Source organism: Alnus glutinosa, chromosome 5 (assembly GCF_958979055.1).
Source record: "Alnus glutinosa chromosome 5, dhAlnGlut1.1, whole genome shotgun sequence".
Taxonomy (NCBI): Eukaryota; Viridiplantae; Streptophyta; class Magnoliopsida; order Fagales; family Betulaceae; genus Alnus; species Alnus glutinosa.
The window spans coordinates 27456206-27508086 of NC_084890.1; the positions used below are offsets into that span (position 1 = coordinate 27456206).

Sequence of the window (51881 nt, forward strand, 5' to 3'; positions counted from 1 at the left end):
AGTTCTTAGATTAGTTCTTTTATTAAATTAAGTTGTTTTACCTAATGTTAGTTTGAATTGTAGTTTCTAATTCTCTTAGGGAAATGGGTTCTTCTTCTTCTATAAGAGAATCTCATATCTCCATGAGTAGCTAAACTAGTTATAGGGTTTTGATGAAACTCCTTCCAATTGCCATGGGTTGATTGTGTTAGTCTTGGGTTTCCATACATGTGTGATGATTACATAGCCTAGAGATAGTTATGTAATGGTGCTTGTGACATAATCTATGTGAACTTGATAAATCATGCTAGGGAACATGTATTACTCCATATCCTTTTAGTTTAATTATTGCTTAGATGCTTTTCCATTATAGTGTAATTTTATGTGGATGTTATGTTTTAAACTAAGATAATTTATTCTTTTTCCATAGATGTGTATGCTTATTAAAAGATTTTATAGTCCATACTAGGGAGCATTAATCATTCATGCATAGATATTAGTTGAATAACTATTGTATAAGTAGATTGATTATCATTACCTTTAAACTACAGTAATTTCATCTTGAGATCGTCGTGTGATTGACAATTATTACGCTCTCATATTATACTTGTGAAGGAAACCCGAGATGAACATAATATGTCATGTGTATGAAGATTGAGTGAATTCAATGCCCTATACTTTCCATTTTCTTAAAATCTCTCCACTTTAATTGTTTTTAGTTCATGTTAACTTAGAGATAAATCAACAAATATCTTCTTTAAAATTGAATTATAGAAAGTCTTAAGTATTTCATAACCAAACAACCCTCAATCCTTATGGTACGATATCCTCTTTAGTCCTATTCTGCAAAGCCTCATACTATTGCGAGTGGTTATAAATTTTAAAATCCACATAGTTAAGAAAATCGGTTAAAGTTCAAAACCAAAATTCTTTATTTTTAAATCACCGGTTTGATCGCTACCAATTAGTAATATATTAATATATATTTGTATATATATGCAAGAGATATGAACGAACTAACGAGTCGGATTAATGAGCCGGGCGAGCGATCCGGTCGAGCTTTAAATGAGCTGAGCTCATAAGCCCCTATCGAGTTTTGTTTAGCAAGTCGGGTATGTATCACTTACTAATCGAGCGGGTTTCTACAGTATCGATCTCTAGTTAGGATCGAGCTAAACCAAGCGAGTTGTTGGATGGACTGGTTTCTTTACAGCCCTACATTTGATATAGGGTTTTCATTTTGAATTTAATGAAATTGATCTTATTTATAATAATAATAATAATATTCTTAAGCTTTGTTATATTTTGAAGCCTTATACTTATTTAAAAAAGGCCCAAATCCATATAAAATAAGCTCTAAAAAAAAGGATGATAAATCACACTAATACTACCTAACAACAATGAACAACCTACTACACCCATATGGGAATGCACTCTATTTAGAAATTATACAGAAGTTAAACATGCATGTACAAATCACGAAGTAAACCAACCTTAGCGGATAGGGTTTACCTCGCTTGAATATAGGAACCTAAAACCTTACAAAGATAATTTCTTCTTCTTCTTCTTCTCCTATCTATCTCTCTCTCTCTCTTTCTCTAGGGTTTGGTGACTTCAAAGGGGCAAAATGGGGGCCTAGTGTTCACTTTAGCCTCTTAAATAGATACTTATCCTCAAGCTTATACTGAAATAACCAAATTTCACTTGCATGCAAACTGTCTGTGATCAATCATTTAAAGCAATGTTTGATCATTATGTGCATGAGCTAAATCATTCGATTGTTCCACAGGAACATTCGATCGTTATGCGTAGGAAATACCCCAAGTGTCCAAAAATCTCATTTTCTCCCCCATTTTGAGAGTTATAACCAACCCAACATACTTAGGCAATAATTAAGACGTCCTTAACCCTAATTTTAGGGGTAATTACCTTTTCCCCCCATGAACTACCGGCCAATGTCATTTTGCCCCTACGAACTACCACTTCGACCAAAAGAGAGCATCAAACTACCATTTTTACACACTTTGCCCCCTTCTGTCAGTCTAATTCATGCAAAGACGTAAATGCCCTAACTCAATTTTAAAAATGACTGAAATACCCTCATTTAAAAAAAAAAAAAAGAAAGACTGAATGAAAGGGGTGGCTGCCGCCACCCCTGAGGTGGCCGGGTGGCCTGCGAGCCACCCCCAGTGGTGGCTTGCGGCCACCCCGGAAGCTGGGTGGCCGCGCGAAATGACCTAGGGTGGCCGCGCGGCCCCCCCAAGTTCTGGGGAGGCCGTGCGGCCACCCCTTAGGTCGGGGTGGGCCGCGAGCCACCCCAGAGGTGGCCGGAGCCACCTCTGGGGGTGGCTCGCAGGCCACCCGGCCACCTAAAGGGGTGGCGGCAGCCACCCCTTTTCCTTCAGGTTTTTGGTTTTTGGTTTTTGGTTTTTGGTTTTTTTTTTTTTTTTTTTTTTTTTTTTTTTTTAAATATATTAATTTTAATATTTTTTATTAATTACTGTAGAGGGTATTTTGGTCTTTAAGTCAAAATTAACGGTAAAAAATGGCATATTCCATCCAAAATTAACAGAATTCCTGACGGAAGGGGGCAACGTGTATAAAAATGGTAGTTTGATGCTCTCTTTTGGTCGAAGTGGTAGTTCGTGGGGGCAAAATGACATTGGCCGGTAGTTCATGGGGGGAAAAGGTAATTACCCCCTAATTTTAATGCAGGATGTTACAAGTACAATCTGTTAAGTGTAGTAATTTGGGTCAATAAGGGTATTTCAATGCTTAGTTAAAATTATAAATGTAATTTTGATATACAAATGTTTAGGACTGTCTGGAGCGTGTTATTGAAGGATATAACCTTCAATCTGCCCCTTCATAGCGACGATCAGGGGCAGATCTCTTTTAGGGCCAGCAGGGGCCACGACCCTTGTTGGCTGCTAAAACAAAAAAAAAAATTACCACTTATTTTTGTCTTGCAAACTTGCACTCTTGTAGTTGGCCCCACCAAAGTACTATTTAGACTTTAGTCTACTGACTCTACTTTCCACCCAAAAGTCAAGATGAGTCTTAGATGTCAAAGCAACAATTAAAGCCCTAAGTCAGAGTCACATTCAAATTTTTTTTTTTCTCTATTAGTCCATACAACCATCTGGTCCATCCCCATAGCCATACACCATACTTCTAGGCTCTAGCTTAGCATGACAGTCGACAAGACGACCGGTGGACAGCACCTCAACGGCTCAAGAAGATAGGAAATAAGAAAATAAGAAATGACATATAGACCTCATGAAAAAGAAAAAAAAGAAAAGAACTTCTAAAAGAAAAAGAGACAAAGTCACATACTCACAAAGACGAAACACAAAAACTTCTGGTGTGGGTGCAGGGTGGTACTGCCTGTAGTGGAAAAGAAAGTCTACTGGCATTTAGTGCATTACAGGGAAGGTTTTTTTTTTTTTTCTTTTTCTTTTTTTTTTTTTTTTTTTTTGGTTTTGATGTTTGTAGGTGTTGAAGAGAGAAAAGGTTTTTCACCGTTTTTGGACACTGTTTCTCCACTAAGCTCAGTAGACAGTAGTGCTGGTTTTGTCTATGAGGTAATCTTAAATCTTTCTGTTCAAAAGCGTATCATGGTTTAGAGTTGTGATGATTCTACTCAATCAAATTTTTGTTGGTTGTGAGGATACTATATATGATATATTAGGTTAAGGTGCGGAAGAGTAGAATAAATGGTTTTTCAGATTTTTTTAGTTTTGAATTATAACAATTTTTTTTTTTTTTTTTTTTTTTTTTTATAATTTGACCCCGCCAAATTTTCAAGGTCGGGTCCGCCACTGATGATCGATATGTTTGAGAAGGTCCACAAAAATCAGAACGAGGGTTTTGTGTCATATGGTGTTTTCACCATAAATTAATTTGGTGTTCTAATATGATGTGGCAAGCTATTATTAAAGGGGACAAAAGACATGGTTTTATTCCATGTCCTTACAGAAGTTACTCTCTTGAGACAAAACTAGGTGCTGTAAAACAATGCATTTGTCCACCAAAGGTTTTTGAATATAAATTTAATCTATTATTTTATCCACCCCCAATATATTAATCTCCATAAAACTTTCTGCTTAATAACACTATACTTTGACAAATAGCTAAAATCTTAACATATCTAATTAATTACGAAAATAAAAAGAGTGTGGTTAGAAATGCAACTTTTACTATAAGTTCAGTAGAAATTGATGCAGTAGTTCATCTTATATTTACCATATCAATCATTAAAATATAATTTATCATGTCAATCATTAAAATATAAACTATTACATAACAATTCATATGTCACTTATTATATTTATCAAGCGACAAAATATATGGCAATAAAATGTAAATTATCACATAAATTTGAGTAATTCTTCTTGCACACTAGTTTTGTACACAAAGTGTGGAAAAAGAATTGCTCCATAAATTTTGTAAGGAAGATAAAAGCTCTCTCAATCATTTTTATAGAATAATTCTTTTTTTTAAATATATATATATATATAATATTAAAAAAATAAAAAAAAAATAAAAAAAAAATACTAAAACCTTAAAGGTGAGAAGCTCCCGTCTTGCACACCGGGGGCTAACTCAATTGACTTGAAATCAAAAGCCGAAGTCCGCCTGAGAGGCTCAAACGCTATTTAATCTCGCACTCTGACCGAACAGACAGATTTGCGTGCTCAAAGGCATTTTTCCTGCAATCGAATTACGCGCTTAAAATTTCTGTCCCTTTCTCGGGAAAGTCTATATCGGATTACGGTCAAACCGATCCGAAAGTCTCAGACAATCAGCGCCTCTCTCTCTGCATCTGAGCCTCCGACGTAGAGCGGAGCGGAGCAGATCACGGAACCCTAGCTGGTGATCTGGATCCAGCTATGTCGTCGAAGCCTCTGCCTTACTCTATGAAAGATGTTCACTACGACAACGCCAAGTTCCGCCACCGATCCTTCTTCAAGGTTTTGAGATCTCAGTTTCTTTTAACGCTTCTTCTTGTCCGTTTTTGAATTTGCTTCATTCTTGGGATTTTTGAGTTTGGTTTATGATGCTTATGTCAAATTATGGTCTATTATTTGATTGAATTGAGACTTTCTGTTGTGGTAGTTCATAAACTTTGATTTGTTCAAGTTTTGTTGTTGAATTGTGTGTATCTACGTTTCAGAATGCGGTGTACATTGCATTTTCTAGAAATTGGAGTGAAATTGTTGTGGAATCGAAGTCAACTGCATTTGGAGATTGATAACAATTTAATTGTTCCGATTATTTGATAGCTTATTAGATTTGGAACACTATGTTGTAGGCTTGTAGCTCAGTATTAGGACTCAAGTCCTCTATAGGGGAAGGGTGAGATGGGTCTAGGGTTCGGGTTTTTTCCATTGAATTGTTATTGAAGCTAACGATTATAAAGTTTCAATGAAGCTAGATAAACCGTTACCAGGACTGGTTGGGATTGGCTACTCCCCATTCAACGTAATTCATTTGTTGGTTTTTCTCCGTGTACTTCGTCAAGACTCCAATTGTTGGTCTCAGCTGGTACTTCGTCAAGACTCCAATTGTTGGTCTCAGCTGACATTAACTTTGGCAACTGATCCAGTAATTACCATCCAAGTTTGACATTACTTAATTTTTTGAAGATTCAATTATCTGTTTGTTCGATGGATCTGCATGTAGGATCAATGGATTATTAAGGCAAAAGAGAAACTTTTGAGGATTTTTTTCTCATGTGAAAGTTTGTGCCATGGTGCTCCAACTCTTGTTTTTGTGATTTTGTGGACATGTTTGCGGTTTCAAGTATCAGTTAAAAAGTCTATATACCCGGTTGTTGTTTTCAAAAATGAACATGTGTTGATTGATTGCTGAATAAATTTTAGAGCTATTAAAGAAGCTTCATTCTGTTAAGGAGAAAAATATTTTGAAAAAGAAAAATTGAAAGTGATATGAAGTGAGTGTGGATGTAAATTTGCTTGTTATTGGTAGGAATAAAAGAGATTGCTCAAATCACAAATAGAATTCCCAAATTAATTAGAGTTTTTTTTTGATAAGTAAGAAAGTTTTATTAAAAAAACGTAAGGCACCCCTACACAGGTACAACCAAAGCAGTCCACAAAAAGAAAAAATTTAAAAAAAAAAAAAAAAAAAAAAAAAAAAAAAAAAAAAAACTCAAAACAAACCCTAAAAAACCAAACACCCTCAAACCCGAACCCTCAATAAGCATTCCTGGCTACCGTACGTGAGCCTTCCATTTCCTATGCTGAGTGGACGCACTTGCATCATCGTAGTTGATGGAACTTACCAAATTCAAAATCTCCCTCCTACCTTTGGACTTCGGGCATGCAACCTTAACTTCCAGAAGAAAGTCCTCTTCAAAGGCATCCAAAATCGCCAAGGATGATCCTCATCCTCAGCACTATCCACCTCCCAATCCAATGCCATGTTGGGAGGAAGAACACCCAAAGGGTAAGGGAAATCTCTAGACTCTCCATCCCAAATCTCATCACCCTGCTCCCACACAACTACCTGCCCAGAGTTTCTCTGAGCTTGATGTTCTTTTATCGTTTCTCCCTTTTATATAGTTTTGCAACATTTTAAGTGTTATGCCTATGACTCTAGCTCAAGGAACACCTTCTCTCATAAGAACGGGGTGGAGGGTAAATTTTGGGATTCAAGACCCACTGGGTTTGTCTGTAACTTATTCAAAAAAGTTAGTAATTATTTGTTGTATCAATGACTTGTCTAGGTGATTTTATATAGCAGATTCTTTGCTTTGAATATCACTCTCAGTTATTATATTTTGTTCTCCAGGTTATTACTCAGACCTTGTTCACTGGCAAAGTAAAGCGCGACTGGCAAAGTTGTAGTACAGGGAAGTTTTTAGTGTTACTACTGATATTTGGTGTAGCATATCTTATGCTTACACATACAAGTCCTGCCCATTCTGTAACTGATAGAATAAATGTTAAGAATAGTGAAGAGAACTCCATCATAAATGGTGGCAGCAGATTGGGAAAGTTTTTGAGAAAACCACCAAGGCTTCCTCCTCGATTACCACCTGATGAGAAAGGTAGTAATAGTAGCTTTGGTCGTGAGCCTGGGAAGCTAAATCCTGGGTCAAAATGGATAGCAAGGCAACAAAGTGTTAAGGAGGCTTTTATCCATGCGTGGACTGGCTATAAAAGATATGCAATGGGTAATGATGAGCTTATGCCATTGAGCCAGCGGGGAGTTGATGGGTTAGGAGGTCTTGGTGCTACTGTTGTGGATGCTCTTGACACTGCCATGATAATGGGTGCTAATGAAGTGGTCTCTGAAGCAGGCTCATGGATTGAGAAGAACCTTTTAGATAGAATTACTAAGAAAGGCCAAGTCAATTTGTTTGAAACTACCATACGTGTTCTGGGTGGTCTTTTAAGTGCATATCATTTAAGCATTGGGGAAGGAGGGAGCAACTTGATAAACACGGGGCCTAAACCAACTGTTTATCTAGAAACTGCTAGGAACTTGGCTGATCGTCTCCTATCTGCTTTTACTTCCAGTCCATCTCCTATTCCCTTTAGTGATGTTGTTCTACATGATTCCTCAGCACATCCAGCTCCTGATGGATTGAGTAGTACTTCAGAGGTTTCCACTTTACAGCTTGAGTTCAATTATCTCAGTGCTCTTTCTGGTGATCCAAAGTACAGCATGGAAGCCATGAAGGTCTTGGAACATTTGAAGACTCTTCCAAAGGTGGAAGGACTGGTTCCTATCTACATTAGGTATTGACTTTGCATATTTCAGACTAGTAGTTTCTTTTTTCTTTCATTGTTGGGCCCTTTTTTCTTTTTCTTTTTTTTGACTTTCAGGGGGGGTTAAGATGCTTTGATTGAATTTACTTCACAAGAAACTACTTGAGTTTTTAAAATTACAATGAGCTGCCTCATTTTAAAGGGCTGTTTTGGACAATTGAAAGATCTTGCCTTTTTGTTGAAGAAATGGTTTTATGAGCTCACTCTTTTAAATTCAAATTGATTCATCTTTAATCCATAATTTAATCATATTCTTATGTTCCTTTTCCCTTAATGACTTATTTTTCATATTTTCTTTTTACTGAATGCAGCCCACAATCTGGTGAATTTAGTGGAGAAAATATAAGACTAGGATCTCGTGGTGATAGTTACTATGAGTACCTACTCAAAGTGTGGCTTCAGCAGGGAAAAAGCCGAGATGGTAATTCGACTTATCTACATGATATGTATGAGGAAGCAATGAAGGGTGTTAGGCACCTTCTTGTTCGGAAATCAATCCCAAATGGATTGGTTTTTGTTGGCGAATTACCTTTTGGATCTAAAGGTGATTTTAGCCCAAAAATGGATCACCTGGTATGCAATACTTTTTCTACTGCCTGATATTCACCCAGCTAAGATGTAACAATCTTTGCTGGTCTCACTTAATATATTTTTTGAAGTTCAATGATTAAGAAAATGGGTGGCGAATTGGACATTACTGATGTTGCTCCACATTGGTTATGTTTGACTTACTTTTCTTGGAAGTTGCTCCATATTGGTTGGTATGATTTAATTGGCTCAATTGAGCTTAATCAAGTCTTTGGAAGCCAGAACGGATGAGCATGTAATTTGTATATTGCAATCTATGTTGAGATTACAATATGATTAAAAAATTTCTCCCAGATACAGGATGTACATTCTTTCCTCCTGGAACATGGCACATTAAGAAGTGATACAAGATTTACACCAGCTTTTAACCAGCAAACATTCCTGCATCGATTGCATGAAATTTACTATTATATATGATGAATAAAGATATCCTTGCAATTGTTTTTTTAAAAAAATAAAAAATCTGAGGCATGTTATTTCCCTATTCATGGTGTGAAATTTGTAGTCAGCATGCTATATGAAATTTTGGAACGTATTTTTTAATTAAGTTGCTGTAAGATTTATTTCTGAAAATGTAGGAACTGAGTTTGTGTCATGGAAAACATAATTTTCCCTACTTTTTCTTTTGCTTCTTTCTTTGCACCCCTATATTATATATATTCTTTTTAATCTTCATATTTTCTTCATAAATAAATTACTAGTCTCCGTTTTCTAACCCCAAGGGGTTGGGTCGAGTGGTAAGTTCCTTGACCTTGGTGCCTCATGAAGCATGTTTGACCCCTCTCGAGTGTAATTTCTTGGGGTCATGCCCGCGGGCAAATGCCCGAGCATTACCCGATCCATGTGGATGAGGCACTTTACATGGTGTCCTAGGGATCTAGTCGGAGCAAAGCCCTGGATACTCCATTATCAAAAAAAAAAAAAACCTAGTCTCCCTGTTCCCCTCTACCAATAGGAAAAGGTCTCCCCCTTCCTAATAGTAACACTCCTACATCCCCTTGCTTTCATATGAAAATAGTCCCTATGCTTTTATATGAAAATTAATTCTGTGCATGTAATATATTTTGTACTTTATGGAAAGTGATGTAGCTTGATGCACTATGTACAACATAAGCTTGTCATCCCATAGTGTTCTTTGTCAAAGAACAGGATAAAGGAATGTGGGCTGCAGAAGTAGTAGGTTATCTTTTGTACTGCATGCATCAGTTGTGACACGGCACTTTCTTTGTTCCAAAGCTAGAGAGCATGGGCAATTAATTTTTCCCGTGTACCATATGAATTTATATATATATGTCTCTGGGCTTCCTTTGCTAAAACATGGTACCAGGTCATTGACTTTGACACTTTCCCTTTCGATTGTAAGTTCTTTACAACATTGAAATGACGACTGTTGTAAAGGAGAAATTAATACATCTTCCTTGTTTTCAACTTATCAATATGTAGATATACTTATCCTTGTGCAAATTATCAATAGATGTATGTTTTGTGTTGATGGTACCATGGGTAAAGGCAATTATGCCATTACAGTAATATTCACAAAGACTCTTCTTTATCTCTTTTGAAAATATTCCTTGTTGTAAATTGTTTTTACTGCTTTTTTTTTTTCAGGTCTGTTTCTTGCCTGGCACTCTTGCGCTTGGTGCCACTAGAGGCATTACAAAGGAAAAAGCCATGAGCAACAATTTGCTTAACTTTGAAGACCTGGAGAATCTGAAGCTTGCAGAGGATCTGGCTAAAACATGTTTTGAGATGTATTCTGTAACTTCTACCGGTCTTGCTCCAGAAATTGCTTACTTCCATACAGAGGTTAGTTGGATATGTATGACCTATGTGTCGGAAGCACTGATTGAGGAATTAAGTATATATATGCACCAAATTGGGTTATTATATTATTATTCTCCTCCTTTTAAATTTGTTGTCATTTTTTGCTTGTAATTTATTATCTTTATTCTTTCTTTTAGTTTTTGCCTATGTTGTACGGTTATTTGACATCTTGCTCTGGTTGAAGCAGGAATTTTCTGAAGCTGGTCTAGATGGTGGGAAAAAGAGTTCGAAATTCATAAACGACATAATAATCAAACATGCTGATCGTCATAATCTGTTGCGTCCTGAAACTGTAGAGTCTTTGTTTGTCTTGTTTCGTATCACTGAAGACCCAAAGTATGTTTTCCTTATTTCTTTTTTCTCATGTATTGCATTTTCTTGTATAATTCACACTTCGTTGTCCAAGTCTGACATACACAGAGAAACACAAATGGGGAATTAATGATCAAATTGATGTGTTCTGCAGGTACCGCGAATGGGGTTGGCAGATCTTTGAAGCATTTGAGAAATACACAAGAGTTGATACTGGTGGATACAGTTCCCTGGATGATGTTACCTCAATTCCCCCTCATAAAAGAGACAAGATGGAGACCTTCTTTTTGGGCGAGACACTTAAGTATTTGTACTTGCTGTTTGGTGATAGCTCTGTTATTCCGTTGGATAAGTTTGTCTTTAACACAGAAGCTCATCCTTTTCCCATAGAAGGCACTTTTAAGAGGGAATGATACTCATCACCTCAGAAGGATTCAAGCGAAGGAAAGCATGTATAAACTGATAAACTGAAGTATTTTCTACTGGGCGGACTGGAATGCTTTTGAGACTGACTGGTGGATCTTCTACATGGTCCTAATAGCATATGCTGTTTCTAAAGGCAGTGAACGTGGACGGTCAGGTTATGGAAAAGTATAAGGATAGCTTAATATGTTCCTACTTAGGTGCGGCGCATCAACGATTAAATCTGCTTTCTTCTGTATTATCATCCTTAGAAGCTTGGAAAAAGATATTTTCTTGGACATTCATATACTTGTGGAGAGAGTGGACAGACTATACGATGTATTGTTGTAATGAATGTTTTGAGTAATTATTGGATGGGGTTTTGCCCATCGAAAGTATCGAGTGAAATTCCACCTTCTTGTAAACTCCAATTTTCCAGTGCTATTGCTGGCTATGGAGACTCAAACTCACCGACTTTTGCAATCACATTTTTGTTACTAACTTATTATTCATTGCCTAAAAGTTACAAGTTGTCAGCATGTTTACATCATTGCCTTTGAATAATAATTAGTTCATATTTTCACACTCATTATGAAGGAGAAACAGATGATCGCCATCTCGAATGACGTTGATGTCATCTATTTCTGCATTCTCCGCACTAATGACTTTTGTAGGTTTGTGGCCTCCGAACTTCTCACCTGCAGTTTCACAAGCCGCTGGGATAACAGAAGGATAAAGCTTGGGGAAGAAACTATGCATTCAGTATAATAGTTTGTCAATCCCTGTTCGAGGTTGAGTTTTTTTTCCTTTCAATTTTGGTTTTGCTTGCATTGTTATTGTGTCTATTTTAAATTTATTAAGCTAACAATTATAATCTCAATTTTCAGGTTTACTTCAAGACGTTTGTGTCCAAACAAAGCTTACCGGCTATTTTGAGCAGCTCCTCTATTGAATCCGGTAAGATTATGAGCCTTCCAAGCTGCCTCTGTGATGTACTACTGTGTTGAAGCTTCATGTGGATGGTGACTCTCTTCTTGATCATTTTAATCACTTCTGCATCAGTGGGACAGCTAAATCTGCTTTGATAGGAGTTTGTGGGTTCCTTTTTTAAGTGGGAGTTAACAGATCGGGGGCCGTTTCTTCTGCGTATGCTTTGACTATACATGCTGGTGTCGGCCGATTCTGGCTCGATTAAATCTATTCTGTGTTCATCTGGTTTCCTTCCATTTTCGTAACTCAGTGAGGTGTCATACAAGTTCTTGTTCTCTTGCTGTTGAGCTAGAGCTTGTGGCGTCCATCCACCATTATTAACCGTCTCAAGATGCCCTTTGCGAACACCCGCATGAAAAGCTGCTTGGTCGTCGTCAGCCATCGGATTTAAATCCTCTTCTGTAGCCTCTGGTCCCGGGAAAAATAAGTCCCTTCTTGCTTCCTGCATTGATGGACATCCTGCGGGTGAACAGCTTCCTCCAAGCCCTGGATCTTTATGTGCGTTCTCAAATTCTGAGCTTTCTTGCCCTTTCAGTTTCTGTTGATGTGAAGCATTGGTTATTTGGTTATCAGTTATTTGTTTGGGCAAAAGCAGGGCAAATCTCAATAAATATATATATATTTTTTTTCTCAATTAGGATGACTAATATTGTAATTACCTGGAAAAAATTGTTCACAATAATCTGCCTATCCTCCGCATTAGCTTGTATAGCGTTCGTCAGTGAAGTTCTGCTGAGCCTTAGTATTCGAGAAATCTCAGTCGTCCGAACCGTAAAAGGTTGCGGCTTACAATACAAGACTCCAAACTCTCCGAACGATTCTACTGCATTTGCCTTTCGAAGAACCTGTATAATGAATGTTCGAATGTGAAAAGTTAGATTTATCTCTTTTGTTCGAAATATATATATAGACTGTTAAAACTTTACAATTACACTACGTACTTCTTCACGCCCATCAATATTGCGCAGGAAAACCTGCAACCAACTTGATGTTAGAAAGGCTTTAATTTCTTTAAAAGTTTTGGATGCATGCTATGTACGTGAAGACTAAAATTAGCTCACCACCACGCCTGAGACCAGTACATAAAGATCTGTTGGAGCCTCATTCTGCAGAATTACATTTTCATTGGGTGGAAAATACTCGGCCTCCATTTCCGAAACCTTTTTATGAGAGAAAGTTTATATATTGAATTAGCATCCTGTGAAAAATTAGGATGATTGCAGTACTCTAATAAGCTAGCCACGGACGTGAGGTATTTATTATTTACCAATTGGAAAAGGACGTCATGAGAAACCCCTTGGAAGAGAGAGTCATTTTGAACAATGGTGAAGAACAGATGGTGGGCGATGCTTGAACGGATGGCTTTTGGCAGACCGTTTATGGTCTCTTGTTGGTTCAATCCTTGTGTTTTGAACTTGAGACATATGTGTGACAACATCTGATCCTGTATGGGACGGGGCAAATGATTTCTTGCTGCAAATTCTGAAGCTGCTCTCACTGTATCTCTCTGTAGAAAAACCAAAGCAATTAAGCTTTCTTTTGAATAAAATATAATTATGTATATATATATATATATATAACTTTTCCAAAAACATGTGGGGTAGAGGGGATATCGAAGTTGTTTGATTTAGCAGGTGAAAAAATCAATTGGAGCAATAATGAGAGGCAAAGCAAAAGAAGACATACGAAGTTTCTGGTGCGGCTTGTCCAGTGAACAACAAGGTTCGTCATGTTTCCAATGAGGTAAGAAGTCAATCCCAAGTTGAAGAGCATGTAAAAGATATCGAAGAGCATCTCTCTGGGGTTTTCAGCATGCAAGTCCCCGTAACCGGTAGTTGTCAATGTTGTGATAGACCAGTAAAGAGCAGTTACATATCTGTCCCAAAGACTATCTTCTTTGAAATTTGGGTTTACTGCTCCAATCCAGGTTCTTTTTGGATCGGGGTATCTGTCTGCAATCTGATAGTTTATGCATCCAGCAAAGTGCACAGCATACAGGGTTACCTGAGATAGATCCACCGGAATGGGTTAAATCATCCAAAATGAGTTTGATGACGGGATCTTTTGAAAGGAAATAATTATGAGTTCTATCTTGGTGGCTTACAGAAATGAGCTTTATGCACCGCGTCCAGAAATAATTGAATCGAATGTCCTTCTCAAGTCTGAAGGAAAGGAAACTGGCTGGTTAGTATTATGATGTTTCTTCCACCACAACAATTGGAAATCTTTTAAGAATATGGCGATGGACCTTGCAAACAGAGAGCTGACTCGTCTGAGACGCCAGAGTCTGAGCATGTTGAGTAGTTTATACCCAACTTCACCGCTATGATTTGTGAACAGGAGGCTGATGGACTGAAATGGTGCGGTGGAACAGACATCAAAAATAAACCAGGTAGATATGTACCTGAAAGTTGGATATGGGAATCGATCATGCTAAGAAAGCTATGTGATTTCTGGACAGAATTGTTGATTTTTGTTAAACTGAATGATGAAGTTTATGACCAAATGCTAGCTGCAAGAGAAAAAGAATATTCACCTGACTGCAATTTTCTTGGGGTTGTCGATAAGAAGATGGGATTGGCTGTCGAGATATGCAACAAAGAAGGTGAGAACGATGTCAATGGCAAAGAAGCCATTGACAACGTTGTCGACGATAAAGAGTGCATCTCGCTTGTAAGGCAGAAATGCAAACTCGAAAGGGCAAATCCAGGCGGAGTAAATCACCAGAACAACCAGTAACATCTGCCAAGCCCTGTAAAATGGGGAAGATGTACGACCATGAGAGAATTGCAGCAGCTACATTATACAAAAGAAATATGGGATTGAAGTACTGTGGCAATTTAAAGGTCATGTCATCACCTATAGCGGGGACTGAAAGGCGAAATAACGCGTCTTCGAAGCTTATTTTCCTGGTTGCTTTTGGCTCCAAGGGATGGTAAGAGATCATGGCTAGAGAAGAAGTTGCCACGAACAGCACTCTCCATATGAAATTCATGGGTACAGAACCGGTTGAAGAAGTTTTTCGCACAAGAAAACGACATGTTTGTGATTTTTGAATTCCTCAAAAGGCTACAGTAGAGACTGTTAAAAACACAGTACTTCCGCAGGGGCTAAGTGAACCTCCGGGAACGGTTATAAATAGCACTGAGGTCGGTGACTTTCCTTTTTTTGTCGCTTTTCTCATACTACGCTTGTGACATATTTTTAGTATACTTGGAAAGGAAAGTAGTAGAAAAGGTGGAAGCAGGATTTTCCTTGCTCTCTGAACAAGAAAGTTAAATGTGAGAAGAGAAGCGAGGGAAGTGGCCGGCAGACTTTCTGTAATGCAGTTGAAGAGATGTGGGGGCAAAGGAAATGGTAATGGTGATCGATTGTGGTTGTGTTAATGGTGGTGGTGGGAACTCCATCATATGAACATGTGGACGCAGGCGTGAACTATGATATATAGACGTCAAGGCTCTGAAGCGATGGATTTTAGTGAAAAATATATGGTGTTTTCATTTCAATGTCCAGATTTGGACCAGACAGGCGTGGTAGAACCGTGGAGGGGCTCGACTCATGTGGATGCTACGTGGACCAATGGGAGGCTTTCTTAGAGGAGTACTTAGACACTTCTTGTTAAACCTCTCTCCGATCGACATAACTCAATGTTAAGGCAAACAAATGTCAAATGTTTTCATTGAAAATTGAAAACATATTTTAGGATTTGGCTCGTACGAAAAATCAGCGACCATAACCCGAGGGTGAAAAATGGCTAGCGGCCTCCGGCGGCCACAGAGAATGAACCGAAAGGAGGAGGAAAAGTTTAAACTCGAAAAATAAATAGTTTACGAAAATAAAAAAGTGGAAATTAAGAAAAGACTTTTCTGAAAAAGGTTTTACGTCAAAACAACCAAACAGAACATAAAACTATTCTCCCTGCAACTTCCTAGTAAGTACCCAAGGTGGTTCTTTTATGCCATGCAATCAGAACCATACGTGTGATATATCTACCATCTCTCTCTCTCTCTCTCTCTCTATCCGTGTGTTGTGTGTGTCTGACCCGTTTGGTATCTCGGCCGACCTGTTAAGGGTTACTGATTTTCAACGACTAGTTATTTGTGTGGCCCAGATCCGATTTTTTATTTTTTTATTTTTGATGATTATCTCTTGCTTAATGATTCCAAATTCCAAAGTGTTTTAGATAAACAGTGCCTAATTGAAGGGTCGAGATCACCGTCTTATCTTCTTACCAGATTGATGTTACTAATGATTTTGAATGATTACAGTATACCTTAGCGAAGAATCTGAGAGACTGAATTGAATCACGAAATGTGATGAAGAGGAAGGAATACAGCGCTGAAAACAGAGAAACTGGAGGAGCAAAGTTGTGATGAAAGAAATCACCTCAAAAAGTTCTCTTCGATTTCACACTTGACAAGAAGGGCAGCATCCCAGATATAGAAGTCCCATGGATCGAATCCTTGAAGAATCTTTTCCCATCGATAATGGAGTACGTACTGGCAGATTTATATATGCCCACTAGCCGAAATTCATAGACAGCAGCAAAAAGAAGGAAGACAGCTAAAAGTTTCTGCAATTCTGCACTCTTTTTAATTACATGGTTTCTATCTGGTATATAATTGTTATTTTAAAACTTTTTTAAATATTATTTCATAATATTGAAAATCCATAAAATATATATTTAACTAAAAATAAAAAATAAAAAATAAAAAATGTAATTAATTTAAACAGGGTGTTGGTGGGGGATTGGGTTGGGTTTGTGAATGAAGACTGAAGAGAAGGGCCAGCTAGTCATGAAAGCCAACCTTGCTGGAGCAAGGACGGCATGCAGATACGCTAAAATCTTTGCACCAGTAAAAGCACGTGCGCTCCCGGCCAAAACCAAAAGACAAGCAGAAAAAGGGGAAAAAAGAACAGTACTTCGGGTAGGGTTTCCTTTGGTTTTGCTCTTTTTTTTCTTTTCTTTTATTTAGTTTTTTTTTTTTTTTTTTTTTTGTTTTTGTTTTGTTTTGTAAGTCCTTTAGTTTTGGTTTAATTACTTTAAACACCCCCTCTAATCTTTTAATTTAGTCTCTAAAAATGCATTCGTGTGAAAAATACGTGCTTTTTTAATAATATTAATAAAAGAAAAATGTGTTTTTTACATACTCAAATGATACACGGTACTTTTAGAGATAGAATTAAAGAAATTTCTGTAACTCAATTTGTAAAATATTTATAGGGTTAAATATATAAAAGCCCCCCAAACTACCACCCTTTCTCCGGATGGCCCCCCAAACTACCAATGCTTAGATTCTGGCCCCCCAAACTACCACTTTCTGATTTTTTGGCCCCATCCGTTCATTTATGCCGTTAATTTTAAACAGAATTTCGAAAATACCCCTCCTACACTTTGAAATTCTCACGGTTAAGGGAGGGGTATTTTCGGGTTTTTGTCCAATTTCCGTTAGAATTAACGGCATAAATAGACGGATGGGGCCAAAAAATCAAAAAGTGGTAGTTTGGGGGGCCAAAATCTAAGCATTGGTAGTTTGGGGGGCCATCCGGAGAAAGGGTGGTAGTTTGGGGGGCTTTTATATATTTAACCCATATTTATATCTAATTTTTTTCATCCATTATAACGTATGACACTGACGGATGAGCTTTTTTACACAAAAATGATAATTTGATGTATTTAAATGTAACACTTGTCGGTTATTGAGGTCAACTTAAAAATAAGTGGTAGTTCAAGGGACTTAAATATAGCTATTATGCTCACAATTTACCAAATTAAGTTAAAATAGTTACCCGAATGCAATTACATTTTTACTCAAATTTACATTCTAGTTTACCAAAATAATTTTTTAGTTAAGCCAAAGTGTGAATGCTCTTTAAAGTAATAATAATAAATAAGTAGACATCAAATTCATTTCAGCTTGGTAGCAATCCTCGGGAGCCCCGTGGCTTTGAGGGAGACTAGAATGACATGGACGGCTAAGAGTGAGACAAATCTCCTCCTCTCCCCTCACACAATTAAAGGGAAACGGGAAAAAGATGCATTGGCTCATGAATATTGTGAAAGGAAAATGAAGGGGCAATTTTCAAGTACACTATTTTTTTTTTATTAAATTATTGAATATCTTAAAATTTTAAATTATAATAAATTTTAAATTTAGTTATTTAATTGATATTTTAAAGATAAACTGTAAAGTTAATATTCGAATCCAAGACCTATTTTTATACCATATTAAATTATTAATCATTTAAAAGTTTAAATTAATAAAAAAATTATATAAATGTAAAGATTTAATTAATATTCGAACAATTATAACAATAAAGTCAAACCTCATTTTCAAACTCTTCACGAATATTCCGGGAGTATAAGGAACCTCATTTGCCAACCACCAAAGACCCAATGTAAAATCAACAAAAAATGTTAAATTGGTCTTTGTGATTTTAAGTTTTGTCAAATAGCTCTTTGTGATTTAAAAAGTGACTAAACACTCCTTAGGGTAAGCAAAAAAATCAAATAGGTTCTTGTCATTAGAAAAGTTGATAGGATCCGTTAACGTGCCACATCCGCACCAATCATATTTTGGCACGTGTCACTTACAATAAAAAATGAAAAATATATTAAAAAAAATTATATATATCTATACATATATAAAGGTGCATGGCTCGACCACTCTATCAATATATATATATATATATATATATATATATATATATATATATATATATATATATATATATGTTTTTTTTGCTATTTGGGGGTGGCCGAACTATTTCGTCTCCTTCGTCTTTTCTTTTCTTCTTTTTGTTTTAATATTTTTACTGTAAGTGAGACACATGATGGTGTTGATGCGGCATATTAACATATTCTGTTAAACTTTCTAACGACATGGACCCATTTGTTTGTTTTTTTTTTTTAGTCACTTCAAAAAAAAAGCTCAAAAAGCTATTTGTCACAACCTCAAACCACGACGACTAATTTAGCAAATTTTTTTTTTCCCTAAGATTAAAGAGATAACTTTATGAGGGAAGAAATGAAAATATGTTGGAGTAGTTACTGGTTTGACCGGGAAATAGAGGATAAAAGATAAGCTTAAATACTTTTTTAACCCTTGTGGTTTAAAACTGTTATTTTTTGCCTCCTCAGTTGTCATTTTTTTTATAAGTGGTACATGTGCTATGGGAAAAGATAGAGATGGTACCTCTGTCTATTTTTCCGTCCAAAATGGACAGAGGTACCATTTTTGTCACCCTTGGCCTCTCTATTCTCCATCCCCTCCCTTTATGCCCCCGCGTGTCCCTCACACGGCCACAAGTTCCCCCCCCCCCACCCCCCAACACGCCTGCACATGACCCCTTCCACAATCCACCATGCTGTTGTCCGATGTTGCTGTTTGTTAGTCTTTTGTTTAAAGTGTTGCTTATGATTTTTACGTTTTCTGAGATCCAGATATGTGCTTTCCTTTCAACAACTTTCTTCTGGTAGTTGTTGTTTTCTTGTGAGGGTTCATGAAGAGTTGATGAACCTTTCGAGGTTCTTGTCCCTTCCCGTGCCTCTCGGTAGTGCCATCTCTAGTACGCCATGTCAAATCACCTTAACAAGCGACCAATTTTCTTGGTGTTCGTGCCAAAAATTCATAGGATCGTGTCATTCATTTGATATATTCTCTTTTAGTTTTTGCTTATCTGCTCTGATCTAGTATTATTAAGGCTTATTATTAGGTTGCCCAACGTTTGTTCTTTGATCTTTTTCTTTTTCTTTTTCTTTTTAATGTAATCGACCCTCCCCTTTCCCTTGTTGTTACACACACACACACACACACATACAAGCACATGATGGTCGCCAACGGGCATTTGCGAGGATGCCAAGAATGAGGAGATCCTATGAGAGTTGCTAGCGGGGATGTTGAGTCCCAACAAGGGGTAATTGTGACGTCTCACATCACCTGAGTTTAGGAATGAGGATGCACTAATATGTATTTTCGCGCTCTTCTTGACACAACGCCTTTTAAAACTATAATGACCATAAATCTATCAAAACTTCACAATTAAGCATGTTTGTACGAGAGTAGCAACATGATAGGTAACCTCTTGAGAAGTCTGGTTCAGGGAAGCCAAAAGCAAACAATATTGTGTGGTTAAAGATAGGTCATTCATCTGGCTTACTAAATTTATATATATATATATATATATATATATATATATATATATATATATATATATATATATATATATATATATATATATATATATATATATATATTATATTTAAGCTACTCACTTTTTCAATGCACTTAATTCCTTATCAAACTAGGGATCTACTTTCATTATTCCATTTAAATATTATATTTTAAGAATTTTTCTATTCTTACTTCAACATTAATATATTTGAAAATTTGTTTTTTTCCTAACGGTCATCTTTTTAAAACTTTGTTCTTTTTCCTAACTTCATATTTTTCAATTATTAGTTTTGCCCTAACGGCCATATCTTTTAAAACTTGCTTTTTCCTAACAATCATATGCATTCAATATAAATAAGACAATTTTCTCTCCAATTCTTATATACCTGAACCAAAGTTTTTTTGGAGAGGAAAGGAGAAATTAAAAAAAAAAAAAAAAAAAAAAAAAAAAAAAAAAAGGTGAGAGAATTATAAAATTTTTTTTTTTTTTTTTTAAACATTTGGGGAGTTCCTCAAATATGGGGATCACTGTTCATGCTCCCCAAATTTTTCACCAAATTGGAGAGTGGATGGGGAAACGAAAAGAAGCATTTTAGTATTTTGGCTCCCCAAATTAGGGATTTTAGGAAAATAGGAGGCCAGATGAGAATGATAATTTTGATATGACATGGAAGTAAAAATTAATTTTTTTTTTCAAAAAAAGTTTTTATGTTTTAGGTTATTTATTAATGTCTCTAGCTTGATAACTGAAAACAAAATCCTTAAGACTTACTTTTTAAGGAAATAAAATGGCATGTCTTAACAAAAGTTTCTAACATTTAATTGTCATCCTTTTTATTTGGAAAAAATATATATAATCTCCTTAAACTACCATCTCATTGTCAATGCCTCCAAATTACTAATTATGTCAATCTTTCTCTTCTGAATTACTAAAAAATGTCAATGCCCCCCTAATTGACCAAAATACCGTTCATAAAATTAATAAAATTAAAAAGAAACAACTAAAAAACATATTAAAAAAATCTTAAATAACAAAAAGTTATACAAAAAAAAAAAAACGAAAAAAAAAAAAAAAAAAAAAAGGGTTTTTCTATTTTTTTTTCGTTTTTTTTTTTTTTTTTTTTTTTTTAATTTTCAATTATTTTTTCGTTTAAAAAAAAAAAAAAAAAAAGAAGAAGAAGAAGAAGAAGAAGAAAGAAAAAGAAAATTTTGTTCTTTTTTCGTTTTTTTAATTTTTTTTTTTTAAAAAAAAATCGTTTTTTCTTTAATATCTTTTAATTTGTTTTTTAAAAATAGTATTTATTTTTAGTTTTTAGTTTTTTTAAAAAAAAAAAATTAAAAAGACATTTTGGTCTTATTGAAAAAAATTAGGATTATTTTTGTTTTTTTGTTGGTTTTAAGGGGGACATTGACATGTTTTGGTAGTTTGAAGGGGGATATTAACACAATTAATAGTTTGAAATGAACATTGACAATTGAATAATAATTTGAAAAGGATATGCATACTTTTCTTTCTTTCTTTCTTTTTTTCTTTTTTCTATTTTTTTTTTCAGCATAAATCCAACAAAGGTCAAGTAATTCCTCCCGGTGGCTGCTCCAAAATTCATGTTGAAAAGTCGTGCCACGTTACACAATTCGATGGCTTTATTTATTTTTATTTTTTTATAGATAATTCCATTGCTTTAGATTAAACTACTTAAACATACAAATAGACTCAAAAATAAATCTTTGACATATATATATGGATTTTGGGAACAGATCGGTTTCAACATATCACAATTATTAAACAAGTGTTTCATTATTAATGGATAATTTTTTATTTTTTTATTTTTCTAAATTGGGTTGGATCCTCTACATTAATTTGGCATTTGTCCTTAAAACACGTGACATCACATGCTCTAAGGACATATGTTATTTTAATATTTATAGAAAACTTCACTTAATCTCCTAAACTTCCATGACATTTACAATTACTCATCCCCCAAAGTTGAAAAAATTATCAATATAGTGTATCAAACTTTTAATCTTTTGCAAAGTCACTCGTCCATTAAGGTTTGAGGTTAAATTAGACTTTAAAAAGAGTAAATTGACTTGTATTCCCTTGAAAATTTTATAAAATTCCAACTTTACTACACTTATTTAATTATTTTTTTTTAAAAAAAAAACATTTGAGGGTGTTTTGGTAATTTTTAAGGCCTCCATTAGGATTTAATGGAAAATCCTATAGGAGTTTGATACACTAAATTGAGAGTTTTTTAACTTTAGGGTTAAGTGAATGAATAATGCTACAAGTCTCTCTTGTGTCCCTCAAAAAATGATATGTCTTTCAAAATCACCATTAAAATAAAATCCAATAGTAATCTATCACAAATCCAATTAGAGATGTATAAGTGGTTGCGGTTAGCGGTTATTGTCTTTAGCTACAACTACAACTGGCTTAGGCGGTTAACGATTATTGAAATCATAACCGCACTGTATAATTGCTTTTTAAAAATGGGTCTATTTTGGTGTTTTGAACCTTCCTTGAGCCTCTTTTAGATGGTTTTGGTCCCTTTTAATTAAAAAAAAAAAAAAAAAACAAACAAACAAACAAACAATTAGAAGACTTCAAAATGTAACAAAGATCAACAATATTATTATTTATAAATATCAATTTCATTAAATTCAAAATGAAAACAATATATCAAACACACGAATACGACACCATGTTGTATCTTTTATATATACCTACCCCTAAAACCATCTCGCCATAAGCGGTTAGCGAGTTTTTCCAACCTCCTACAAAGAGCAGTTAGTGGTTATTAGGCAGTTAATAACTGTTCACTCGTACACCCCTAAATCCAATAATAATTTTAAAAGTTATGTTAATGTTGGAGATACAATATAGATATAATGTAGTCTTGTAGCATTACTTCAAATAAAGTTTTCCCAATATATAATATAATTAGAGAAAAAGATAAAAATAAAAACACTGAAGGAGTTTTAAAATTTTGGATTTTCGAGGTAGACAAGACAATAATGAATCAATTAAGAGGAGTTTGGAAGAGGGAGGTTGTCCCAATTATGCAGTCCAACGATCAAATGCATGCAACTCTTGTTTCAAGAACAAAAAAGAAATAGAAAAAAGAAAAAGAGGATAAAAAAGAGATGAAGAAGAAAATTGAAGTTTCTCGTGATGGTTGGAAGGCCACGGGTAAAGATCGATGTAAGCTGGTGGTCCTGTAAAACGACGGTTCATCATGAGATTGCCCCAACTTTCTAGTGCTTCTCATCCAAGAGAATGTGGTCCTTAATTTAATGGCTAAGTAATCTCATGACTAGTTGGCCGGAAAGTTGGGAACTTGTCAAGTATATATCATAATTAGGTCCCCAATTAATGGCGACGGATCAAATTTTCTATGCCATCCTCTAGAGCCTTGATTTTTTGGCATTTTCTCATCCAACTATCCAAGATATATAGAGAATGTTTAATTTTGGGATTATATTAATCAATTGGCCGGTGCCTATCATCATCTAGAGTATCCAAAGTGTCTGAGTATTTAGTCAATGAAACTCATATTGTTTTGGAAAAGGTTTGATTATATATGGTCCAATGACAAGAACCCAGCGCGGATTAGTATGAATTCTGATTAATAGGATCATCTTTATTTTATGGTTCAAATTAAATTTTACATATCTAATAGTGTATATGTTATAATATGGTATATATATTATCACGTTATTTAAAATTTTAAATATAACAAAATAAAATCTTGACTTGATAGTAAAATAATTTTTTTTTCTATTTAAAGAGAAATGGGAAAGATTGTGGTCGAATTGGGAATGTTTGGAACTTGGAAAAGAAAATAAAAAAATGTTACGTTGCTAAGTGTGTGACAATTGACATCACATTTTGTTGCTGATGTGAGTTGCAATCTTTTTTTAAAAAATAAAAAACAAAAAAATTATATTAAATAGATTATCACCGACAACACGTGTCCTGATGTAAGTTTTTTTTTTTTTTTTTTTTTTTTTTTTTTTTTTTTTCAAATAGACTATCAGCAACGACACTTAAGTCATTTGCTTATGTGAGGTTTAATATTTTTTATTTTTTATTTTTATTTTCAAATAGACTATCACTAATAATATTTGAGTTGTCGCTGATAACTATGTATCGTCGTGTCATCGTGAATGTAAGTTTTATTTTATTTTTTAAAATGTTCAAATATACTATCAATGATGACACTTGAGTTGTCGCTAATAACCATGTATAAACGACATGCACTTGTTGTCATTGACGTGAGTTTTAATTTTATTTTATTTTTAATTTTAGATATAATCGCTTATATGTTGACAATGTTGTTATTGGTGATGACTATTGTCATTGCAAAGGGAAAAATGTCGTCGCTAATAGCTTTTCGCTACAGCCCATGCGAGAGAAAAATATTTTCGCTAGGTTACACTTTTGTCCTCGTTGATACGATTTTTTTTTTTTTTTATAATTAGCGACAACTCTAAAAGTTAGGTCGTTAATGACCAAATTTCTTTTAATGCGCTTTAGCTAATAAAGGTAGTGTATAAGCACTAATTGAATGCAGAATATCTAATCATATACTTATAACTATAATTATACATTCATTAGCAACATCAACTATAAATTAATTTCTTGATATTACTGCTCTCCAAGACTCAAGAGCTTTTGAACGAGAATTACGTTATACACTCTATCCGAATTCACATTTCCCATCGTATATTATGATAACAATGCCATACCATGTCTTTATGTAACATTGATATTCTAACTATTGATTTTTAGAAAGGAAAATGTGCGAGGAAAGTTTGGAGAGAAGAAAGAGTTGAAAGCTCTGGAATTCTTATTAAACCCAGTAAAAGTACATTCTGAATTACAACTAAGAGAAAGATATTTATAATAAAGCTAATCCAACTGTTCAACTAATATCAGTTAATTCTAACTGCGTAACAAAAAGAAAAACTAAATAACAAATCTATCGAAACTAATTTGATAAAAATATCTCAATACCCCCTCGTCAAGACGAAGAGAATAAATCAAGGACATTCATCTTGGACTTAAGCAGCTAAAAAGGACCCCAAGCTAAAGCTTCTGTAAAGATATTAGCAATCTGATGCTGAGTGTTGATGTGGAGAGTACGTATAATGCCATCTTGAATCTTATCTCGAACAAAATGACAGTCAAGCTCGATGTGCTTGGTCCTTTCATGGAAAACTGGGTTTGCTGCAATATGGAGGGTAGCCTTGCTGTCACAAAAAAGCAATGCAGCCTGTGGATGCTCAATATTAAAATCCTTAAGCAAAGCAAGAAGCCAAATGAGTTCACATGCTGTGGAGGCCATGGACCGGTACTCTGCCTCGGCTGAAGACCTAGAAACGGTTTGTTGTTTCTTAGATTTCCAAGAAATGAGAGAATCACCTAAGAAAACACAATATCTTGTGATAGAACGATGGGTATCCGGGCAACCTGCCCAATCCGAATCACAAAAAGCCTTTAAATGAAGTTCAAATGCAGCAGAAAAGAAAATGCCTTGACCAGGAGAACTTTTAAGATATCTTAAAACTCTATAGGCTGCATCAAGATGAGTTTGACGAGGATGAGCCATGAACTGGCTGAGTTTCTGGACTGCATAAGAAATGTCAGGCCAGGTTATGGTCAAATATAGAAGACGACCAACTAACCGACGATAGACCAAGGGATCCTCAAGTGAAACACCATCAGATTGAGACAACTTCAAGTTGGATTCCATAGGAAATTTTGCAGGCTTGGAGGCAAGTAACCCACATTCATCAATGATCTCCAAGGCATATTTACACTGGGAAATGGAAATGCCCTGAGTATTCCGAGCAACTTCTAAACCAAGAAAAAACTTGAGAGGACCTCGGTCTTTCAATTTAAACTGAGTGTTTAAGAAATCAGTCAACTGGGAAATAGCCTGAGAATCATTACTGGCCAATATAATATCGTCAACATATACCAACAAAACCACAAAGGAAGAACCTTGAACCCGAGTAAAAAAAGAATAATCAGAACGGGATTGAGAAAATCCAGAATTGAGCAAAGTGGTTGAAAATTTTGAAAACCACTGTCTAGAAGCCTGCTTTAAGCTGTATAAGGACTTAGTCAATTTACAAACTTTAGAAGACTCTTTGTTTGAAGAACAACCAGTAGGTAGTAAATTCCCTTTACAATCAAAACCGGGAGGAAGAGTGATGGGCCCCATGGTAGGCCGAATCTTAAAGATCCCTTGCAAGTTCCAGATGGGCCAATCACAAGGTCAAGAGTTAAGAAGATCAAGGAAGCAATGCAAGGATTGGTGCAATCCACTTGGGCCGAGTTTGCAAATTTATCGAACAAGACCCCAACATTCAATATGGCATTAAAAGAAGATGAACCAACTTTAATGCATGTGATCCAAGCTACATAAGGATAATATTATTGATAAGGATAAGATTATGGTAGATAGGTTTAATAGTTGAGTTGGAATAAAATTCCAACTTATTAGGATTAGATTATCTACTATATCCTAGTGGATTGACAAGGATCATATTAGAGTAAGAGGTGGAGTTGGAATATAATACCAACTCATTAGTATTAGATTAGGATTAGAATTTATTTGAATTTGAATTTGAATTTGATTTCTAGATATTATCACTTTAGATTTTATCCATTTGTATTTCTTTTTAAAGACCATTTGGGTCCTTAATGAAAACAGAATTTGATAATGAATAAAGTTTTATTCATAGAGAATTTTCAGTTTTCTCTACTTGTTCATTATTGAACTAAGAACTTATCAAAGGCATTTGCTTTGTGGCGTTCTCACCAATCTAGGTTCTTGAAACAAGATTTCAACAGGTCTAGATCTTCTTGACTTGATTCTTGGCTTTCTTGGGTAGGTTTCAATTTGATTGTGGGTTCAAAGGAGATCGATCCCACGGGTTCACATCATTTGGTATCAGAGCTCAGGCTCCAAATCAAGTCTTATTTATCATTTTTTTTTCTTTTTCTTTTGCTTGTTTTTTTTTAGTTCTTGCATTTGGAGTTGCGATTCCTTCTTCATTCTCGTTAATTTTGTGTGTTAGAATTCAAATCTGTGATTTTCACAATTGATTACTCGTGTACTTGATTCAAGAATTCAGATCCATGAATTCTTTAATTAATTACGCAAATCTTTGCCTTAATTTTTCAGATCTGTATTCTTTTTCTCCATAATTGAATTCCATTGATTACGCAAATCTTTGCTTTATTTTTTTCATATTTGAATTCCATTCTTAATTGATTTTGCGAATCTTTGCTTTAACTTTTCAGATCTGTAATTTCCATATTTGGTTTCCATTCTTAATTGATTACGCAAATCTTTGTTGAAATTTTCCAGATCTGTAATTTCAAGATTTGGATTCCTTTTCCATATCTGCAACTTCCATATTTGAATCACATGTCATTTTCAATTGTCATTTTGTCCATTTCCATGTCCTTGTTGAAATTTGATCAATCTTTTTCGGAAATTACAATTATTGTTGTTGATTGAGACTAAAAAAAAAAAAAAAAAGAGAGAGAGAGAGAGAGAGAGAAAAAAAAAAAAAGGAAAAAAAGAAAGAAAGAAATTTTGAAAATAGCTGTTTGATATACTTTGCAATCCAAAAATTGAAGTGATTTGGTGTTGATTGATCTTTATCTTAAAAGGGATCGAAAATATCATCTTTAGTATCTTGTTTCCTAATTGCTCTTTCCTCGTACAAATTCTTTTAGATCCGTGTCATTATATTCATTTCTTGTTTCTGGAATCTATTGCTGGTTGGAATAATACAAGGTGGTGTCTTGACTTAGTTCAACTAGTTCTTAAAGAACTTGAAAGGGAAAATAGGTGTGGTGAAAGACCGAAATAGTGAAAACACGAGTGGAGTGACAATATTTGAGTGTAAACATGTAAGGGAGTGTGTGAGGTTTTACCACTAACATTTTTGTTTTGCAGTGCATTGAAAATGTCTCATAAGAGTGATTCATCACCTAAGGAGGAGGCGGATAATTCATTCTTTGTATTACGGGCCATGCAACAACAGTTTGAACGATTGAATTTGGTGATGGAGGAGGTGAAGGATAAGATGGATCAACAAGAGGTAGTGATTAGAAATCTGCAAGGTGGGCGAGATAGGAAGAGACGTGCCCCTAGCGTTGAAAATGAGTTTGAGAACGAAGGAGATGATGATGATAGGGAAGACATAACATCTGAAGTTGGAATGGGTGGAGTTGACAGACCTAGAGGAGATAGGCGTGGAAGAGGACATGGGAGAAATCAAAGGGGTCGAGATGGGGTAGATAGGAACCTTGGGAGCATCAAAATGAAAATACCGTCTTTCCAAGGTAGGACTGACCCTGAAGCCTGTTTAGAGTGGGAGAAGAAAATAGAGTTGATTTTTGATTGTCACAATTATTCTGAGAAAAAGAAGGTGAAGTTGGCAGTAATTTTTTTTTTTTTTTTGAATGGGAACAAGAACTTCATTAATAAGAGCCCGAAGGCAAACAACCATCCCGAAAGCTACAACCCATGCCCGTAGGCCCAAGGTAGTGGCCAGAGATACAGAATCCCTGACCACTAAGCTAGGAGAAAACCTAACTTAAAGCAGCTACCTAAGCAACAAAACTAAAATTACATGAACATACAATTGGGTTCTCTCTTAACACTCAGGCACAACACAACTACAATAGGAGAACCTAGTCTTGCTTACACGCCACCTATAATGTCCAAGTAATTTATAGTTTATTACAAAGGTAGACTGTGAAAAGAGATAGGAATGCACATAAAAAACAAGAAAAAAACTGCCAGAAAACCACAAAAACAGCAGCATTAGAAAATGTCCTCGCCGGAGTCGGCGCGTGCAAGACACGCGCCGTCACCATAACCGGTACGTACGATGCACGCGCCTACATCAGAAGCCATCCAGCAGCGGCCAACATCTGGACCACCGATCTACACCAGCCACCACCGCACACGACAGGCCGTGACCCTCATGCGCAAGAAACAGGAGAATAAACTCGCCGGCGCGTGCAGGCCACGCGCCGAGCAGGAGGCACCACCACGGCCGTGGCTTAACACAATCTGACAGGAAGAAGCCGACAACCTCCGCGGAAGAGCGCGTGATGGGAGAAAGCTAGCCGAAAGCCTCAGATCTAGCTCTAAAGAAAATCGCAAAATCTACACAGCCAAACCAGACTTTCAGTAAAAGCTCAATATACGCCCAATTTCTTCTACCAACAGTTGATGTAGCTTCTGCCAGAAAAACCAAAAAAGAAAGCAAACAAAAAGAAACAAGAAACGACTCCATAGCTCGAAGCTAGGAGAACAAAACCACCACCGGCCAAAGCCAGGGGGAACAAAAACCACAGCCCTAGAGGCTGGGAGACATCTAGCCTCCACTGGTTCACTAATTATGCAATTATTTGGTGGGATCAATTAGTGACCAATAGGAGGAGGAATCATGAGAGACCTATAGAAACATGGGGTGAGTTGAAAGCTCTCATGAGGCGGAGATTTGTACATAGCCACTACTATAGAGACCTTTACTAAAAATTACAAAACCTTACACAAGGATTTAGGAGTGTAGAGGATTACCATAAGGAGATAGAGGTGGATATGATTCGGGCTAATGTAGAAGAGGATCAAGAAGCCACAATGGCTAGATTTTTAAGTAGTTTGAATAGGGACATAGCCAATGTAGTTGAGTTGCAACATTATGTGGAGGTAGAAGACATGGTGCACATGGCTATGAAGGTGGAGAGGCAATTAAAGAGAAAGGGGGTAGCAAGGTATACTTCAGTTTCTAGCACTCCTTGGAAATCAAAGTGGGATAGAAATGATCAAGCTGTAGTAAAGGGGAAGGCCGAACCACCTAAGGGAAAAGATGAGGGAACTAGAATGAACAAACCCAAGGCAGATTTCCAACCTTCAAGGAATAGAGATATTAAATGCTTTAAATGTTTGGATTCAGGGCACATCGCGTCTCAATGTCCAAACAAGCGGGTAATGGTTATGCGAGGCAATGGGGAGGTGATGACTGATAGTGAAGAATTTGATAATGAATAAAGTTTTCTTCATAGAGAATTTTCAGTTTTCTCTACTTGTTCTTTATTGAACTAAGAACTTATCAAAGGCATTTGCTTTGTGGCATTCTCACCAATCTAGGTTCTTGAAACAAGATTTCAACGGGTCTAGATCTTCTTGACTTGATTCTTGGCTTTCTTGGGTAGGTTTCAATTTGATTGTGGGTTCAAGGGAGATCGATCTCACGGGTTCAAATCATTTGGTTGATGCTAGTGATGATGATGGAGTGGAATATCCTGTAGAAGGTAAGTCTCTTATTGCTAGGCGTGCTCTCAATACGCAAATTAAGATAGACGATATGGAGCAGCAGAGAGCGAACATATTTCATACTAGATGTTATGTAAACAACAATGTGTGTAGTATGATTATAGATGGGAGCAGTTGCACCAATGTAGCTAGTACCATCCTAGTTGAAAAGTTGAGCTTACCTTTACTGAAGCATCCTAGACCTTATAAGTTGCAATGGTTGAATGAATGTGGGGAGATCAAGGTCAATAAGCAAGTTTTGGTGGCTTTTTCCATTGGAGGGTATAGTGATGAGATGCTTTGTGATGTAGTTCCTATGCATGCTGGCCATATTTTGTTGGGGAGGCCGTGGCAGTATGATAAGAGGGTGATTCATGACGGGTTTATGAATAGGTACAACTTTGTAAAAGATGGAAGTTGAAGATTTGTTGAGCAAGGGCTACGTGAGAGAGAGCATGAGTCCATGTGCAATACCAGTGCTACTAGTGCCAAAGAAGGATGAGACTTGGAGGATGTGCATTGATTGCAGAGCGGTCAACAATATTACGGTAAAGTACCGCCATCCCATTCCTAGATTAGATGATATGCTTGATGAATTGCATGGCTCATGTATTTTCAGTAAAATAGATCTTAAAAGTGGATACCATCAAATTAGAATGAAAGAGGGAGATGAATGGAAAACTGCTTTTAAGACTAAATATGGACTTTATGAATGGTTGGTTATGCCATTTGGACATACAAATGCACCTAGTACTTTCATGAGATTAATGAACCATGTATTACGTACATTCCTAAGCAAATTTGTAGTCGTGTACTTTGATGATATCCTAGTGTACAACACAAACTTAGATGAACATATTGAGCATTTGAGATGTGTGTTAGATGTGTTGAGATGTGAAAATTTGTATGCTAATTTTAAGAAATGTACCTTTTGCATGGACAAAGTTGTTTTTCTTGATTATGTTGTTAGTACAAAAGGTATTGAGGTGGATGAAGAGAAAGTCAAGGCTATCAAGGAGTGGCCAACGCATAAAGGCATTACTGAGGTAAGAAGCTTTCATGGTTTAGCTAGTTTTTATAGACGTTTTGTTAAGGATTTTAGCACCATTGCTGCACCACTCACTGAAATAATTAAAAAGAATGTTGGATTTCATTGGGGGAGTGATCAAGCGAATGCATTTGCTACTCTTAAAGAAAGGTTATGTTCTACACCTGTGTTAGCATTACCTGACTTTAACAGAACTTTTGAGATTGAATGTGATGCCTCAGGAATAGGAATTGGAGCCGTTTTAATACAGGATAGGCGGCCCATAGCCTTCTTCAGTGAGAAGCTAAGTGGGGCGGCCCTGAATTACCCCACTTATGACAAAGAACTTTATGTTCTTGTTCGCGCTCTAGAGACGTGGCAGCACTACCTTTGGCCTAAGGAATTTGTGATCTACACCAATCATGAATCATTAAAGCATCTCAAGAGTCAAGGTAAATTAAATAAGCGACATGCTCGATGGATTGAATACATCGAAACCTTTCCATATGTCATCCGTTACAAGCAAGGTAAAGAGAACATTGTTACTGATGCTTTATCACGGAGGTATATACTTCTTACTTCTCTGAGTGCTAAAATGCTTGGGTTTGAATATGTGAAAGACGTGTATGCCAATGACGCTGATTTTTCTGATGTGTATATAGCGTGTGATAAAGCGGCATTTGATAAGTTTTACAAGCATGATGGTTATTTGTTTAAAGAAAGCAAATTATATGTGCCAAATTGTTCAATGCGTGAATTATTGGTGCGTGAGGCACATGGTGGGGGATTAATGGGACATTTTGGTGTGAGGAAAACCTTAGAAATTTTACATGAACATTTCTTTTGGCCTAGGATGAGAAGAGACGTCACCCGAATATGTGGTAGGTGCATTACATGTCGCAAGGCCAAATCCAAGGTTTTACCACACGGGTTGTATACACCCTCACCCGTTCCTAGTGAGCCATGGGTAGATATATCTATGGACTTTGTTTTGGGGCTGCCTAGGACAAAAAAAGCTAGTGATTCTATTTTTGTGATAGTGGACAGATTTAGTAAAATGGCACATTTCATTCCATGCCATAAAACAGATGATGCTACCAACATAGCTGATTTGTTTTTCAAGAAAATAGTGTGACTCCATGGTGTCCCTAGGAGTATTGTTTCTGATAGGGATGTTAAATTCCTTAGCTACTTTTGGAAGGTTTTGTGGGGAAAATTAGGTACCAAACTTTTATTTTCCACTACTTGTCATCCACAGACTAACTAACAGACTGAAGTAGTGAACAGGACTCTAACTCAACTCTTACGCACTGTCATTCAAAAGAATTTGAAAACTTGGGAGGACTGTTTACCATTTATAGAGTTTGCATATAATAGGACTATGCATACTACTACTTCTTATTCTCCCTTTGAAATTGTTTATGGTTTTAATCCACTTACTTCTTTAGATTTGATGCCTTTACCTATTGATGAAAGGAGTAGTTTGGATGGACATAGGAAGGCCGAATTGGAGAAGTCAATTCATGAGAGAGTACGGCTTCAAATTGCGCAGAAGAATGAAAAGTTTGCTTCTCAAGCCAATAAAGGGCGAAGGCATGTCATCTTTGAACCAGAAGATTGGGTTTGGGTTCACATGCGCAAAGAAAGATTCCCAGCCCATAGAAGGACTAAATTGCATCCTCGAGGCAATGGACATTTCCAATCCTTGAGAAAATTAACGATAATGCTTCTAGAGTGAATCTTCTTGGTGAGTATAATGTATCTACTACTTTCAATGTTTCTGATCTTTCTCCTTATGATGCAGGTGACGATTCGAGGTCGAATCCTTTTGAGGAGTGGGGGAATGATGGGTCCCATGGTAGGCCGAATCTTAAAGATCCCTTGCAAGTTCCAGATGGGCCAATCACAAGGTCAAGAGCTAAGAAGATCAAGGAAGCAATGCAAGGATTTGTGCAATCCACTTAGGCCGAGTTTGCAAATTTATCGAGCAAGACCCCAACACCCCAACATTCAATATGGGCTTGAAAGAAGATGAACCAGCTTTAATGCATGTGATCCAAGCTACATAAGGATAATATTATTGATAAGGATAAGATTATGGTAGATAGGTTTAATAGTTGAGTTGGAATGAAATTCCAACTTATTAGAATTAGATTATCTACTATATCCTAGTGGATTGACAAGGATCATATTAGAGTAAGAGGTGAAGCTGGAATATAATACCAACTCATTAGTATTAGATTAGGATTAGAATTTATTTGAATTTGATTTGATTTCTAGATATTATCACTTTAGATTTTATCCATTTGTATTTCTATTTAAAGACCCTTTGGGTCCTTGATGAAAACAGAATTTGATAATGAATAAAGTTTTCTTCATAAAGAATTTTCAGTTTTCTCTATTTGTTCTTTATTGAACTAAGAACTTATCAAAGGCATTTACTTTGTGGCATTCTCACCAATCTAGGTTCTTGAAACAAGATTTCAACGGTTCTAGATTCTTGACTTGATTTTTGACTTGATTCTTGGCTTTCTTGGGTAGATTTCAATTTGATTGTGGGTTCAAGGGAGATCGATCCCACAGGTTCACATCAAAGAGTCATGTAGACCTCTTCATATAAATCACCATGCAAAAATGCATTGTTTACATCTAATTGGTGAAGAAACCAATTTTTAGAAGCAGCAACAGCCAGTAAAATGAGGACAGTGGTGAGTTTAGCCACTAGTGAAAAAGTGTCATAATAGTCTAGACCTTCGCATTGGCTGTACCCTTTGGCAACAAGCCTAGCCTTATAACGTTCTATAGAACTATCAGCTTTATATTTGAGTTTATAAACCCATTTACAACCAATAGGCTGCTTATGAGAAGGCAAATCAACAATTTTCCAAGTATTGTTAAGCTCAAGAGCAAAAATCTCAGCATGCATAACATCTATCCATTGCTGAGATTTTACTGCTTGATGAAAATATTTGGGTTCAACATGTGAAGGAATACTAAGACAAAAGTGTTTGTGTTTAGAAGAAAGTTTATGATAAGCAAGACAAGAAGAAAGATAATAAAGAATACCTAATTTGTTAGAAGAAGATGAAGAGGATGGGTGAGTAGCAAGTTGGCAATGGTAGTCTTGCAAAAAGCCTGGTCTACATTTTAGCACGAGTAGACTTTTGAGAAGGAACAATATCTGTAGAAGGATTATCAATAGAACCAGATACAATATTTGGAGAAGAAGGATGAATATCTGAAGAAAACATAGGCTAAGCATTATCAATAGACTAAGGAGAAAAAGATGGTACAGTGTGAGGAGGACTAGACTATGTAGGTTCAAAGAAAGGAACTGGTAAAACATAAGGATTAAAAAATAAAGAATCAGAATTAGGAACAGATTTATATGGAAAAATTGATTCATGAAAGATCACATTTCGAGAGACAAAATTTGATTTAGATTTCAAATTCAACAACTTGAAACCTTTGACACCGGCTGGATATCCTAAAAACAGACAAGGAACAGCCCTAGGATCAAATTTGTGACGATTTCCAGTCAAGGTTGAAGCAAAACACAAGCATCCAAAAACCCATAAATGTGAATAAGGAGATTTTGAAAATAATATCTCATAAGGAGATTTATTTGACAATAGGGGAGTTGGAATGCGATTAATAAGGTGAACTACAGTGAGAACACAGTCACCCCAAAAATGCAATGAAAGATGAGATTGAAAATGTAAGGCACGAGCGACATTTAAAAGATGTTGATGTTTACATTCAACAATAGCATTTTGTTGAGAAGTCTCAACACATATTCAGTGAGGAATAACACCTTTAGCCATATAAAAATTAACCATATCAAATTCAAAACCATTGTCGGAACGTAAACATTTGATTTTGGTTGAAACTCAAGTGAAAAAAATACTGAATGAAACAAGAAGTTTGATACTTGGAATGCATTAAAAACACCCATGTAAAACGGCTAAAATCATCCACAATGGTCAAAAAGGAACTGTTATTATTGGATTTCACAGCAAAGGGACCCCATATATCATAGTGGATCACGTCAAACAAAGACTGAAATACAGAAGTACTAGAAGAAAAAGGAAGCCTATGTTGTTTTTCTAAGGGATAAACTGTACAAATGGATTCAGAATTACAAGAATCAGAAGGAATGAAATTTGCTAACAATTTCATCCTAGAATTCGACAGATGACCTAACCTATAATGCCATAGGTCAGTGGAAACATCCTTCATTGAAATAGAACATACTTGTGCAAAATGAAAAAGAGGCTTATTCAGCAAGTAAAAGAGACCACCTTGTTGTCTACCCACGCCAATCGTCATCCAGTCCAACAAACTCTGTATGAAACAAAAATTGGCAAGAAAAATCAGACAACAATTAAGAGACTTAATCAACTTGCTAGTAGAAATCAAGTTGAAAGAGAAAGAATGAACACAGAGAACATCATGTAATGTAAGATGTTCAGAGAGTTTGACAGTACCAATATGTGTAACTATGGCATAATTACCATTTGGTAATTTGACACGAGAAGAAATAGTAGCAGTAATTGAAGTGAATAATGACACGGTATTGATCATGTGATCAGTGGCGCCAGTGTCAATTATCCAAGAAGAAGATTTATCAGATGAAATAGCAGGTGAAGTATGTGATGATGAAAATACAGAATGTTTCATATACAAAGAAATAGAAACATTAGCAGAATGAACCATGGATTGCTTCATGTTCGAAAGGAAAGAAGCAAAAGAAAAATGAATTGAATTAGAAACATTACCTCTCATGTTGGAGAACAAATGATCCTGAGAGCTACCTACTTTGAAGTGCTGAAGGGGAATTCTCAGGAACTGAAGTTGAAGGTTTAAATAGAGAAAGCAGTTGTTGAATCTGCTCTTGAGAAATAGAAAGTTGAGGAATCTGAAGAGGTTGATCAACTTCTTGGACTTCATTTGCTGAAATGGTATTCGGCTTGTTCTTGTTGAACTTGTACCCTGGGGGGTACCCATGTAGTTTATAACATTTTTCCATTGTGTGGCCAAGCAGACCACAATGAATGCACAAAGGCCTGTCCTTACGAAAAGAAGATTTGCTATTGTGATGTTGCTGATTCTGGTATTGTGATGAGGCTCTAGTCATCAGTGCAGCGGTTTCCACTTGAACAAGATGAATATAAATCTCACGCTGCCTTTCCTCTTTTCCTCTTGAATAATTAAAGAAAATACCTTATTGATTGAAGGTAATGGATCAATGAGGAGGATCTACCCACGAATCTGAGCAAAACTGTCATTTAGTCCCATAAGGAACTGAAAAATGTAATCTTGATGCGAATGATCAGCAAGAATTTTAGGATTATCACAGGAACACTGTGGAATTGGCCGATAATTAATCAATTCGTCCCAAAGCCCCTTGAGTCGGGTAAAATACTCACTGACAGTAAGGTTCTATTGTGAGTGCGAGAAAATCGCCTTCTGCAACTGGAAGATTCGAGGGCCATTCTTCTGTAAAAAACAATCCTTCAAATCGTTCCACATATCATCGGTCGAGTTGATGTAAATCACACTCGCCGCAATATCCTTGGACACAAAATTCAAAATCCAGGACAAAACCATATTATTGCTGCAATTCCAGGCATAAAATTCATCTTCAATCTCAGCAGATGGTTTCTTGATCGTTCCATCAATAAACTTGAGCTTATTCTTGGCTGTTAAAGCCATGATCATCTAACAGCTCCAAGTGTGATAGTTGTCGCCTTGAAGAACTTGAGAGACAAAGACGGAACAGGGACTGTCCTCGTGATGAAGATAATAAGGACTGGAAGAATCAAAGAACGCAAAATAGAATGAGCTAGACGCCATGGATGGCTGCTCTGATACCATATTGATTTTCAGAAAGGAAAATGTGCGAGGAAAGTTTAGAGAGAAGAAAGAGTTGAAAGCTCTGGAATTCTTATTAAACTCAGTAAAAGTACATTCTGAATTACAACTGAGAGAAAGATATTTATACTAAAGCTAATCTAACTGTTCAACTAATATCAGTTAATTCTAACTGCGTAACAGAAAGAAAAAATGAATAACAAATCTATCGAAACTAATCTGATAAAAATATCTCAATACTAACATCTTAAAGATGATTAAAGAAACATAATATATATTTATATTAGTTAAAAAGGTTCAAATTGTCAATAATGTTGAAAATAGATCATAGAAGACACGAGTTTGTCCGAATTCTAGAGAAATGTTCCAGCTTCTTGCTGCACAATCCCTTTTCCCATTAACTGGAGCTTTTCAGCAAAGCAGGCTTGTCCCACTTATTTGGAAATCTCTCTCTCTCTCTGTGTGTGTGTGTGTGTGTGTGTGTGTGTGTGTGTGTGTGTGTGTGTGTGTGTGTGTGTGTGTGTGTGTGTGTGTGTGTGTGTGTGTGTGTGTGTGTGTGTGTGTGAGTGGGTTTTGGTTCACATGGAGAAGTCTCTCACATGGTCAACTTGCCAATTAATCACCAAAATTAAAGCATGTCACAAAGCATATATATATATATATATATATATGTGTGTGTGTGTGTGTGTGTGTGTGTGTGTGTGTGTGAGCATGATGAATGTGAGTGGGTTTTGGTTCACATGGAGAAGTCTCTCACATGGTCAACTTGCCAATTAATCGCCAAAATTAAAGCATGTCACAAAGCATATATATATATATATATGTGTGTGTGTGTGTGTGTGTGTGTGTGTGTGTGTGTGTGTGTGAGCATGATGAATGTGAGTGGGTTTTGGTTCACATGGAGAAGTCTCTCACATGGTCAACTTGCCAATTAATCGCCAAAATTAAAGCATGTCACAAAGCATATATATATATATATATATATATATATGGTGGCTTTAAAGATGGGTCAGATACCACTCCCTATCAAAACCTCGTGATATATATCTCCCAATTCGGTAACCCCTCTGCCCTACCAACTAATCAAATTGTGGGTCATATGATATTAAGGAGTTTGGTAATTAGGTTTTTTGATATTTAGGCGTTTCTACACGCTCAATTAATTTTGTTCTTAGTAATACTCGAAATCACATTTTTATCTCGCAATGTTAATATGGCAGTTCTAAGTTCCACTTAATCATTGGATTAGTCTTTATTCAAAAAAATAAAAATAAAAAAGTTGGCTTGAACGGCCACATCAACATTAATTATCAGATAATTGTGAGATAAAATTATGGTATATAGCATTTCTCTTTTGTTTTTGTATGGTGTGACACCTTGGCAATGGCAAAATCATATAATTGTATGTTGGACAATAAGCTAGCCTAGCTTTAAGAAGACTCTCACCACAACATATATATTCCAAATTAATCAACAATAACCTTTTCTTGGGAGACTCATATATATTCCTAATTTGGTGGGTTTAACTCATATCAAAATATCATACCTAGTTTATATATGGAAAATACTTTTCTTCCAAAAAAAAAAGGTCACAAAATTTTCAAACAAAATCATATGATCAAAATGCTTTTATATATCAAGACACGTAAATTCCCACTCCACATCATTATGTAAAAATATTTTGTAAAATTGTTTTTAATTTGTTTAGTGTGACTTAAATAAAGTTCTTTCGGGTTTTCTTATATCAATGAGTACAAAAATTAAGGTATTTTACTATTCAATAGGTCTGATTTAGTAGATCATATATATATATATATATATATATATATATGAAAATCCATTTAGAAATTATGACTTTTATGTATATAATTTACTCAAACTTTATTAGACATTTTGAATGGTTTTAAACTAATTAAGTTATTGAGATAAAATGATAGTTTAGATCAAAATTAAGTACTTAAAAACTCATGAAAGTGAGTTAATTTTTGTTTTATATATATATATAAAATTAAATTCATATATTCAACAAAGAGTATAAAACTATAGATGGTGATAATCTATCTTATCATTGATTTGATGATCGTTTTTAGATAGAACCCAATGTCAATGAACTACTTGACATAAAGGAACCTAACCTAATTACTTCTTATATAATATCCCTGCTTTATATTTTGAAGACTTTTACTTTTATATCGGATAACATCGATCGATCGTCTCATGACTCGTGTGTGGCCGCCAGTTCTTTGTTTATCAAACCAGCTGATTTCATAATTTTGTGGAGATTACAAATTAACAAATTAAATCCCCATCTGAATTCAGTACAAAATCCATGACAAGTCTTCTTTCCCGACCATTATCATGATTAGCCCCAACTTCAGTTGGCCTGGCCTATCTAGTTGTCTTACTAAACGGCTTTGTCCCACGTCAAGTATCAATCATTGCTCCTAGAAAATAGGTTTTAAAAAGAATATATATCAACATCTTGCTGCATCATTTAAAAAAATTTTAAATAACATGACACCATTAAATACAACAAAACACAATTTATTTCAACCGTAAAATAAATTCTCTATTCAATTAAAACAGGCGAAAAGTATAGGAAGCAATCTATATATAATGACATGATACATGCATGTATGTTTTAGAAATCAACTATAGCGTATAAAATATACCTCAAGCAGCATAAAGTGGTATGAATGGAATATAATTTTGTGACCGTCTACTTGTATATCACCTAAACTCCACCCTTAGCGGGAGCTAGCGCATGTAAAGTAAGCTTGTAAACGACTACCGATTGTATGGAGATTTTCAACAATTTTACTTTTCAGATTGTTAGCAGCTCGAACAACAAATGTCAAAGAGCTAGTTCTTATAGGACCTAACTGTCCTATAACATATGTCGGACAGCTGATGTAGGAGAAAACCAACATTAATTTTACTTTATTTATGCATGTGTACGTGTTTTAATTTTCCTTTTCCATTAAGATTAAGTTTTCATTTTCCAATTATGCATATGTGTTTTAGTTTTTCTTTTCAATAAGGATTGAGTTTTCCTTTTCTAAGGATTATGTTTTTCCTTTTTCCAATTAGGAACAATTACATAAGGGATACACATCCAATGGAACAATTAAGTTTTGAAGTATCAATTACATTTCAAGTCTTTCAGAATTATTTCTTTGTTTCACTACAAAAAAAAAAGACATTTATGGACGGTTTTTTTCTAGACGGTTTTTAAAATCGTCTAGAAAACAAAATTTGTAAACAGTTTTTCAGAAACCGTCTGTAAAAAATTTATTATGAATGGTTTTTTTAAACCGTCCATAAAAAGTTGCTTATTGGGAGCAACTATGGTCTTTTTCTTCCCTTTTTGTTATTTTTTCTCTTTCTAAATTTTCCTTTCAATCTTCAATTCTTAGTTTCTGCTACTATCATACGCTATCAGAACAATCTTAACTCTACTAGCCAATGTCAATAGCCCATGCCTATTCAAGCAAATAAGCCTTGTACATACTCGGTCTCTTATACTAAATAGCAAATTGTTAGGAATGCAAATCCCAAACAATAACCCAATCTTAAGAATAAAACAGTGATCATTCTAAAGATGACAACAAGTCCTAGGAGTATATAGATTGACATCAGAATCGATGACAAAGCTAGGAAAACTTTGACATGAGTTGCTCTTAAACTGGGGTTGAGTTAGCTCCATTCACGTGGTTTAATATTCCTCCATGGAAAAGATGGCAAATATCTTCCGATCCCCACCACAAAGTGATTGGCCAACGCAGCCCATTAAGTTGATCGATCGAGGACACCGGGACCAAGGAGTTATGCATCGATCTGGGTGCTACGCCAGTTGCATGTACGTTAAGTGTAGCTTTTTTCCAATCGCCTCATTATTCTGGTCCACACTTTCTGAGTGGTAGGGATCGAGCTGCATGCACTTATCCCTTTGCTAAGGGCTCAAAATGAGCTAATGGAGGATGGCAGAATATCAGTAGTATATGAGCTAATTAATGGGCTCATCGTGGTAGGCCAGAGAAATGGTGTTTGTGATCGAGCTTGAGATCGGGGGGGGGGAGGATCCGGAATATGGCCTTCTTTTGCCCTAAAAGTATACAATTAATTAATTCTTTTGCTGATAATGAAATGAGCTTCACATTCTCTTTCCTTTCCAGTTGAGTAACCAAGTTTGCAGGAACTTAGACAAGACAAAAACAGTGACATTAGCTAATTATATTCCCCATATATATCCTTATCCAATCTAATCTTTGGGTACAGGGACTAAAAGCAAGTTGCGTGGTCGGTCTTATTGAAAGTGCCAAACTTCGTATCATGGTCCATTTACTCAATTAATTTGTACTTTAATTAAAGGTTAATGTACCATCAAAGTGCTTGATTTATATGATAATTCTGTCCCGCATCTATTACTGTAACGCCGAATAAAATTAAGATTATTTTGACAGCATAAGCTAGCTAGCTAGTATATAATCTGAATATGAGGATTGAAGTTGTAAGGTAATTCACTGAGAGAAAAAATAACAAATAGGTAGAAAAAGCATTAGTCACCCCTAGGAAAATAGAGGATCGATATATCTCTGAAAATAAAAATTAAAAAAAATAAAATATATTCTCCAAATCGAAGGACTTAACTAAGCCCAAGCAAGTCGAGCTTAAATAGCACAAAAAAAAAAAAAAAAAAAAACCAACTTTTACAACCCAAAAAAAATAAAAAGAAGGCAAAAGTCTAATTATTACATAAAATCAAACTAGGAATCTTGGCAAAATCCGGAGAAAATTTGACAAAAGAAACTTTTTTTGTTTCTTAAAATGACAAAAGAAAATCCTTAAAATGCGAATTCAGATGAGAAAAGATCGAGGAGATTTTGAGTCCAAAAATGACGCTCACTGAGCGTAGCTTGGTAAACATGACATTTGCCCCAAAAATGGCTCTTCAGATAAAGATTTTATACGCGATTATGATATACTCATTGTAAAAGTTGTGCATGTTTTAGTACTGCACATTGCATGTGCAATTAATATTGTCCCAATTACACCCAATTCTGCCAACTCTTATCATTCTTACGCCGATCATCTCTATCAAGATATTTCAGTGCTATTAATTCAATATCTGACAACTGATCAAACATCTGTCGATTCTCCTGCATCGTACTATATAGCTAGCACCACCTACGTGCCAACTTGTTTGTGGTACTGCAGTGGGGCTTCCCGCGAGCCTGCCATGGCCGGTGCTGGTTGGCATAGTAATCATGGGTGTTTAGGTTGACATTGACGCTCAAAATAATATAATAGTATGACTGCCTATTATAAGGTGCATATGCATTAATTGACGGTATCAGTTCTTCCTAGTGATTAATAAAATCTAGTTAGGCCTAATATGGAAGTAATATATATAATTGAACTTCTTTTACTGATCAGTTGTGTGTAGAATTCTGTATTTCTATAGCATTATTTTGTACTTATAATTCTATCTTCTTCGATTCTTTCTTTCTTTCTTTGAGTTCCAACAATGCTGTGTCCAAAGTAGATAGGTTTGAACCCAAAATATCCAAGTACTTTTTCTTTAATTTCCCTCAACTTTTTGACCCTCATAATATGTATTAAGATGGGCACTACTAGCATATAATATCACCAAAAGGAAGCATTAATCAGAAATTCAGCATAATTTTAAAGGACGATTGCAAGTTTCCACTAGAAATTGTCTCCTTCAGCGCTATTATTGCCAATGTGAATTCTAAAAGTAATTGCATTGTTTCAGTAATGATTGCCTCTCCACAAATTAAGGCAAATATCTTCTGATAGTATCTTAGTAAAAATAAAAACATATCTACTGATAACCACTTATGTAGGACAGATTGTCTGGCACAAAGTGAAAATAAAATTATCGTCGGGTCCTGTCTGGTCTTTTCAATACTAACGAGATTAATTAGTTAATTTATGATATGTCGAATGCCAACAGGATTGATTCTTTAGATCCATAACAAATATCATATTAATGAATCAAATCAAGAAAGAAAATAGTCAACTGTCAGATGTCGTTCAAGAAAGAAGGGTTTTACTAATCGATTATGTAGATCACCAGCGTGATCACTAAAATAATTATCTTAATTTCCTTTAGAATATTTTCATATTTAGGTTTGCATGTGAGATGGGTTCTACACGCATAGGTCTCATACCAAATGTGAGTGTGTATACAAATATCATTTGCATTACACAGCCGCTAAGTATTTTCATAATTATTATATTTTGCTTCTTTTGTTTTATTTTCATTCTTAGAAGACTTTATCCCTATGTAGCTAAATGCTAATTGCTACAAAGTAGATTGTAGCTAATTTCTGTCCGTATTGGAAGAAGCAGTTTTGTCATCAATAATATTATCAGTGTCTTTCTATCAAAGTGTGTTGATTTTATGTATTGAAAACACAATTTCTTTTTCATATCTACACAATTTTTCCTTCGTATCTATCGCTTTCGCTAGTTAATTACCCTATTCAATCTCTAGCACTAGTTAATTACCCTATTGAATCTCTAGCTAAAAAAAGAAAAAGAAGATTTACTTACTTTTCTTGATATGCTTAGTGTAAAGCATATTTTGACTTCTATGGCCAAATATTATCGGTGTCTTTCTATCAAAGTGTGTTGATTTTGTGTATTGAAAACACAATTTATTTTTCATGTCTACACAATTTTTGCTTCGTATCTATCGCTTTCGCTAGTTAATTACCCTATTCAATCTCTAGCGCTAGTTAATTACCCTATTGAATCTCTAGCAAAAAAAAGAAAAAGAAGATTTACTTACTTTTATTGATATGCTTAGTCTAAAGCATATTTTGTCTTCTATGGCCAAATGATGATAGCTAAGAGATTAGGATTGGCAAAGTCCAAGGGCGGACATAACTTGGCTGCCCAAGTTACAGATGCTGGCTTCGCCACTGGCAAAGTCTAACATAGGGGTATAAACGAGCTAAGCTACTCGTGAGCTTACTCGAGATCGGCTCGAATAAACTCGACTCATGCTCGAATCGATTATTAAATGAGCTACTCGTGAACACGAAAATCAAACTCGATTATTAAACGATGCAAACTCGTATAAACTCAACTCGACTAAAACTCGTGAACCCGCTCGTATAAGGATCAACTCGTTTATTAAGGCTCGACTCGTGTATATATATATATATATATAAAACTAGTTTTATAATATAGTATATTAATAAATAATATACTATATGTAAGCATAAATTAAGTAATAAATAACAATAGTTATTAGTTAGTATATATTAATTGGTTATAGGTATATAAAATAATAAAAGTGAATAATATCAATAATTAATTATTAGTCATATGATATAATGACAATTTGTATACTTAATCATATTATTCATGTTATATAATAAGATTATATGGCTATATGATCATATAATAATATAACATTGTGCCACATGGCATGTAAATATAAAATATGCAATCACTTTATTATATGTTATGAGTTTATCATTAAATACTTAATAATCATTACATCACGTGATCTAAGATCTAAGATTTAAGATCATACGAGTTGTTAAATCATGTTAATACATTAAATATGCTATCATATGATAATACTTAGATCGTATGATCATATAATATTAGTATTATTAGTAGGTAGTTATAAATTATGATTTATGACTCATAAATTCATAATGATCAATTTGACCATATTTAATTACTTATTATAGATTCATAGATAATTGTAATTCAGATTCTAGACTCATTGGCAATTGCCTTATTGTTTGCTTTTATTGCAAAATTCTAATACGTGCAAGTGCACATTATTTTGAAAATTTGTGGTTTAATTTTTAATTTTTTTTTTTTTTTGCTAAAGTCAATAATTTAAATTATGATACGAGCCGAGTACTCGAGCTCGGGATCGACCAAAATGGCCGAGCTCGAGCTTGAGCTCGAGCTCGGACAATAGTTTTTGTTACTCGAGCCGAACTCACACAAGATTTTTCAACTCGTGTCGAGCTCGAGCTCGAGCTTTACTGTTTGTTAAACGAGCCGAGCCCGAACAAGCAATACCCGCTCAGGATCGGCTCGTTTACACCCCTAGTCTAACATGATCCCGCAACCAAACATATTATGTCCAAACGTATTAAATGTTCAAATCACATACAAGTTCTTTTTGTATGTTCAGATCAAAGATCGCCGGGTCCTTTTAATACTGACAAGATTAATTAGTTAATTTCTTATGTGTAGATTGCCAACGGAATTGATTCTTTTAGATTCATAACAACTATCATATTAATGAATCAAATCAAGAAAGAAAATGGTCAACTACCAGATGTCGTTTAAGAATGAAAGATTCAACTAAATGATTATGAAGATTTTCAACATGATCACCAAAATAATTCTCTTAGTTTCTTTTGGAATAATTCCATATTTAGGTTTACGTAACCACCAAGTATTTCCATAATTATTATATTTTACTTTTTGTTTTATTTCCACTCTTAAAAGATTTGAACTTTTAAATTCGATCAATTGTATTGAAATAAACAGTTTTGCTATCAATAATATTATCAATTTTTTTTCTTTAAAAAATTACATTTTATGCCATTTTTTAAACCTGTTTTAGGCTATATGCCTATATACATGTATTAATTTTGTGTATTGAGAAGTGGGAATACACTGTTTCTCTTTTACATCTATCGTTTTCGCAACATCAATCATGCACCTTATTGAATTTCTAGCAAAAGAAGAAAAAGAAGATTTTAGTTGTTGACTTTTCTCAATATGATTAGCGGCCAAATGATTAGGCTAAGAGATAATTAGGATTGGCAAAAGTACTATTCTGCCCCGCCAAATGTATTAAATGGTCAAATCTCAAGCAAGTTTCTTTTTGTGTGTTCATACTTCATAGTAGTATTCGTAATCATCTCGAGAATCCTTTAATTAGGTATTTAGGTTAGACCAAGCTGACCAAAATCCTGCCTAATAAGCCCATTTCTGCCGGCTATAACTTCTGGCAACTAGGGAAAATGTTGCAACAATAATTAGGCTACGAGTTTGAGCTAGCTGTGGTACGTACGTAGGCTGAGTACGTAATTAATTATAAGGGTCAATGGGATTTGTATCAACTTTGATTGCTCAGAAATAAGATAGACCATGGGTCTTCGTCTGGTCAAATTATTAACTACGCACACATTTTAAAACCTACTCAATTAATCAGAGATACAATCATGTTTGATAAATAGGGACAACACGTAATAATTTTGCATACAGCAAAAATAAATAAAATAAAATAAAATAAAATCTAACTAAAACTAAAAGCCATCGCTGTTGGCCTAACTTTAGTAGCCCTAGGTCGCCGTTAATACTTGACCAATAGTGACAAGCCTAGTGACAAATAGTGTCGCTGCTAATTGTGAAGTATTAACGGCGACATAGGATCGCCGCTATTGGTCAAGTATTAGCGGCGACATAAGTCTCCACTAATAATATTAAAAATTCAAAAACATATATATATTTTTTGAAAAATATATTTTTAGGTATCATTATATATAATTACCTGTCAAACTTACCAAGGGAATAAAGTATTTAATTAAAGTATTTAAATATGAGGCAAGGGAATAACTTAGAAAAATAAGATGAGCAAATGGGCATAAAATTGACTTAGATTCGAAACTAGGTTTCGATAAAATAAGAGCTTGGTCGACCAAAATAATGTAATTGTGACGTGGCTGGAGACGTGTCGAAAACATGGTCCCGAAGTCAAGTGCCATGTGTCTCAGTCGACCGAGCACACATAGGCATCAACCGAAAGCACGTGGACTTATGTGATTAGGGATGTAATCGAGCTGAGCCAAGTCGAGTTTTAAGATTTCAAGATTGGCTCATTTATGAGTCGAACTCTAATTCAAGCCAAGCTATAAAATGCGTATTCAAGCTTAACTTGTTTAAAACTTGGGCTGATGAGAATGACATTCGAGTCGAGCCGAGCCAAGCCGGGTTACTCGACAAGCTCAACTCAACTAGAGCTCGAGGTAAGCTATTAAATTTTTCAATGTGTGATCAAAGCAGAGTTCAAGCTCAAGTTTGTAAACAACCTCCATACTAACTATTAATAACTTAATATGTTAGTTTAACATATTAAATACTATTATCAAAGTATTATAATTAATATGTAATACAATAGTTGCTTAGCTAGTATACTATATGCTTATTTACATATATACAAGAAATATCGAGTAACATATAGTCAATTACATTTACTTAGTATATGTTAATTAACTAGATAATATGTTCGATTATAAACTAACTAGTTAGTATGTTAACTAATACACACACATATAAATATTAAGTAACATATATAACATATATTACTTAATTACTAATATACGTGCTTAAATTTATATAACTCATTTTTAGTAATATATAAGAGATATGAAGGAGCTAACGAGTCGGACTAATTAGCCGAGCGAGCGATCCAATTGAGCTTTAAACGAGCTGAGCTCGCGAACTCCTATCGAGTTTTGTCGAGCGAGTCGGGTATGTATCACTTACTAATCGAGCGAGTTTTTACAATATCAAGCTCGAGTTTGGATCGAAACCGAGCGAGTATCGAACGGGTTGTCGAACGGACTAGTTTATTTACATTCCTATATGTGATAGTGTTTTAGTGGTTGTATGTGATGGAGTACGTTTTAGTATGACATTTATGGTAACTTTTAATGTACATCATTACTTCAGTGATCATAGAATTGTAATAACTTTATTTGGTTATGTTATATTTATGGTTATGTTATGAAGTTGTGATTACAATAGATGCGCCCTCTCATACATTGTGAATGTAGATGAGTTTGTGGTCAAAAAAAAAAAAAAAAATTGTATTCTTGATATTTCCACTACGAGTTATTTGTTATATAATAGCATCACGTGGGATATTCACATATTTTCTACTTACAACTTGTATTAAAAGCCGGGGCTTTACAGTTGGGGTCATGCCCCTAGCTTGCCCCTCTCTCTCTCTCTCTCTCTCTCTCTTATTGGATCCATCTCCTAAAAAGATTTTACCCATTACAAATTTACAATGGGGTATAGTACCATGGGGGGCTCGAGCCTTAGGCGACTTAAGAGGTCGCCTAAGGCCCCCAATTGAATAAGGCCACAATTAATAATTATACGATAAAAATATTTTTTTAAAAAAAAATTAAGGCTCAAAAAAACATTTTAATGCTCTAATATGGTAAAAAATTAATAAAATATTCTTTAATTAAGGCCCCCACTTAATAATTATACAATAAAGGTTATTTCCAAAACAAATTTTAAGACTCTAATATGATAAAAATTTAATAAATAGTTTCTAATTAAAGCCATCAATCATGGTAAAAATAATTACAAATTGAAAGTCTCAAAAAATATCCATAAATTCTTGGAAAGTCTCACTTATTTACTCTTTCTAAAAGCCCCATTTTTACATTAATGAAATTAGTCCAACATGCATAATTTTTTCTCCAACGTTTATTCGAATTGAATGTTTAGAAAAATATGAAAAGTCTTCAAAGTGTATAAATGCTCATTGTTTGCATTGTGCATAATAGATAAAATTACACGCTCAGTAAGTCTTTAAAGTCCAACAATTATTTTCGCATTGTGTTCTATTACAAATCAATCGTTATATAAACAGTTCTCTCTCTCTCTCTCTCTCTCTCTCTCTCTCTCTCTCTCTCTCTCTCTCTCGTCTACGCCTCCCTACTAGGGTTTTTCAAAGGAACTGGTTTTTTGCCGGGGGAGGGAGGCTCCACACCTCCCTCCTCCCGATGGTGAGTTTCCTCCAAGTACTTTAGGGCTTTGGGGGTTTTTTGTTCCTCCCTGTAATAACCCAGTGGAGGTTAGGTGTCCCCCAGCCATTAGAGTTGTAGAGTTTTTGTTCCTCCCGGTTTTAGATCCGATAGTGAGTTTTTGTTTCCCCCGATTTAGATCTGGTGGTGGTTGTTGTTCCCTGACAGAAGACTTCACGAGACGAACGTGTTGGGGAGCGGCTTTTTGGTGTGTCTCCGGCGAAGTTTTTGACCGTGCTCTTTTGGTTTTGTTTCGCTAGAGTCAAATCTTCCGATCCAACAGCCCCCAGCCACGGCCGTGTCGGCCTTTCCTGCTCGGCACGTGGCCAACACACTCCAGGGAGGTCATTCCTTGGACCGGAACGTGAGGGTCACGGCATGTCTTCCAAGGCATGGATGGTGGTTATTTGGTGGTTCCGACGATCGGCTGCTGCAAAGGATGGTCCCGGGTGTTGGCACATGTTCTACACGTGCCATCGCTGGTGACGGCGTTTCGTAACACTGGTTCCATTTTGGCTTCTGTTTTTGGTTGTTTTGTTTTTATTTTTTTCTGTTCACAGTCTACCTTTGTGATGCTCAAATGTTACGGGACTGTTTGTTGGCATAGGTGCTAGATCTGCCAACTTTTCATATAATGTTTGTGTTTTGTTTAGGTTGCTGTTTTAAGTCAGATTTCTCTGGCTTAGGGTGTAGGGGGTCTTGTACCTCTATTCTCTGTAATTTGCCATTGGGCTTTCTTCAGTAATATATGATAGCACATGCTATTTATTCCCAAAAAAAAAAAAAAATCGTTATATAACTTATTTCCATTTTCCTCTTTATTTTTCTTTAAATCTTATTATTTCATGTCTTTGAATCAAGTGTTAAGTCATTCTATATGTAATAAGTTTTTTTAAAAAAAAAAAAAAGTTTTAAAATACATTTTACAAATAGAAGAAAGTGTTCTAATTGACATATTAAATAAAAATATATAATATAAACATTAAAATAAATTTAATTTAATTAATATTTAAATATAAAAAAATGACATGCATCACTTAAACTTGTCGCCTGGCCTTATACCTTAAAATTTATCGAGCCGGCTCTGAAACAGTACAGAAGCAATCAAGCATGCAACTGAGTGGGATATTGCAGGCGTAGCGCTATTGTACACTCAATGTCATATATATATATATATATATACACGCACACACAACCCCACTAAGATCACATTTACAATACGGAATACGGCAATTACCTTAGTGGAGTACTACTGGAAGTCAGGTTCCTCATTTTGCAGCAAGTTTCGTACTTGAAAAGAATTCTAAATTGCTAATGGTGGTAAATGCAGGAATTATGACCATTCACCAATGTATATATATATGCATGGAATATACCAAAACTTTTCACGTTTCAAGAGGGAAGTGCTTCTTGCACCACTGTCTTTCACTCAATGAGAAAACACCACCACCATTGTGAGTGCCCCGCTATGCATCCAGCATGAATCTGCCATTTCCCCCCATTTACTTTGATGTTTCATGTTACAATTTTTTACGATTCTCCAAATGAAGTAATGGAAGAAGATCGAATATATACCATTGTACCATTTCTATGGTGGATTCTGGTTAGTGGGTTCTGCCGTGTAAATACACTTCGTAAAACCCGCGTGGTCTTATCCCACATGCGTGTATTGATGATGATGATGACGACGACGACGATGGCGGCATATACGGTGGTCTCATCGGCCCTGAATGCAAATACGTACGAATGGTGACACAGCAAAAGTATGTTAATCCCGGCCGAGACAGCAAAACACCCAGATATCTTGTCGGAGTTTTTGAAAACATTGCAGTATTGCGCAATATATATGATGATAAATTGATAATGTTGGTGAGGAACGTACGGCCACGTGAAAAATGTTCACGAGGAGTACTTCTATTTCCTGCACAATATTGATGCAACATCACTCATGTCTCTTTCATTATATACCCTAATTGGCTTTTACATGATATATATGAAAAGCCAAATTTCTCATTGAATAGCGATTAAGGAAGAAATTGTATAGTAGATCGATCGTTTCAAGCAAAATTAGCTCGGACATGATTTCCCTGCATTCCTGAAATCTTCTTACCTTCAGCGGTGCACTTTGAACTACTTGTTTGAAAGAAAAGGGGTTAACGTTTGGACCTAATTCATAGGCCAAACCACCTTAATTTTCTGTCTTTATTTCTTGTTCTCATCCCTTTCCCGTACATATTCTTACATAACGCCAACTGCAGTTTATAGCATTACTCTAGTTATATATGATCAAGGCCAAACCAGATTCTAGCGAGTAGCTAGCCATAAAATCTCATGTTATGTTAGCTCTAGTTGGTTAAATAATGTTTGAGCAAATTTCGATCTGGACATGCAGCTGGACCGGCAATATTGGGGCTCCTGCTCACTGGAATCCGCTTGTCCTAAAGGGACCTGGACGCTCTAAGGGCTAAGTCAGTATATTTTTTGAGATGGAGAGCAATGGAGGGGAGAGGGAGAGAGGGGAATACCTCTGTTTGCCTTACTTTAGAAGAGAGTACTGTTCCTTTATGAAGTGAGCAGCTTGCTGAATAAGCTTTCGAGATGCCTGCAAGACGCTGTATATGCTGATTTATTATCCCAACAAATAATGAGGAATGCTAAAATTCCTTTTAGCGTTCTTCTTGATGATTTGAATTTAAATTTTTACTTAAAAAATTGCATTTCGT

General features: G+C 35.4%; 4 protein-coding genes across 5 annotated transcripts; 1 reads left to right on the forward strand and 3 right to left on the reverse strand.

The window, feature by feature from the left end:
- The first annotated feature begins 4566 nt into the window (after nt 1-4566).
- Nucleotides 4567-11449, forward strand: LOC133867712 (mannosyl-oligosaccharide 1,2-alpha-mannosidase MNS3). The gene is made up of 6 exons (XM_062304477.1): nt 4567-4952; nt 6796-7748; nt 8090-8351; nt 9975-10172; nt 10378-10526; nt 10657-11449. Exons 1-6 carry the CDS (start codon nt 4872-4874, stop codon nt 10913-10915), a joined length of 1902 nt encoding a protein of 633 aa, XP_062160461.1. The 5' UTR covers nt 4567-4871; the 3' UTR covers nt 10916-11449.
- Nucleotides 11380-16436, reverse strand: LOC133867711 (potassium channel KAT3-like). 2 transcript variants are annotated; one of them, XM_062304475.1, is made up of 11 exons: nt 14754-16436; nt 14431-14646; nt 14143-14298; nt 13999-14056; nt 13581-13898; nt 13162-13401; nt 12956-13054; nt 12836-12868; nt 12554-12739; nt 11829-12432; nt 11380-11602 (listed from the first exon to the last, which is right to left on the reverse strand). In XM_062304475.1, exons 1-11 carry the CDS (start codon nt 14933-14935, stop codon nt 11472-11474), a joined length of 2223 nt encoding a protein of 740 aa, XP_062160459.1. In that variant the 5' UTR covers nt 14936-16436; the 3' UTR covers nt 11380-11471. The 2 variants fall into 2 exon arrangements, with proteins under 2 accessions (XP_062160459.1, XP_062160460.1); XM_062304476.1 differs by having other exon boundaries at nt 16281-16430.
- An 8707-nt stretch (nt 16437-25143) lies between these two features.
- LOC133869195 (uncharacterized mitochondrial protein AtMg00810-like) lies at nt 25144-26301 on the reverse strand. The gene has a single exon (XM_062306152.1). The coding sequence runs from the start codon at nt 26299-26301 to the stop codon at nt 25144-25146; it is 1158 nt and encodes a 385-aa protein (XP_062162136.1).
- Nucleotides 26302-36260: 9959 nt separating this feature from the next.
- Nucleotides 36261-37165, reverse strand: LOC133869196 (uncharacterized). The gene is made up of 3 exons (XM_062306153.1): nt 36917-37165; nt 36714-36814; nt 36261-36651 (listed from the first exon to the last, which is right to left on the reverse strand). The coding sequence occupies exons 1-3, from the start codon at nt 37163-37165 to the stop codon at nt 36261-36263; spliced, it is 741 nt and encodes a 246-aa protein (XP_062162137.1).
- Between the last annotated feature and the right edge of the window lie 14716 nt (nt 37166-51881).

Coding starts and splice junctions, on each gene's coding strand:
- LOC133867712 (XM_062304477.1), top strand. CDS start 4,872: ATGTCGTCGAAGCCTCTGCCTTACTCTATGAAAGATGTTCACTACGAC. Junction 8,352..9,974: donor GCCCAAAAATGGATCACCTG/GTATGCAATACT, acceptor TTTTTTTTTCAG/GTCTGTTTCTTGCCTGGCAC. Junction 10,527..10,656: donor CGTATCACTGAAGACCCAAA/GTATGTTTTCCT, acceptor TGTGTTCTGCAG/GTACCGCGAATGGGGTTGGC.
- LOC133869195 (XM_062306152.1), bottom strand. CDS start 26,301: ATGGGGCCCATCACTCTTCCTCCCGGTTTTGATTGTAAAGGGAATTTA.
- LOC133869196 (XM_062306153.1), bottom strand. CDS start 37,165: ATGGCTTTAACAGCCAAGAATAAGCTCAAGTTTATTGATGGAACGATC. Junction 36,815..36,916: donor GAATCTTCCAGTTGCAGAAG/GCGATTTTCTCG, acceptor CCAATTCCACAG/TGTTCCTGTGATAATCCTAA. Junction 36,652..36,713: donor AGTTTTGCTCAGATTCGTGG/GTAGATCCTCCT, acceptor TAATTATTCAAG/AGGAAAAGAGGAAAGGCAGC.
- LOC133867711 (XM_062304475.1), bottom strand. CDS start 14,935: ATGTCGTTTTCTTGTGCGAAAAACTTCTTCAACCGGTTCTGTACCCAT. Junction 13,899..13,998: donor GGTGCATAAAGCTCATTTCT/GTAAGCCACCAA, acceptor GATCTATCTCAG/GTAACCCTGTATGCTGTGCA. Junction 13,402..13,580: donor CAAGCCGCACCAGAAACTTC/GTATGTCTTCTT, acceptor GTTTTTCTACAG/AGAGATACAGTGAGAGCAGC.